At 40.6% G+C, this 72,089-nt stretch overlaps 2 protein-coding genes across 2 annotated transcripts; one reads left to right on the top strand and one right to left on the bottom strand.

The window, feature by feature from the left end:
• Positions 1–4,039: 4,039 nt before the first annotated feature.
• TMEM215 (transmembrane protein 215) lies at positions 4,040–4,768 on the top strand. The gene has a single exon (XM_010115858.2). The coding sequence runs from the start codon at positions 4,040–4,042 to the stop codon at positions 4,757–4,759; it is 720 nt and encodes a 239-aa protein (XP_010114160.2). The 3' UTR covers positions 4,760–4,768.
• Positions 4,769–15,651: 10,883 nt separating this feature from the next.
• LOC104473196 (atrial natriuretic peptide receptor 1) lies at positions 15,652–55,448 on the bottom strand. The gene is made up of 22 exons (XM_086770989.1): positions 55,433–55,448; positions 52,632–52,764; positions 50,696–50,819; positions 48,114–48,218; positions 47,395–47,497; positions 45,157–45,299; positions 42,661–42,733; positions 38,953–39,100; positions 37,341–37,427; positions 36,933–37,076; positions 35,949–36,070; positions 34,336–34,477; positions 30,302–30,350; positions 29,267–29,371; positions 27,458–27,577; positions 26,530–26,623; positions 25,668–25,755; positions 24,795–24,934; positions 23,495–23,647; positions 21,838–21,936; positions 16,367–16,458; positions 15,652–15,816 (listed from the first exon to the last, which is right to left on the bottom strand). The coding sequence occupies exons 1-22, from the start codon at positions 55,446–55,448 to the stop codon at positions 15,652–15,654; spliced, it is 2,445 nt and encodes an 814-aa protein (XP_086627115.1).
• Between the last annotated feature and the right edge of the window lie 16,641 nt (positions 55,449–72,089).

Raw genomic sequence — 72,089 nt, 5'->3', positions numbered from 1 at the left:
ACTGAGCTAAAACATTATCACAAGTTGAAACAGTAACAACTCAGATTGGCTGATTCTTGGTATTTTAGCATCAATACAACTGGTCAGTAAATGCAGGCTGAAGGACGTTTGCATTGTTGAGGTGGAAAAAAAAAAGGAGATGCAGTCATCCCTCTCTGAGGGATCCGACCCTTTTGGAAGGACAAGTCACTCCTATATAGACGCACTGGGCTCAGACCACTGCATGAGACCAGGACTGCTGAAGACTCTCACATATTTGAGATGTTAAAGTTCCCACTTTCCTAGCTAATGCTCAGCAGTGTTTTACTCATTTGGGGCCATTCAAATTTATGTATTTCACATTTGATGGATCAAGATGATAAAGTAGGTTTCACACTTTTGGGTACCCGCAATATTTAACACAACAAACACTGCAATAGTAACCGATCTTTGAATTAGTTCTTTATTTTAAATCTTTATTCTCAATTTGAAGTCAGCTCTAATTTGCAGTTTTCCAGCTTCCACACCACAGCCATAAGGAGCTGGGGTAGGTTACACCTCTGTAGCGGCTTTCAACCTGAGTAATGCTTATGTATTTTACCAATGGTGGCCACTACTTTCAGTTATGAATTTTAAACAATGAGAGGATGGCATACACTACCTGATTATCAGTTACACTAAACTGTTATGTGGGACACCACTTCCTTAGGCAGCCTCTCCCAGCGCCTGACCACTCTTTCCGTAAAGAAGTGTTTCCTAATATCCAACCTAAACCTCCCCTTGCCACAACCTGAGACCATTTCCTCTTGTCGCATCACAAGTTATTTGGGAGAAGAGACCAACACCCACCTTGCTACAACCTCCTTTCAGGTAGTTGTAGAGAGTGATGAGGTCTCCCCTCAGCCTCCTCTTCTCCAGATTAAACAATCCCAGTTCCCTCAGCCACTCCTCATAAGGCTTGTTCTCCAGACTCTAAGACACCACAATGGAAACATACTTCACTGTAAAGGAGTAATTTTTTTTTTTCTACTAATGAGCAGGATAGAAAATTCAACCATTTGCATTGCTGCTCAATTGTGTAAGTGAATACTTGCTGATCTCTTGCTTTCTAGCTTGAAAAGACAATTCTAACAATTGTAGAATGCTACCCTGGAACGGGGTGGTTGGTTTCCCTTTTCTATCCCCCCAGGAAGCATACAATCTTCATACTGTTAGCCTTGGAAACCACTGACAAAGGGACAAATTGGAGGCATTTAGTTCCACTTTTGTCCTGACATTTTCTGTAAGTATTTTTCTGCCTACTAACAGCTTTCCATTCTGAAGTAGATGCTCTCTCTTCCATCTCCGTAACCCTGTCACTTAAATTTGAAGGGCCATTTTTATTCCCGTTAGATCTTCTGACATGTACTGCAGTCCTTACAGTATTTTTCCCCTCCACTGCTGCCACTAATGATATTTACATTTCTGTGCCATCTACTGATGCAGTTTTCCTTTCTCTGAAGGACTGTTGATGAATACAGTTACAGCTAATTGCTATTCCCAAGCAACACAGTTTGTTTTTCAGCAAAAGACCAATTTCCAGCCCAACAGGAAATCTTAAGACTATTGAAATGTAGGAGGGGAGGTGAAAGGAGGTCAGGGAGCAGGAACGGTGAGTTTCATGGCATTATTGACCAACATAACCCTGCTTATAACAAAACCTTTACAAGATTTTAGCTATGTGGGACAGACTGGCAGAAGGTTAATCATTTCCCTTCATCTAGAATTTAGCAAAGGGGCAAAAAGGTATTATTCATTCAAATGTGAGGACATAAAAGCTGTGTATCTGAATAACAGCAGATGGAAACAAGCAGCAGATTCTAACTCTTTAAAATACCAGTTAAGAAGCTACAGTTGTTACTCACCCTGCTAAATCCTGCAGTGTGACAAAAGCAGAAGTTACCCTGTGCTGAAATCTAACTGGAAGGTTTTGATTTTTAAGTTTTTCAGTCAAGACAGAGGGTATTCTCACTCAGCAACAGGTGAGAGGCTCAACGGAGATTTTACAGGACAACTTTCTGAAGGACAAGTTCAAATGGTGATCATGGTCCATGACGATCTTCTAATCTCAAAATCAGGCCATTGCCACGAACTTCAACCCTTCTACGCAGTATGTGTACTTCTGCTCCCACACTTACTCTTCCTTCAAATCAAGACTCGAAGGCTATCACTTGACACCTTGTTCACAAAGAAAGTGTCCTGTAAGGCAGGAGTTGTGCCCAGTAATGAGAGGCTATCATTGGGCTTCTCTCTGCAAGGCTACTTGGAAATCGACAACATAGAGGTGCTTTGTTCATGTCATACTGCAGGGAGGACGAGTAAAACCTGGGAGGATTAATGGAACTCAGGCCTTCTCCTGGCTGAGAGATGGAGGGGTGTTTGGGTGTTTTCTAAAATGGCTTAGAATCATAGAATCATAGAATGGAAGGGTTGCAAGGGACCTTCAAAGGTCATCTAGTCCAACCCCCCTGCAAGGAGCAGGGACATCTCCAACTAGATCAGCGCCTCATTCAGCTTCATCCATCAGCTTCTCTGATCTTTCCAAATTTCTAGTATGAGGAAAAGGAATCACGTTAATGGGAAGACTTACAGAAACCACAGTTTCACGACTTAGTTCAGAATGTGCTTTTTTAATTATCTTGATTCTCTTGGGCACTTTTTGGCATCACGCCTTTTCATCTTCCAGTGTCTCTGCCGCAGGTGAAAGCACTTACTCCATTGTGTCACTGGCACATTGAATGTTGAAACAACTTGCCCAAAAATGCTGCTGCTCATACGGTTCTTTTTGCCTCTCCACATTCCCCCACATTTCAGATCCTTTCCTATATCCATTCAGATGGTGGGGCTTACTTGGCATTACCATCATCCAAGTGCATTAAAGCACAGAGACTGAACATCCCCATCACAGCCAAATTACGGCAGGCCTGAGACACCGAGGGAAACCCTGCAAGGCTCATCCCAACAGTTAAGATTCATTCTTGGGGTCTTGGGAAGGGGAAAACACCAGGACGGGGTCGGGGGGAGGTTGGATGAGATGACCTTTAAAGGTCCCTTCCAACCCAAACCATCGTGTGATCCCTAAGGGCTTCCCCCCTCCCCGTTCCCCCCCACCCCGAGATGGAATTTAGCAGCAGCACAGCATCTCGTTTTCTGCTTGCACCGAGCTCGGGAGAGGAGAGTTTGGGGCAGGACTGCTCTCCCTGCGGAGGAGGGTTTATTCCCCAAACCCCAGCCCCGCAAACGCGGGAGCTTTGAGCGCGGGGGGCTCGGTGCCGCGGGAGCGCTGTCCCGGCTTCCCGAAGCGGGGGCCGGTGGCCCCGCGGTGAACGATGCCTGGGGTGGGAGGTGTCCGGCGGGGGCTGCCCGGGCGCGCTCCCTCCGTTTAGGGGAGAGGGGAAGGCAGCCTGCCCGGTGGGGGGAACATCCCCGACGCTGCTTGGCCCACTAAAGTCCCCCCTCCCACCCACTCCGCGGCCCCCCGTGCCGCAGCCCCCGTGGGCGGTGCGCGTACTCACGGCGGCTCCGGCGGAGATGGGCGGCGAGGAGGAGGAGGAGGAAGGGCAGGTGTCCCTAGCGGCCGCTTGCTCCCCGCCCGCCAGCTGCTAGAAACCGCCTGGCTCTCTCTCCCCGCCTCCCGCCCCCCGCCGCTTTGGCAGGGTTTGAGCCCCCAGCCCCCTCCTGCCCACGGCTGCGTGGCCGGCGTCACGCGTGGGAGGGCGCGGCGGGGCTGCCGGTGGCGGGGCCGCTCCCGCCTTAGCGACGCGGCCGGCGGAGCGCAGCGCGGAGCAGAGCGGCGCACGGGAGGGAGGAGGCAGCACGGCTCCCGCCCGCCGGACCGGCCCCAGCTCCAGCCCCGGCGCGGCCCCGGCTGCGGCTCCGACGAGAGGAGGCCGAGCGGTACCGGCCGTCGGGGGCCTCCGCGCTTCCCTGTCCCGGGAACTTCAGCCACTTGCCGGGGAGCATCCCCCCCATCCCCTGCCCCGAGGGGTGCTGCGGTAGAGGTCCCTTGCACGGCGGCAGGATGGGGCGGACCATGAGACCCGATGACATCAACCCCCGGACGGGGCTGGTGGTGGCCCTGGTCAGCGTGTTCCTGGTGTTCGGCTTCATGTTCACCGTGTCCGGCATCAAGGGAGAGACCCTGGGGGACATCCCGCTGCTGGCCATCGGGCCGGCCATCTGCCTGCCGGGCATTGCCGCCATCGCCCTCACCAGAAAGACCGACGGCTGCACTAAATGGCCCAAGAACAAGTGTCCGTGCTGCAAGCAAGTCAAGGACCGCGATGTCATGGAGCTGCTGAGGACACCCTCGGACCTGGAGTCTGGCAAGGGAAGTTGCGATGAGCTGGCCAAGAAAGCATACCAGAAGGACAGGAGGGTGCTGCGGGGTGAGGACTCCATATCCATCTGCACCACCACCACCACCACCACCATGGGAGAGTGCAAGAGCCTCATTAGAAAGGTGGAGCAGGAGGAGATGCTGAGATACCTGGAGACCTGTTATCCAGAGATGCCGGGGAATGTGTTCGTGGGAGATGGCTCCACGTACAGTGCCTTGGAGAAGAAAAGCTCTTCTCCCACCAGGGACAGCACTGCTTCCCCAGATGTCGAAGACAACATTTTTGTGGCTCCTAAAGACAGTATCATTGTCTGCTCTTACAAGGAGAACAGCCCTTATGACAAATACTGTTGTTACATAAACCCTACTGGAGTCAACTCAGACCAGGAGACCATAGTGTGAAAGATGCATACTTTATATATGTGTATGTATACAAACACTACTTCAACTTCTCGATAGGGGATAACATAGCTGTCTGCACTGCATGGGACAATTCTGATACTATTACAATTTAACCTGGTATGTGACTGATACTCAAACCTTTTGTGCCTGAAATACTCTTTCTGTAAGTAAACAAGCATGTTTAAAGGTTAAAGAATTCTTCGTTTTGGAAAAAAAAAAGAAATTACATTTTTGTTTTCTTTTCTTCCTTTCTCTGTGTTTTGCTTTCCTGCTGCCTATTGTACCCAAGCCCATAGACACACAGGCAGGAGGTCAGCAGTGGCTGTCAGCTGAGATCAAGAGCTGAATCAAAACTCTGGAGCTGTCTGTAGGAAAGGACGCCGTGCTCTGTGGCTAAGCGGGTCTAGGCAATAGGGTCTAGGCAATAGTGTCACTTCATTTTGGGAGGGATTGGGAGATGTCAGCATGCACTCCAGTAGCTGGCTGATGTTAGGGACTGGAGAAGTGATCTGTCTCTCTTCTTTTTCCTGGCAGGATTTTATTTTCCTCTGCTTCGAGGCACTGTTGTGCTGACCCTGTGGTTTCTTCTGAAAGTCTCCTAGGAGCCAGATAGGCTCAGGGAAGTTTTCAAAGGCTAATCCATCATCAGTAGCGTGCAAGGCACAGGTTTTAGCTTCATTACCCACTGGTACTGAGTTCACTGGAATGTTTCTAACACTTTTGGATTTTATAAGCATACTTGACAAGGGGATTACAACATGATCATGACACAGTTCTTGCAGAGACTAGGAGCAGATGTCAGTGGACTCAGAGTCTTAAAAATATATTCCAGTACCTCTAAAGTCACTTAGGGAATAGACTTTCATGAGTTCCATGAGTTCAGAGCTTGATCTGACTCTTCCAAAAATGTCATTTTCGTGTGCCTTTTCTAAAATGCCGGAGGTTTCTCAATGGGTGGTGAATGGCTACAATCCGCTCAGGGGTCTCAAAGCCGTGCTTTGCTGGGGGAAGGGAACAGAGGACCTGTCTGACAGATGTTTTTGTTCACAGCTTATGGATAAATAGCAAGAGAAATATGAAGTGAGTAATGAGGATTAAACATTCAAAATTTAAGGCTGCAGATTACATTACACACAGAAATGCAAATCCTGGCTATTCTGCCCAACAGTAAATTGCATCTTCCATGCTGTGTATAAAAGTCTTGTCTGGTATCTACTGTGTAGGTAACAGAGATGTGGTATAATATGATGTACATGCTAAGCAGCTACTCTAAGGGTTAAGCTTTTAGGGTAATGGTTGCTAAAACATACAGTAATTTTCTAAAATCTTACAAAGTCCTGGTTCCTATAACTAAACTCTTTAAACTCCAAAAAGTTCCCCTCTGATACAAATCTCAATAGCTGTTCTTACTTAGCTGGTTTTTTGTCAATGATAAGTTGTATCAGACAGATGTGTTGAATTACCAGGGTAGGAAAGAAGAAAAAGTCTTTCTTTTGTAGCAACCTGACATCTTGTGTAGAAAGTGGCAAGGAATTTTCCATTGAAATGAGACATTCTTTGCTGCCCATGGAATAGTTTGGAAAGTGAATGGAAACTTTATACATCCAGTTTTTTGTTTGGAAACATATGTCAAGTTCTTACAGACATAAGGAGGAAATACAATTTTTTACGTAAGATAGGTTTGTTTGTTTCTGACCAAACAGGACGTTCATGCTTTGGCCCGGCTTTGGTGAGTCAGCAGGATGCTATTAGCATAGATTAAAAAAATACTAGTTAGTCTGAGTCAGGTGAAGGCTCTCAATAGGTGGTTACAGGCAGGTTTGCTGCTCTGGCACGCAGCAACAGTACTGTGGGTATAAATAAACACTTATACTCTGTACAGCCCAAGTTTTATCAACTGAGCAAAGGAATTCCACAGAAACAGACTCTCTCCCTTACATGTTCAAGTCCCACTTCCACATAAAAGCACTCTGTTGTCAGGCAGATTGTCTCCTGCAGCCTTAGTCACTGCGGGACCTTATGCTGCAATGTACAGAGCAGCTCTTTGACGGCACTGGGAAGTCCTTTTTCATGACCTTTGAAGCCAACAGCTAAAATACTGTTGAAGTACGTGATGAGGAATGGGGTCTTTCATTGCTTTCTGTTCCCAAGAGAAGCAGGTGAGGGTCTCAGCGTGTGCCCATGGGTGCTCAGCATCCCCAAAGATCAGACCCATCATGAGAAAACAGGCTACCAGGTAGCTGCGTACCCTGCCTTTGCCAGGGTCGTGAGCAATCGCTTGCCTTGCATAAGAGAGAGAAGCGTCAGCCCGCTGGGAACCTAGATTTGTACAGTTCTGCAAATATATATAGGAAGAGGTCAAGTTTTTCCATTTTGTCGAGGATTAGATGTTCTCTGTCAAAAGTTATATGGGGTTTTAGAAGGCAAGACAGCAAACTCTAGTGACAAATGGAATGGTAAATATATAACTTGAGATACAGCTGCACAGATCTGAGTCACGTGCTTTATTCCATTCTTAATGTCAAAACAATAGAATATTTGTATTAAAGCAGCATTTAATGGGAGTGAAAATTTCCCACAATATAGAAAGAGATATTAAAAAAATGTTTTAAATATGATATTTACAGGCAATGACCTTTCTCTCTTCATTTTGCTGAAGTAAGATTTTATAACAAAATACAAGTTTAAGCAATATTTCTAGGCTAATCCACCATAATCCATTAAAGTTTTTTATTGAACATGTGGAAATTTGAAGTTAAAGAAATATGTTAGTACTGCCTCTGAAATATCTTTCTCTATGATTTTTCCTTTCTTTTCTGCTAGCTAAGCAGAGAATGAAATGGAAATGGATTAATTTGAATATTTTAAAAATAAAAAAAAGTCTATTTCAAAATGAAAGTAGGATTTTTCTTTTTTAATGAAGAGAGTTCTTTTCATACACTATAGTTTTGCCAGTAGAAATCAACTGCTTATTTGATCAAAGGCATCACGACAGCAGCTTCCAGCTTTTCATGCAGATACCATGCCCAGCCAGAGGATTACTGGGGCTTTATTTTCATTCAGCTCATGTGGTCTCTTTTGATGGCCACTAGAACTTGTAGGACCACTGCTGATCTTGGAGCAAGTGGGAATAATCACTTCACAGTCTCTATTCCTGGCTTTCAGTTCTGAATTTGGCTTCAGGATACCGCAGCTTGGGGTGTGATTCCAAACCATGACCTGGAGATGAGAGCTTCTTTTTGTGCTTGCTACCTTTAAAACACCTCGAGGTCAAAATCCCACTTCTCTCCTCAACGCCATGCTCCAGACAATGCATGCAGTAGTGAAGCTCTGTTTGTGGGATTAACGCCTGGTGTCATTTAAGTCAATGGCCACATATTGCATGGTCCTACAGTATGGGTGGGTGTGCATGTGTTAACATCTGAAGAAAACCAGTGATGTAGATATTCAGATAAGTTTTCTTCTCTTTACTATCTTTAGAATAGTATTTGTCATAGTGCTACGGTGGAATTTACCTTATTTTAAGAAAAAATGTGATATACAGATCAGCTGTACACAGGGCAATTTTGTGTTGCTTTGTTTGTATTTCTATTGCCATAAATAGTATTTTTACTGTCATACAATTGCAAAGCCCTTAACAGAAAATTGGGAGTTTTAATCAGTGTGTAGTTTGTCCCCCAGGGCAGTAAAGAATAGCTGATCCTTTCTGCCTGGAACCGAATGAGTGGGAGGTGAGTGTGCTCAGGGTGTGTGTCCCTCAGGACTAGTGTTGTATTAGTGATCTGCATTCTGCAGAAACATGGTCCTCTTCCACAGGCGGTTCCTCCCCATCTGATCCAACCTCTCTGCAGTCCTGGCTTCAGCAGCTATTTATTATATTGTAATTGTAAGAGCCACTATAACCGCCTGTCAGCATTTCTCCTGGTACACATCAGACTGTTTGCAGAGTGACCTCCTGCTCTTGAGTGGCATGGTAGAATCCAACCCTACATCTTCCATCCTATGTAAGCTGTTATGTCGAGACATCCAACTAAATTGTCCATTCTTGCAGCACAAGCCTGTGATTTTTCATCTCTATGTAATACCTTTCACACTAAAGATGCTGTAGAGATGGGTGACTGTTAGGCCCCACAGGCACTTCCAGCCTGATTTTCATGAGCATTTAGGGACTGATCTATTTATATGCAGAGCACAATCTGCACTCAGAAACTTGAATATCAACACATTGCCAGTAAAGCCATATTGCTAGAGAATGCAGTCCTGACATGCGAGATTTTCTGAGTCTTCAAAGATTTCTGTGTAAGTTTCTAGCATCAATTGTATTAAAACTTGTAGAGGTGTTTCCCAATATGTAGACTAGAGGAATTTTCTTGACACATTCTGAAGACGCAGCATGGGGCATCAGCTGCAAAGCAGCTCACGCTAAGCCCATTTCTACTCTGCAGCCTCTATGAACATGCAGTCCCTGCTGGGACGACTGTTGGCAGGTGTGTTACTTGTCTGGTATGGGCTCTTTTATGTCTGGTCTTTAGAAACAACACAGAGAGTGGATTTAGAATCCACTTTTAATACTCTCTGGAAAACTTTCATCAGTAAGCATTATCTTTATCAGTCCTCTCAGTGGAGGAATTCCAGACCCTGTACATCTTTACCAGGCAAAGAGATCCAGCCATCATTGGTTTTTAAACCAGGGTTTACTTTCTGTTCGGAACAGTTGCCCTGACTATCCTGTTGCTAGATGTATGCACAAGTGTTTATGCTTAATGCTTTTACTTACAAACACTGCACCATACATAGGTGTATATACTTTACACATTTGTTTGCAAGAGCAGATCACAGAATGCACAAGCACAGCAGTGTAATAATTTGAGATCTGCTCAGAGGACCCCTCTGTCCTTCCGACACCACCCAAATTTACTGCCTCAAGCCTATTGTTGCAATTTAAAATTCCTTCTGTCCTTTAGGAGGAGAGTTTTACTGAGAACTCTGTTGTGGCTCATTAAGGACACACAGTTTTTCCAACAGGTTACACAGAGTTTAAATGTCCCAGGACTGTGTTTCATTATAGCCTTTGTGAAATCCTGGCTCTGTTACCAATTGCAAACTGAAATTTTCCAGTGCTTTGCATTTAGCATTTCCCCAAACTATTGGTAAAAGCCTTGAACCCTTGGTCAATTCTGACAGATTTAGTACTAGCATTTTTTCAACCTACAGTTTCATTACTTGGGGAGTGGGAAAAGGGTTAAATACTTGGAAAATCTGGCTCTGTGCTTCATTCTAGTGAGGCAAGAACAGAAAAAGAGGTATTATTAATGAAAGCAGAAGAGACCAAAAAGGCCACACAAACAGTATTTCCTTATTTGTTAGGTTGTCTGTTATATTCTGGTTACACAGGCAATATGTTTAGTGCATTCTTCCATATGTGCATCTTCTCTTTGGTAGCTTACCCTGAACAGGCTTCTCAATTAGGGACAGAGGGTGTTTTTCTGCCTGGAGGCAGGATGCAAAAGCTACAGAAAAAAAAATTGGTATGTAGTAAGGATCTGATGCCAGGAAAGCTGATTCGTTTTCAGATCTCATCAAAACATTTATGTGCACACCATTGTATTTTAGGAAATGCAGTGATAATCATTAGCAATTATAAGCACTCACAAACATCAGGATGCTACTACAGCAGCTTTGTATTTGGCATTTTCTGGCTAGGAAGAACCTATTCTATTGCCATTGAAATCCAAGTAAAATTCACAAAGGTGTAACAGTAAAAATGTCATGTGGAGCTTCAAGGTCAAACTTAGTAATGTGTGAAAACTGTTAAATCCAGCACCAGAATTTAGTTTCAAAAAAGGATACATACGCACTTAAGTGCAGCAGAAACGTGAGGTACTAATACAGAAGATGGGGTAGCTCGGTTCCCTGTCTGAACAAGAGGACCATATTTAGTATACTGTAGGACACTAAATAACATCATGTAGACCATGCATTCTCGTTAGAAGGTTTCAGTCATTAGAATTCCCACACAAATTCTACAAAACCTACTCTCTCACATTTAAACTTGTGAACAACTTGGTTGTTCTATATCTCTGCATCAGAAAGTGCATTTTAGCAAATTTTAAATTAGGAGGAGAGGGAATTTACTTTCAGCAGATAAATCCCCTATTTACTTTGGAGAGAACACTGGATTGCAAATGATTTTATATTTGAATTCCAATCTATAATGTAACAATGTACAATCCAATGTTTTACACTGACTGGTGTGAAGTAGGGGAAAATTCAGACAGGAGTTAGGAGGGCAAAGTACTCACTAGCTGAAAAACAGATGGTAGCCAGCTGGAGAATAATCAGAACAATCTTGCATAGCCTTATCTTTTTACTGGTCTGAAAGGACAGCTCCAGAAAGCCACTCTCAAAAACCCAAAGACTCTTACTATGGAGGTCAATTCAGATGGAAGGGCTATTAAGAACTTTTGGGGGTCTGAGTAGGGTAGAAGAGAGAGGTGTTCTACATGCTGGAGAAGCTCTTACCAATTTCTTCTTCAGACACAGATCTTCAAGAGACCCTGCAGCCTCTGACTGCACAGTCAGGCTCAACACTTACACTATGCCCTTGCACAGTTTGCAAAGAACACCTGAGTTGGTTCAACTTTTCTTTAAATAAATTCTTTTTTTCTGGTTCAACTAATCAGCTGTAGGAAGAAGCAGATAGATAACTTTTCTTTTCACAGAAAGAACTATGGAACTGGAGACCCTCTGCACATACCAACAACAAGCTAAATAAAAGATGTGCGCTACCTAATCTAGGGGATAAAGACTAACTTTACGGTGGCAAAACACAGTCTTTTTCCAATGCCAATGGTCTCAATAAAATGTAGGAAGTTTTACACCTGAAAATATATTAAGCATTTTTTTTACTTGTTGGAATTTTTAAAAATATTGTGGTTATTCAATCTATTCCTCAGCATTCAAACTGAAACAATATAGTGAAGGTTTCTCGATCTAATTAAAGACTTTAATAAGTCAGGTTTTGTGTTGTGTGATTTATTTAATGTACATGCCTGCATCCTCATCCATGTGTAGATGGCGCTGCAATAAACAATAATGAAAATGCACAATATTTCCATAAAATCACCACACTATTAATACAGTATTGGTATCCTCTGCATTATTTTGCCTGACCATAGACAATGAATGGCCACTGAGCGGAGAACTGAAGTGATCTATAAAGTACATACCACTTTTAATTCTTCAGCTCTATTATTACATCTGCTTTCCCATTTTCTGATAGGGATATAATCTCCTAGGAAAGGAGGAACACATCACGTATTTATCTGTATAAAGTGCCATTGTAGAAAAGAATACTTGCTAGATTAGTTGACTAAGTCCACATCTGGAATGTGAATCTCTGTGGATTTAAAGCATCTCGCAGCTAGGCACCATGCTGGTAATTGTACTTCAGCTTTACCAGCTGCTAAATGCTCTTCTGCATTGCTAAGGTCATCAGGACTTGAGTCAGCAGCTACAGCATTAGCCACAAGCAGCTTCCTTGCTACGTTTCGTGGGCAGTGAGAGATACCAGGAGGTGTAACAGGACTCTCTGAAGATCTGAATTTGCAGTAACATCAGTCACAAGTGCTACCCCACACAAAGATGTAGATTTAGAGGGGTAAAAGGGGACAGTGTTTTGACTTGAAGGAGCTATAAAGACTACCTGCCCTTGTATATGAAGTTCTCTGCAAAGCACCACTCTGTGTTCCCTTGGTGGGTTCAAAAACAGAGCTGCTTGCAGAGTTCAAACCTGAGGCAACAATTATCAACAATTTAGGGTCCTTATACAGGGCATTGATTTGCACTAACCTCTCCCTATACAGTTATATTTATAGCCAGACATGTTTTACATCTATAAGAATATATAATTCTCTCCCTATTTTATATATATATGTATTTTTTATATTTATACACTTATACATGCGCATGCCTGTGTGGCCACAATACAGAAAAAAAAATAAATCTCTGCAGCTGTGCCATCCCAAGGAGGTAAAAGTAAGGCACATCTCACAACCTTTATGCTGCAATCATCTTTGCTTAATTTGCTGTATGGTACAGTCTCTAGTGATTGCTGCTGCATTGTATCTAACTTCCAGTAAAAATCTATGTAACCAAATGGAGCTCATGTTCCTGAAACTTGCCTGTTGCTTCAGTAGTTGACAATGCAATACGGCCATTGTAGCCATTTACTACGTCTGTCAGAATGCCTGAGATAAATTTTAAATACTTGGCAGTTGGCTGAGGACATTTCAATTTGCATCTATAATATTCATTACCCTGTATTTCTATCATCTGGAGGAAGAACAGTCACATCATCACAGTTATCAGACAAACTGACATTAATAAGGACTACTGCCTGAAGTTTCAGGAAAGATACCACAGATTCAATGCTCCTTAGAAAATAATCTAGCCCTCATTCTGAAAATGCTCTGTTCGAGGAGAGGATCAAGAGAGGATAACAAAACAGAGAGGTAGGCTGACACTGGTGTTCTTCAAGCTGTACCTCTTTTGTAGATAACCACCAGACTCTAGACCTATTGAAGTCGGCAAGAGTCTCTCTACTATGTGCAGCAGAATTTGAATACTACCCAAGGACATGTCAATGGTGAAGGCTGTCAATCCGACAAGTTTGCTAATGGTCACTCACTCATCACTCATTTCTATTTAGAAGACTTTAAACTCAGACAACACTAATTTTAAAGCTTTTAATTCTAAAAACAACACTAAAATAAAGCAGAAGAGTTAAAACTGAGGTACCGCTACAGATGAACATATAGCAAAGCACATGCTTCACATTCACATTTGATAAAAGACCCTATGATATGCACTTTTCTAATTAAAATGTTAAAAATTCTAACTCATTAAAAGAGTAATGTAAACTATGTTATACATTTTGCAGCACTACAGTAAAGCAGAGAGTTTCACAATATCTAGGTAGCATTTGGATAAAGGAAATGGTTGTATTAAAGGACATCTCTGGGCTCTGGATATCTGAAAGGTTTATTTTGCTAAGATTACAAATAAGGTAACTATACTGTACCATGTATTAATATGAAATTAAAAATTAGAGAAAATAATCTTTTACATTTGAAGAAAATATGAAACCAATTCAAAATTTTAATTTTTAAAAATTTCCCTGGACTGTATGTTAGAATCTCATGTGATGAGATCAATTATGTGTATGTCTCTTGGTGAGAATCTGGTCCCATTCAAGCAGCAGGACTCCCACAGACTTCTGAGACAGAATTTAACTCAGAATGTTTTATATTTTTTCTGTGGATTTCAAATAAGTCTTCCATAATCCAGAATGATTTAGCTTTCTACCTCTATTAGGCATTTCTGAAAAATCTAACATTACCATTGCATTTACTTCCCACAGAAGCTGAAGAATGACTGTAGTGTGACTCTCCTGTTACTATCACACAGCACACATTCAGTATTAAAAATATGCTAGCTACATGGGAACATGGACAGCTAGTCAGCTGCTTGTTTAAGCTACACAAATTTATACCAGAAAAAATTGCATCTACATGTGTGTTTTCGTACTTGTTCCTAGGATTGGGGACAGACTGGAGGGTAAGGAAGCAGAATAAGGAGGAGTAAATGGTGCTATGTCACTCTCAGTCCTTCCTTACAGTTAGCTTTGGCCATTCCAGTTCACATTATGGTGGAACTGCTGTGACTCTTGGTATCCTTCCTTCCTCTATTTCACATATCTCATTCTGTTAGACTGTTTGTTAATCAGTTCAGCTGGAACTGGCTGAACTCTTCAAAACAGAGTAGCCCTGAAAGGTAGTTTATTGCCATAAATAAAACCCTAAAAAGTATAAACAAGGTCTATCATACATATGCTTTGTCTTTAAAGAAAATCAACACCAACAATGCTTACAGAATCATGCTCATCAACAGATTACTCCACTTGTAGTGACGCGTCTCTCTTTACAGGAAATGCTTGCTCAAGAATGACCTTTTCTAAACTGTGTCCTAAATTACACAGTGACTCAGAGGGCTGCCTGATTTCACAGTCAGACAGCTAGCCAGCAATAGGTTCACCATCACTTCAGTCAAAGCAACTCCATAATATAAGCTAATGTTAAAAGTAGTTTTTCAGAGAAATCCCAGCAGCCAAAGACTAGTCAGCTGTAATGGACTATCTTCTGTTCAACAACAGCATGCAATCTTTCATTTCTCTCCCAAGATTTTCCGATCTACCTAACCTATCAAGATGGTAGGTATCACTAAGTGTTGACTCTATGGAAATATCCTAAACTTTCTTCTTAATTCTTCTTTCTATGCTACAGGCAATGAAGATGAAACAGAAGCAGGAGCACAAATTCTCATTTCAATTCATATCCACTATGATTGCACTGCTTCATCCTCCTCTTTCAATGGGCCTTGGTTTCTAACACAATATACATCTAATTTTTCCCTTTCACAGCACAAAAACAAATTACACCCACCAGGTTTATCATAGCACTAAATAGCAACACTACACAGTCTCTGCCTTTCCTATGGGAGCAGCTTACAGGCTGAAATGTCCAGCCAGCTGGTTTTGAAGTGAGAGAGGCTGCTGGCAGGGGAGTACCCAGCAAAACCAAACCAACAAGTAACACTGGGAGCTACCTTCTCTCCTGGTAGCTGGTGGGCCAGTCTTATGTATCATTCCTCAAGATGAGCTTTTGCTTTTTTGTATTTTTCCTTGCACTGGTGGCAGAGATACACCTGTGAATAAAGTTTGAGCTAATACATCCATGAGGCCAAATGGCCATACTATCTCTTTTCTCACTTTCTAATTCAGCAGGATGACCTAACAGACTGAAAGCAGGATGGATGCTGGAATTAGTGAGTGGCTAGTAAGCAGGAGTTGAGAGAGGATCACTGGGAAGGACACCTGGTATCAAACTAAACGAAGCTCTGTTGGGGTCTTGAAGAGTCACAGAAGTGCTGGTGACTGCCTTCTGGGTGGCAGAGGCTTTCTTACCTTCAAGCCAGTATGTTACCATGTCTCCTTTCCCCTAAGGAAGAAAATGAGTCATGCGGTTATAATACTACCCATCATTTGTGTAATAATGTTCTTATTACAACTCAAAGCAAGTCTTAAAAGTAGACTTATGTGCCTGGCAGGCATTTTACATACAGAAAAACTGAAGCATAAACCTTTTCCTTAAAAGACAGTGGCAGCACTATCGATGAACACAATTCTTTGAAGTCTCACACAAAACTAGGTCCAGAAGTATGTTAGTCCTCTCATGGAACTCTTATGATGATTTGTGATGTCTCTGAATGATTGTTTTTGATTTCAAGTAGTTGTGACATAGTGATATGTCATGCAGTACTTCCAAGATTGGCTAAGTCCTTAATCTCTGAATTATCAGGTTTGTCCCATAAACAAGCCCATGGAATTTGTCCTGGTTTAAAACTTGAGCCTGCTTTCTTCAGGGACAGGAAATAGTCTAACCCAAGGATTCTGAGACATAGAGGACTGCATGGATTAAAATTCAGGGACTCTAGAGTACTTTCACACTCTCCTTTCTGAAAAGCCAAGTATAAATGTTGCATACACACCTTGACTTGTAAATTCCCACGGCATACTAACACATAGTCTCCAATCTGCTCCAACAGCTGGTATGCACTTGAACTGCACTGTATTTTAAGAGCTGGAAAGAGAGACAACTCTCAAATTATCATAACAATTTAAACATCTAAAACAGACCTATCCCCCTCTGTGTGCCAAAGACTTCAAGATTCATTAACGAACTCCTCCGTGCTTTTTTCATGTCTTTGCTGTCATTCCTCTGTCATTTGAAATGTTCACACACAAGCTCCAGTATCCTGGCTTCTTTGTAAGGGCATCTCAGGACAAATACATGGCTGTCAACAAACACTACTCTTCACATCCTGCATCTAATATTATTTATCTGCTCTTCATAGCTGCCTGGCTGGAGTTACTGACAAGCACCCTTTTCATCTTGCAAAGAAAACCACACATAGTTCTACTTCCTAGTCGATAAAGAGCCAGTGCTTCATTTGCACATACAGTTTTTAGCAAAACCTAAACATTAAAGAAATGGCCATCCTTGCTCTGCCTCCAAACCTGTAAATAAAAACAGGGGGAAGAGAAAATATTACGATAATTCTACTGTCTTTTTTTTTAACAATGTGATTTTTCCTTAGCTGAGAATTTATGTTCATCTGAACCCTGGCTGTCTCACCTTTTGCAAATGATGGAGGAAGGACCAAGGAGAAGGACAGATAGAACAAAATCTAAATGCTCCTGCTTTTGCTAGAAAGTAAAAATTTGCCAACATTTGGAAAACTGCTAAAAAAAAAACCCTGAATTTTTTTTGCCTTTAATATTTCTGTGACATGGAGTAAACCATTATGCTTCTTTGTTTGAAAAAGATCCGAGATTATAGTAGGACTGTCTAAGGTTGTGTCATGGTTTTGTTTAGTGAGGGGGGGCCTAAGGTGGTAGCTTCTGTAGGAAACTGCTAGAAGTTGCTCCCCTTTGTTCAGTGGACTCGGCCGGGCCTAGGGCGGACCTGCTGCTGGCCAAGGCCGAGCTGATTGGTAGCAGAATGTTCCGTGATAACGCCTCTGCGATAACGTATTTAAGAAGGGGAAAACAGAAAAAAAAAGAAAGAGAGGAGAGAAGATGTGAAGAAGCTGAGCGGGGGCAGAGGTACAGAGGGGGAGGCGCAGGCCTCATGGGCCTTGCAGGCCTCACCCTCTGGCCTCTCGCCAGGCGGCTGACTGGGCCCGACTCGGTCCGGCCCGGCTGCAAGAAGTGGAAAGGAGATGAGAAGTGAATAAGATGTAAAAAATCCTGAGAGACATCTACCAGCCTGTTGTGAGGAACAGCTGCAGACGCCAAGGTCAGTTCAGAAGGAGGGGGAGGAGTAATGCGGCTCCTGGCCAAGATTCCCCAAGATTCTCCACGACCATGGTGGAGCAGGTTGTCCCCCTGCAGCCCATGGAGGTCCACGGAGGAGCAGAGATTCACTTGGAGCCCATGAAGGACCCCATACTGGGGGAGGTGGATGCCTGAAGGCAGCTGTGGCCCATGGAGGGCCCGCTGGGACAGCCGTTCTGGGGAGACTGTACTCCGTGGAAGAGATGACCCACGCCGGAGCAGTTCCACAAAGGACTGTGGCGTAGGGGTGGGACCCCACAACGGAGCAGGGGAGGAATGCGAGGAGTTCTTCCCCCAACCATGAAGCAGCGGTGTGAAACAACGTATGATGAACTGACCATAACCCCCATTCCCTCTTCCCCCCTGTGCCACTCGGGGGGGAAGGTGGTAGAGATAATGTTAAGCTCGGGAAGAGGGAGGGGTGGATGGAGGTTATCTTGTTCTCTGTCTCATTATCCTGCTGTTTGTAGTAATAAATGAATAGTTTTCCCCAAGTCAAGTCTGTTTTGCCCGTAATGGTAACTTTAAGGATTTCTCCTCGTCCTTATCTCAAACCTCGAGCCGTTTTCCTTATATTATCTCTCCCTGTTCTCTTGGAGGGTGGGGGGAGTGAGAGAGAGACTGCGTAGTCTGGTCCTGATCAGGGCTGAACTACAACAGGTTGTCTTATTGATGTTTATTGTATCAGAAAATGATGGTTTTGTAATATCAACTTTTTATTTTGTTTAAAAGTTTTTTTTTTTATTGAAAGTCTTAAAACATTCCCTGTAGATGAGGGAATGTATGTTTCAGCAGATCCAGATACATATCTTTGAAATACTCTTTCCAGTAGAAAATTGATATTTTAACTGATCATCCTGCTTGGGAACAAGACTAGCACTCAGATTCAAGCTGATAGCAATTTAAATTAAAAATGCTAGTAATTAATTAATCTGTTTTAAAGTTATCATCTTAGGGTTAAAATATGTTAATGTAATTTGAGATCCTCAGGTGTGCATGGCCAGAGAAAGAGGGAGATAAAAGAAAGGCTTAAAATGTAAGAAGCTCTGTCTTCATACCTAAGTTTATAGTATTGATGCATCATATGAGAAATAGACTGACGTACGGAAAAAAAAGATGACATATGAAAAATGATGGGAGCAGATTTTGAAGCCATTAGTTTTAAAGCAGCTCAGGTAAGATGCTACAAGAAGCCTGAAAGGAGGAGGAGGAGAAGGAAAGGAGTTTTCTGGGAAACTGAAGAAGGAAAAGGAACTTGTATGTGTTCCATTCAGGCTAGAATTTGCTTAGGAAAAACATATAAAATGGTGAGAAGGAATGGATCCTGGTTGATTCTCAAATCCTGAGGCTGAACCTTCACGGCCATCATTTAGGACTACTCCTCTGTCTTTTTGCCTTTTTTTTTTCCAGTGGATCATGATCAAAGTGATGTTGAAAGCATCACTTTTTATAACAAAATTAATCTTGCAAATACTTTGGATTTTGCCTAATTCAAATCCCTTTACAAAGTATTGCAATGTAAACCATAAAACTATTCAGCTTCATTTCATTTCATGAAAGAAACCAAAACAAGCCATGAAGGTTGGTTGACCTTGAATCCCTCCCTCATTAATATTTTTTTGTTTGTTTGTTTTTTTCCCAGTTCTTACAGATCAGGATAAAATATTCCAGAAGTTGAGGTTCAAACGCTCAATCTGGCCACAGATATAAAAAGCAACAAGAAAAGCTTCTATAGGTATGTAGGGGACAAAAGAAAGTCCAAGGAGAATGTAGGCCCCCTCCGGGAGGAAACCGGTGTCTGGTTACCTGGAACATAGAGAAGGCTGAGGTACTCAATGACTTTTTTGCCTCAGTCTTCACCGGTAAGGGCTCTTGTCTCACCACCCAAGCTGCGGAAGATACAAGCAAGGACTGTGAGGGTGAAGAATCGCCCACTGTACTCGAAGAGCAGGTTCGGGAACATCTGAGGAACTTGAAGGTGCACAAGTCCATGGGAACTGATGAGATCCATCCGCAGGTCCTGAGGGAACTGGCGGATGAAGTTGCCAAGACACTGGCCATCATATTTGAGAAATCGTGGCAGTCTGGTGAGGTTCCCGATGACTGGAAGAGGGTGAACATAACCCCCATTTTTAAAAAGGGGAACAAGATGGACCTGGGCAACTACAGGCCAGTCAGCCTCACCTCTGTGCCTGGCAAGGTCATGGAGCAGATTCTCCTGGAAACCATGCTAAGGCACATGGAGAGCAAGGAGGTGGTTGGTGACAGCCAACATGGCTTCACCACGGGCAGATCGTGCCTGACCAATTTGGTGGCCTTCTACGACGGGGTGACAGTATCGGTAGACAAGGGATGAGCAACTGATATCATCTACCTGGACTTGTGCAAAGCTTTTGACACTGTCCCGCATGACATCCTTCTCTCTAAACTAGAGAGGCATGGGTTTGATGGACAGACCACTCGGTGGATAAGGAATTGGCTAGATGGCCACACTCAGAGAGTGGTGGTCAACGGCTCAATGTCCAAGTGGAGACTGGTCACTAGTGGCATCCCTCAGGGGTTCGTGTTGGGCCCGGCCCTGTTCAACATCTTTGTCGGCGACATGGGCAGTGTGATAGAGTGCACCCTTAGCTCAGCAAGTTTGCCAATGACACCAAGCTGTGTGGTGCCGTCGACACACTGGAAGGGAGGGATGCCATCCAGAGGGACCTTGACAGGCTGGAGAGGTGGGCCCGTGCCAGCATCATGAAGTTCAACCAGGCTAAGTGCAAGGTCCTGCACCTGGGTCAAGGCAATCCCAGACACAAATACAGGCTGGACAGAGAATGGATTGAGAGCAGCCCTGAGGAGAAGGACCTGGGAGTGCTGGAGGACAAGAAACTCAACATGAGCCAGCAATGTGCTCTTGCGGCCCAGAAGGCCAAGTGCATCCTGGGCTGCATCAAGAGGAGCGTGGCCAGCAGGTCGAGGGAGGAGAATCTGCCCCTCTACTCTGCCCTGGTGAGACCCCACCTGGAGTACTGTGTCCAGTTCTGGAGCCTCCAACATAAGAAGGACACGGACCAGTTGGAGAAGGTCCAGAGGAGGGCCACAAAGATGATCAGAGGGCTGGAGCACCTCTCTTATGAGGACAGGCTGAGAGAGTTGGGGCTGTTCAGCCTGGAGAAGAGGAGGCTCCGGGGAGACCTGATAGCGGTCTTCCAGTACCTCAAGGGGGCCTATAAGAAAGATGGAGAGAGGCTGTTCAGAAGGGCCTGTTGCGATAGGACAAGGGGTAATGGTTTTAAAATAGAAGGAGGTAGATTTAGATTGGATATTCGGAAAATTTTTTTTACAATGAGAGTTGTAGAATCCTGGAATAGGTTGCCCAGAGAGGTGGTGGAGGCCCCATCCCTGGAAACATTCAAGGCCAGGCTGGATGAGGCTCTGAGCAACCTGATCTAGTCAGGGATGTCCCTGCTCCTTGCAGGGGGGTTGGATTAGGTGACCTTTGAAGGTCCCTTCCAACCGTAACTGTTCTATGATTATATGATATGGCTAAAGAAGAAGCTTGCTAACTAAACATGGAGCTCTGTTATCTCCTGTGAAGAAGCGAAAGTGAGGATTTCTCCATGATTTAATCTCTAGAGATTTCTATCTAATCTCTTTGCTGGAGGACACATATACAATCTCCTGAACTGGTTAAAGACAGACAGAGCTCCCATGGTGTCCTACCATCTCTTGTGTTCTCCATTAAAGGAAGATATCAGCAAAAAAAAAGAGGAATCATGAAAATATTTTTACTATAAATTCAGCTGGGTGCCAGGAAGGAATAGAAATAGTCATCATATCCACTTACTTCTCATTTTATCTGATTCTTACCCTTTTTTATAGTAGAGAACTTCAAAGCCATCAAAATCCCTTTCTGAGACTTGGGGAATGAGACAACACAACCTTGTTACAAAGGTTGTAGAGAATACTACCTGTATAATTTGCCCAAAGGCACAATGGATTCCGGAAACAACACCCTCCTTATGGGATTTCCAGTCATTTAAACAGGACAGGACACAAAACTCTGCATAACGTTTTTTCAGAACTCATTAAGGGATGGTCAAAACCATATCTGCAGTTTGTTCGTTGTTACCTTCACTGGTAGATTCCATCCTGGAAGCTGTGTTCACAGTATCTCCAAATAAACAATACCGTGGCATTTTGGTCCCAACAACTCCAGCTACAACTGCCCCTGTAAAAAAAGAAAAAAACCAAAATAGAAGAAAACAAGATGTTTTTGTGTTTTTAAGTCTCATAATCAGTCATACAGCCTCATGGCTGCTTCCTACATTCCCATGCTTCTCATTCATTAACAAGATCAAGACTGAGTGTCAGTATTGTCTTATATGGGTTATACATCTGCCTTACAGATGGCCTCTAGAGCCATGGAGTGAATTGCGAAAGGGGCTCAACGAAGAATGGAAGGGGAAGTGATGATGGGATGGAGGTAGTGTGCATGAATTAAGACACCTTCTGAGAGTAGGAGTTAAAGAAATTTTAGTAGATATGGCATTGATTAATTATTGCTGTGCATACTAAGGAATCAAGTTGATAAATAGCGCTTAATGTTTTGCTAACCACTTGCTTAATGATGTTAACCATTGTGCAAACTATCTGAAGCAGAAAGTCTTGCGATTCTTCACGAAAAAAAGTTCCTGGTAAGGACTACGGGGTCGCTTCAAGAACCAGCTAAAACTGACCCTGCAGCTTGAATAAAAGCCAAGGGATAACTGAATTTGCGCAAGAACAGAAGGTTACTAGCAGTGACCAAGGGAAGTCACCTACCTTCATCCCCACGACCCCTGACGACCACCACCACGAGGCACTGCGCAAGCACAGATGGGAGGAGTTTATGAAAATGACCCCTTGGGACTAATTTTAATGCGAAGCGGGAACAGGTCATGCATATGTATAGGAGTATTGTGAAACTTTATGTATATGTAACACTTGGTTGTATAAATTTAAAGTGAGTTGCCACATCAGGCGTGCACTGTTTTGGTGGGACTACCCCCCCACCCCATGCTGCCCAGCACTGAATAATCATACCTACTTTACAATCTGTAAGATTGTAGAGTCCATTTTCCCCACGTCACTGCAGAATTCTGCTTCAACATGACAACAGAATATTTTGAGGGGCAGTGAGATAGGAATGCTGCCAATAGAAGTTAGACACTCAATGCTCACTACTTACATGGAAAAGCAGGAACAGGAAGTAACCTGCTCCTGCTGAAGGTAGAAAATGAGCATTTGGATTCCTCCATGTCCACTCTAGGGGACTTAAAACACAGAAGATATGACCTGTTGCTGAGACAATGTAAGCCACTTAATTTGTATCTGCTGGGCTGCACAGCACATGCCCAACTGTGGCTGTCTATTAGGAAGGAGTTGCAATGCCATATCAGCTTAGATCAGGGAGCTAGGAGTCTGAGAGTGAGGGCTAGATCACAAAGACAAGAAGAAACTCACTGTTTTGAGAAAAGAACAGCTGAAAAGGACAAGTAACAGACACAGAATGGCAGTCCTCACTCACATCAGCAAAGGCACTGGGGCCATTTGGTGTTTGCAATGTTATATTCTGCACTGTAGTCCAAATATTCCAGGTATTCAATAATTTGTTGTGTCAGGATGACCTCTATGAGGTGTTCCATCCCATGTCAAGAAATTAACTTCATTTTTCATGCAGAGGAAATGCCACTAGAGAAACATTAGTTAAACCAGAGGAGGACTCTTTTGCAGCCCTCTTAACATACCTGAATGGATTCCTGCTCTTATCTTTAGGAGGGTGTTGGGCTTGTGTGGGATCTTAAAAGTCTTGCAGATGTCCAGAAGATCTAAAGCCATGCTTGCAATCTCACCAGCATGAAGGATCCCATTCTCTTTGGGTACTCCTGACACCACCATATCTTAACACAACAGGGCACATGTGTTAACCTTTGGCATTACACACAGGTTTACCAAAGGATGCTGCCTAAGTTAAAAAAAGTAAAGCCCTTCTCCTTCATATTCTGCAGCACAATTGTGCCTGTGGAGCAGAGAAAGCCAGAAACAAATGAACGACAGAGCAAGAGCTCATGTGTGTAATTACTCTAGTTCTGAAAAATGTTGAATTTCCTCCTTACTTTTCCATAAGATTTATTCTCTCCTACCCTTTCTTCCTCCCCCCATCCACTGAGTATGCTTGAAGCGGGACAGGTAGGGGGAAAGTGGCCGTTCAATACCTTTTGTCTTTGGGCAGATATTATGAAGAGAAGCAATGATTCCCACTAGGCATTGTCCTATGCTTACTGCACAGACTCTTACTGTGTAGGAGAAGAGACAGGTCTGTACAGGATCCCTCAGGTGCATTTGTTCAGGAATTTTGTGCTCCAGTATATGCTCAATCATGCCACAGGGAAAAAAAAAAAAAAAAAAAAGTGGTGTTTTTTTTTCCTCATCTCATATAGGATTTTCCTGTCACTGTCACAAAAAAAAAATCCTGCTAGGTTTTTGATGGAACTCAGTTTTAATGGTAGTCAATCCCCAGCAGATTCCTGTGGTAGCAAATAGAAAGCCATTTTCCTAAAAATCCAAAAACAAGAGGCAGCCAAGCCCCTACAGATTATTAGAAGAGAAATGGTTGTCATGGTCTTTGAGAAAAAAAAGACAGAGATAATAAAGCTTATTAAATGGCATCTATGCACCCATGTAGAAGGTAAATTTTTCAGTTGGGTTCCTGTGAAACAGAAGTTGCCAACTGTGGTTAATCCAAGGTTTGCCAAAGTTTAAAGTCAGACCTTACAGGTCATAGGAACCAAATAAACAGCAGTGGTAGTTTCCTCAACTAATTTGTCCCATCCAAAACATTAATCAACTGTAGAAATGATGAAAGGTATGCAGGAAAATGTTCCTAAAGTTTACTAGGGATCTGCTAGAACTTAATTGTTTTGTGTGGTCTTTCCAGTGGTAATAATGTTCCAAATGTCCTTTACCTCTTCTTCCTTTTCATCAAATCAGTCTCTATCCTGATGAAATACCCATGCTTTATCATTGTTCACAGCTCAAGGAACTTACAGGCATCTCCTATTGTCTCCACCTTATAGACATCATAGTTATCTATGATTTCATCAAAACTGGTATAAAGCTTGTTCAAGAGATCTACCACTTGGTAAGGTGTGCTGCTGCTGGACAGCTGAGTGAAGCCAACAATGTCACTGTTAAAACACAAGGAAAAGAACATACTCATTCACTGGTTTAACCATTGCAGATTGGTAATCCTAAACACACAGTAGTATTTTCTCAGTGGAAATACCTCAACGTTCTTTGTTTCGATGTTTCTTTTCCTAAGGATCTTACAGAATAGTTTTGAATTCAAATGTATACTTAAACTGAAAACAGACTCCTTCCATTTAAAAGGACTGACTGACCTAAGTCTTTCTGCTTAACGATGCAGTAAATAATTTTTTACACACACTTTAATCTGCAACAAACTAAGTAGTCTTCAATTTTGGGTTATGTACAAAGGAGAAAAGGGAACTTAATATCTGTCCATTTCTGACAAGTGAAAACACTCAATTTATATGTTGCTTCATGCACACTTAACAAGTCAAAGACCGTATATCCACACGGACCCTAAAGATAGACATGTTTCCTTTACATAGCTAAATGCTGGAACATTTACTTAGGCCTGTCTTATGAAACATATATGCATGTGTGTGTTAACACACATAAAGTGATGTGCTGCTGTCTGTTTGAGCTCCACCTTAATCTCATTTCTTATTTAATTTTGAAAGACACTAATTTGCAGAATCAAATGTTGCCACCTGGTACTATAAATGGCACTTTAGATAGAAAGTCTGTACTCAGTTAGGAGCTTCACCTCCACTAGGAGCCTAGACGTTTCTTCAGTAGGAGCCAGTTCTAGTCCTATCTTTTGTTTTTGTTTACCTGAAAAAGACGGTGGCACTTAAGTAACTTTGAGCTTGTGCATGTTTTCCCTGCCTGAGATCATCTGCTACTTGCTTCGGCAACATACCTGTTGTAGAAAGTAGAGCCTTGTTACTCTCTTTGTCATGGATAAAAGCACACAATAAACAGAACATGTTTGTTTAAAGGTATAAAAGCAATGTTCATAAATGTGAAGGTGAAAGCACGCATTAGCATCCAAATCTGCTCTGCTGTAATGTGAGAATTCACAGTAACTCTCACTGGTAAGAAGTCCAGATTTTTCAAATGGCCCATAACTTTTAGTTCAAACAAAGCCATATCTATACATTCTAAGTCAGAGTAAGGCTACTTTCTAATAGTGTGACTTGGGATGTGACTAACTCCTTCTTTGTTAGCTCTTTGCTAGTGTTCTCTTCCTGTATTAGGTTTGTTTACTATATCTTACCTGATTTTAAAAATCTTCTTTATTTCTCTTATTTTTCACTTTCACAGCCTTTTCCTTTTTCTCTCTTACGTGTTCCTTTATCCCCTTGTCCTTGTGAAATTCCAGAAGACAAACTGCCACCAAAAGTAACCTCAGTCTAAAGGCAATTCCCCAGTATTTATAACTACACCGAAGGACTCCCAAGCAAGATCAAAGTGAGAGCACTATGGATTTTGGCATCATAGGTCTCAGATGAGTGCAGTGATGTTTAGAAGGAAAATATAAAAAGTAGCTAAATATCTCTCCAGCTTTGCAAGGAACAAGTAAATGTTATCTATTAAATAATCACCTATAAAAGGGTTTGTGTTTGTAATTAGACAGTTAAAATAAAATTATTAGTGAGAAGAAGAGCCAGTATTTTTGTTATATATAACTTACTATACAATAGACGATCAGTCTTCTGTTTTTCATGCATTAAATCCTGGGTTCTCTCAGAAACCAGTATCTCCAGATGTTTGCTATATTTCTCCATCTAAACAATATAGAGAATTGCACAAAATAATCCTTTTACTGAAATATATTACCAGCTGGATAGGATTTAAGCATTTGAATAATTCTGCTTTGAAAACATTCAGATAGGCAAAGGCTCAGGTCTGAGTGTGCTAATTTTTTCTTACAAAATCCAAAGATCAGATTTCTCCCTAGGTAAATTTTATTATTCTAGACTTGAGATTGTTGCTTACACTTAAGATGGCAGAAGCCAATTCCAGACTTTTCAAAGTCTGTGGAAACATTGGGGGTCAAATCCAATGCAGAGACCAGGCTGCAGACATAGATTAAAATATGTTACCAAAACCAAAATTATCTAAGTCTCAGTCTTTTATCAAAAGTTTACAATGCTGTTTTATAAACTATCCTGCTATGCTATGCCTTTTGCATCCTTGCTCTGTATGAGCAACAGGCTCACAGGAGTCTCTTTTCTCTGCTGATGTGCTTAAGATAATGCATCTGTAAACATGTTATTTGTGGCATGAAGGGATTACATACCAGTACTGTAATACTACCACGAAACCACTGGAAAAGGTGAATGTAGTTTCCTGTGAGAGCTTTAAAAAAACAAACATTTGACTGAAGAAACAAAAGTTTTCAGCCCCAAGGAAGTTGAGAAAGTTAAGAAAAATTGACAGAAATTGAATAAGAAGGAAAGTACCACAGCTACAGTCAGCCCACCAGAGGTGAATGAATGATTGTGAATTTTTCTCATCAAACAGGGAATATGAGATCAAAAAACAAAACTGAAGGATAGAGATGAAAGTTATTGCAAGTTAAAAGATTGACTTGGATTGGATTAGAAAAACAGATTTACCAGAGTCATCATCATGTCAACAGGGCTCACTTTATTAGGATTGATCTTGTATAACATTTTCTTGACTTGTTCAAATGTAGGCCTTTGGGTTGGATTATTTTTTCTGCACCTTCTGATTAACTGCAGCAGGAAAAGAGAGTGTGAAAAGCAAATAGCCTTTTGTCAGTCTAAGCACAGGTAGTGTTTCTAATTAATATTACTATTTTCCCAGTGCAAACTGTGCATGTGAAGCCCTATCTGCAGCTGGTGAAAAGTGGCAGAGCTGTACCAAGGTTTCCAGAGTTCTACAGACTTAGGCTGAATGAAGTACATTAGTTCATTAAAATGGTGCTGTGGGAAATAATGAATTAGATGCTCATCTTCCTTCTGTCAAATACTGCTTAAGCTCTTGTCTTGTGCTTTAAGCCAGTGTTATGCTGTTGGAGTCACATACTGTTTTCAGAGGACTTGTCTGTATACAAAATCCTCAGAAGACTGAAGACTCAATTACTTCGTAAGAATGTTAACTCCCAACTAAAATCCGGTGCTGCTTATGAGATGGTTGTTACATTTAGGTTGCTACAAACCACCCAGGGTGAATTACATAGCTCTGAAGTCGAAACAAGGATGCCACGATGTTGTTCTGATTTAATTGACCTGGAAGGTAGTGCACTTTGATTTATTGGGCAGTTTGAGGCTACTGAACATACAGACCTTCTGCATGAGAATCACACCAATCTCATACTTTGCCTGAGACACATAGTTCACTATTTGAAAGTCCTTTGCCAGTAAGCTAAGCAGATAATATAAAATATGTATGGAACTCAACACTTTATAGTAAAATGAAAATGCACAAAAATCTATTATTGATTATTAAAAACATCATTTAGTACACCAACAGTTTGAGGGGTGTGAGAGACTGTGTCGAATGTTTGTCTCAACATTGTCGAAGCGCCAAACCATCACCTAAACGGTGGTACATCAGTCAAACCATAGGACTGGAGTCTTCCTGTTTTCCTGCAAGATGATTCCCTTATCTTGCAAGCCAGTCAAGCCACAGGACTGGAAGCTTCCTGTTTTTTCCTCCTATTTTCCCACGAACCTGAATGCAGAGCTGATTCTGCAAAATTTAGCCTTACCCCTATGTACACGCCCAGGCCAGAAAAACAGAGGGGCCCAGAGTCGGTATTGGGCATGCATATCACTGCCAGGTGAGGGGTGCGGCCAAGCAAACCTGCTCTTGGAATATGTGACGTGAATAAGACGAACGATAAAAGGACAGAAACGACCAACATCGGACGGAACGTTTGCCCCACCGAGTAAACTGGACTGTCGGGACGCCGCGGCTCCGTGGTGGTAGCTATTCCAACTAAAACTCTTTTCCTTCTTTCCTTTCTTTCTCTCCTTTCTCTTGCATTTGCGAACTTCTTGTTGGGTTAATAAAGTTACCTGGCGCTTGACTCTGTTTTGAGTCTTAATTTTGTTCCCAAGAATATGAGCAAAACCACCCTCCGCTGTGTGAGAGGTTGGTCCAGCTGCCCCTAGCCTCCCAGACTCGTCTGAGGTTGGCTAGAATGCAAGGGGGCCTTCCTCTCATCTGAAATCGGAGCGTGACAAGGGGACAACTGAAATTTTCAATTTGTCAGAGTGACTGGGTTTTTTTTTTTATTAAGGATATTAAAGCATTTAATTGTACCTTGTTTGAGATGTACTTCAAGACTTTGGAGTTGTTTACATTCATCAATGGTAATATTGCCATAAAACTTCTGTGACATATCTTAAATTCACTTTAGTAAAGAATTTTTGTACACAATATTGTATCTTACTCACCTCTATGTAGTCTGCGGGACACGGGCAAGAATTCTCACCCTTTCCTGAAATTAATTCTGCCAAAGATGGGCACCAAGAATATTCAGCTGAATGTACCTCATCCTTCTAGAGAAAAAGGGATTATGCAATATTGAAACAAGTGGTATGTTTTTAATAAAACTGAAAATATATTACTATGATCTTCATTACCTTTATGATATCTTCCCTATCAGAAGATGACAGGGACTTCCAGATCAGCTTGTTTACATGAGAGTAAAAGGAAAAAAATATATAATATAACCCAGTCTAAACTAGGTGGCCTTGTCTAAAAGCTTTTTCTTGGCTGAAAGACTTTAGGCTCAGTGTTTGTATGAGGTAAACAGCTTTTGAGACAAGTTAATATAGGACAAGATATTGGGAAACTTTTGAGAAACCATAAGGCCTACATTAGTCTATTATAACAAACTGTCAGAAATGGAAGAATGGCAATTTCAGGGCTTTGTTGTTGGAATTCTTGTTAAGAAAATTATGTCAGACAGAACATGGTTACATATTTAGAACATCTAGTTTCAATTTCAAGGTACATTTTTATGTCTGCCATTTAGCGCTGATCATAACACACGTGCCAAGTAGACATTTTCCTTATGGAGAGCAGCTCACTTGCTCTTCTAGCGTATTCTTACCACTACAACACTCCTCTGAAAGGGCCTGTGCATGGCAGAAAAGGGAACGAACAACGGGAGAAAAAGGAATATGTTAAGGCATACCTTCCCCCTCCACCCCAATGCCATTAAGCCTCACAGAGCTAACTAAAAGGCAATTTTGGAGCTACATTATTTTTGTCACACACTCTTCTTCAAAATCCTTAAGGGAAGACCGGTAGATGCATGAGGAAGCCCTGATTGCATGTTCCATTGGAATTGAACTTGCACCCACAAAATCAAGAGGAAAATGCATGCTCAAAAAATAAATCAAAGGTGCAGTTACTTAGAGTTTGGTTTCTGTCTTCAGCAGCAACAAAATCAAGTTGTCATGCAAACTTCAAAGTTTACTTACTGGCATAGGGTCACTTCTTGTGGCAATTTCTAGTAAAATGATGGCATAACTGCGGAATAAAAGCAAACCAAAATCTTAATGAAACAACAGTTAATGGAGTTTGTAATTTCTTCCCCATTTTATGATGGGGGAAGCCATACTTTGAAAGCTCAATATCCCAAAAGGGAGGACAGCAACAGTGCTGCTATCTGTTACTATTCTGTATTTCAGACATCTGTCACTGATCATTTCATAGCAGTCTCCTCTCAGTTATCACAGATGAAGTATTTGAGTTTCCAGCGTAGGTCACTGTTCTGGAAAATCTCCATAAAGTCAATGATGAGACAGTGTGTCCAAAGTAGATCTTTTATAGTAAGCATTTTTGCTTGTTCTTTCTGAATTATATTTTTGTCATCATCATCTTCCTTGGATGAACCAAGGTCAAACACAGTCATCAAGGGTCAAGAATGGAAAAAATGGGTAATAACTGGGTGTTCAGTCTCCTTATTGAACTCACTAGAGATCTTTTAGAACTGTGGTCTCTAAGAAGCCAGCACCTCCTCCAGCCAGGAATCCTGATAAACATGCTCTTGTCTCTTTATGTATTGAAACTGTGTAATAATTAACTACTCACATGCATATCTACTTGATAACTTTTTTTTTTTTAATGAGGAATATTGGTTTGCAATCTGTTGTATTGATAATGGTTGCTCTGTTCTGTAAGGCATTCTAGTTGTGTAATGGAGTATGTCTGTTTATCTTTCAGTCTATTTGTGAACCATCACTAGCAAAGCAAATAATGCATATAAACCATGCTGAATAATGTAGAATTTAATCTGATAATATTTTTATGTCAATTTGGGGGTGATTTTGTAGTAGAAAGGAATACCAGTCCTGGTGAGAGAGCAAAGCTGAAACAGATTTTCAAGGAGAGTAATTAGATGATGGTCACTCCAATAAAGCAGTATTGATATCATTCAGCTTCAGCAGCACTGCTCAAAAAAGTCCTAACATAGTGGATAGTGAAATTCACATAAAGACTACCAATCAAGAGGAGCAAATCTAGGAGAAACTGTGACTGGAAACAGCCTTTTCAGCTCAAAAAGGAGCTGCTTTCATGCTCCTGTTCTCATTTCCATTTTAGCTTTCCCATCTGACCAACACATTCCCTGGAGAAATTTAAAAGCAAGTGATTCATCTGTAAAGACACACAAAATTACAAGTCTCACTCTTGCAGTTTCTACTTTATTTGGGCTATACCTTCAAGAATATTAATGGAATTTTTGGACAGATAAAAACTGAGAATTTCAAAACTGGGACACTGCTTCCTAGCCAGTGAGCCTACATACATGTATCAGGAAGGCTTAGCACTTGCTTGTATCATCAAACGCAAACTGTGTTAAAATGCAGGTTCTGAAGAATAGCTCAGATAAAGAGACAACTCTTTTAATGTTACAGGGTACATCTCTGTCTTTCTTCCCTGACTATACATTGCTCTTCGCCCTTTTCTGGTTTTTTTTTTTTTCCTTTTTTACCAAGAAAGGATTAACTACAGTACAACAAAAGAAGATCTGGATTTTGCAGTCATGACAGCAAGATAGATTCACCAAGAACTCACTGAATCTGTTGAAAGTTCATTGTAGTCATCTATGATATGAGCAAATGAGGTCTTAGCCCCATGTTAAGGGGAGTCCTTGGCAAGAAATGGCTTTAGGAGGCCAGGTTGCCTGCAACGGTAAGTAATGATATCTGCCCTGAACAGGGGCAAATTGTGAACCAGATAAGCACCAAGGAAAGATTTTCTGGAATGCATTTTGGCTGTGGGGGAATGATAAACTGCAATGCATAAAACAATCCTAAAATTACTGCTTAGTAAGTACTGCACAGTACTTTCTAGGACTAATCCATATTGAAGAAGTAAAGACTGATACAGGACAAATGACAATAGCCAGAAATATCAACACAGTGACAAACTGCCTTCAGTCAAGCTAGTTTGAAGACAATTCTAAGGGCGTGATTAAGCCTATAGATACAAATATTATTGAGAGCTGAAATTCTTGCTAACATAATCTGATAGAATGGATTACAATAAGAAATGTTCTAGCACATTGCATATGCATACATTTCTTTACAAGGGAATAATGTTCATTAATCCAGTAAATCTTATACATAAAATCATATATCTTCAGTACATAGAACCCTTAATGAATCCTAATTGAAAAAAAAAGGGGAAGACTTAGAACAACATTATCTGTTTCTGCAACTAATTTTTCAACAAAAGCCCCTGGGTTGGTTTTGTTTAGTGAGGGAGGGCTACGGTGGCAGCTTCTGTAAGAAGCTGCTAGAAGTTGTTTCCCCTTTGGACTCAGGGCCAAACCAATTGGTAGCAGAATGTTCCCTGATAACACCTCTGCGATAATGTATTTAAGAAGGGGAAAACAGAAAAAAAAGGAGAAGAAGATGTGAAGATGCTGAGCGGGGGCAGAGAGGGCGAGGTGTGACCCTCGCGGGCCTTGCAGGCCTCACCCTCTGGCCTCCCACCAGGCGGCCAACTGGGCTGCAAAAAGTGGAGAGGAGATGAGATGCGTGATGTGAAGAGATCTTGAAAGGCGTCTGCCTGCCTGTTGGGAAGAATTTTTCTTTTCTACTGGAAATAAGGAGACAGAGGAAGTATAATTGTTATGAAATAGAATAGTGATTTTCCTACTTAATACAGAAAATTCAAGTGAGAACTAGGAAATCTTTCAAAACATGTAGTTCAATAATTTTCATTGGATTATTCATTGGATTATTACTCTCTGAAAATTCAATTGTAATCTTGTTTACCTGAAAAGTGGTTGGATAGAAGCTAGCCAAATAAGCCTTCACAAAGGGATCTCCTATACAGGCTTTTGAAAGGTCCCATGGGAATAGAGAATGGGGGCGGTGGTTAGTTCATCACACGTTTCTGCTGCTTCTTCCTCCTTAGGGGAAGAACTCCTCACATTCCTCCCCTGCTCCATCCTGGGCTCCCTCCTCCGTCCCACGGGCTGCAGGTGGATCTCTGCCCCTCCGTGGGCCTCCATGGGCTGCAGGGGCACAGCCGGCCTCACCATGGGCTGCACCACGGGCTGCAGGGGAATCTCTGCCGGGAGCAGCATCCCTGCTCCCCCTCCTTCTTCCCTGACCTTGGCGTCTGCAGCCATTTCTCTCACAAGAAATTCTTCACAACCGGCTCAGGCAGATGCCTCTCAGATTCTCTCACACCTCTTCTCTTCTCTAAACTGGGCTGAGTCAGGCCCAGTCGGCCACCAGATGGGAGGCCAGAGGGTGAGGGCCTGCAAGGCCCACAAGGTTCGCACATCCCCTCTCTGCCCCCGCTTCTGCTTCTTCACTTTTTTATTTTCCCCTTCTTCAATACATTATAACAGAGGCACTATCACTGTCACCAATTCGCTTGGCCCTGGCCAGTAGCTGATCTGCCCTAGACCCAGCCGGCTCCACCAGACAACGGGGAAACTTCTAGCAGCTTCTCACAAAACCTGCCACTTGTAGCCCCCATCACTACACAAACCCAGCACATTTCCTTTTTCTACCTCTACTTTTTCTCTGCAAACCAAATATTGTCACTGTGTGTATGCAGGAAAATAATGTATTGACAGTAATTATAGAATGATGGGATGCATATGTGCCTTATGACATCCTGGAAAATTGATGCTATTAACTTTTAAAGTATTCCTATTATCGAAAATTATCTACATTTTAATAAGAAATATCAACAAAAAAAGGGATTACCAGATAATAGTAGATCTTTACACCTTTTTTTTTATCTACCACTCCAGAGTAACTCCCTATATTTCTGCATATATATAATGTCAGTGAATACAGTGTTTGGTTATCTACCCTGAAAGAGAAGATCTTGTGGTATCTCTGCTGTTCTGTATTCCAGGATCAATACTTTTTAAAACAATCAAACATTTACCTGGGAGCACCACAGAATTACACTGAGCCTAACTGTGATTAAAGAATACTCAATTTGAGATCATTAAGTGTGTGAAACAGGAAAAGTTAACTACCTGTAGACATCAGTCGTGGAATTGGGTTCAAAGTCTGAAAGGGAATGGATTTCAGGAGCTGTGTAAATCTGCATCAAATGCTGCTGGTATGAGCTTGACCCCTCAGGAGAATCTTCTTTTCTGTATGACTGCAAACCATAATCTAACATGGAAGAAAACAGGAAGCAAAATATTCAGTGGGTACTTCTCTGAAACAAATGCATTAGTAGACAGCAACACAAGTAGTCCAAAGGAATTAATTTTCCCAATTTGAAATACACATCTTAGTCTAAAAATAATGTGTGTCTGATGGTCTTCTCCTTCTAAACGAACTGCAAATATATGATTTGGAAACAAAATATTTGGGTGAGATTGCATGACAGCAGGAAAGTTGAACTACCTGGCACCTTCCAAACAGAATTATTATATCATTTTATAAAATTATATTCAGATAATAGGCTCACTTCAGCACAAGAGTTAGCAAGCAAAAGTATGTTTCTGTTCTACTCATCCCCTAATTCTTATGTCAGTATCAGAGAAGAGAAAAAAAAAACAACTGATTTCAGTTTTCTTTCTAATATACACAGTAGTCTCCTGAGTGTATGGCAAGGCAGGATGCAGTTCTCTGGTTTCATCTGGAGTGCCCTGTAATTAAGATGGTCCTGGAGCTTCAGTCTTTATATTGGAGGTCATTGGAGTTTTTCAGATAGCTCCCATATTGGATAGTTGTGAGGTTTGTTTAACATTATGGCATCCAGATAAACCATGAATATTTGAAGTCTCTGCACCAGTTAATGTCTGAACAAGTTCACAGAGATCCCATTTAATTCAGAGGAGCTGTGCTAAGGTGATGCAGTTGATGTAATCCAGCTGTCTCAATTTTTATGCTTTTCTCCAGAACAGGTTGTAAGAATGGTACATAGTTCTGAAGGCAGCAGGATACTAAGCAAGTTGGAGAAGCAAGCATGGCCCTGTGTAGGAGCCTTAGTCACCAGACGAACATTAAAAGACAAATCTGTTGCTGCTGTTTTTAAGATGGTTGCAGGTTATACAGTGTCATAACTACTTTGGGGAGAAAATCGAAGAGATGATCATAGCTTTCATTCCCTTTGGCAGCTACAAACAAAACTAGACTCTGCAGTGCTTTTCCTGTCCTCACAGGCTGTCTTCCTGTACCAGGAGCAGACCAGACCTGTAGCTCCATCTCTGGGAGACTACAATTCAGTTTTGTGTACAGGACTGAAAAGCTCTGAGTTGAGTCTGCTTTTCTTCATGAAACTACCTTGTGTTTATCAATCAGTCAGCATTATGTCATGTCTTTACAGCACTGTCCATGGCTCAGGTCTTCTCTCTGTCTCAGAACTGAGAATGAGACAGAGTTTCTGCTCAGGCTGATGTTGACAGGCTTCACCATCGGTGGGATCTGATGTGTGCATCAGTGACATATGTTAAATGGCTTGACATGATAACATGAAACCTGCTTCAGCATGGGGCACTTCTAGTGAAGGCTGGTACAGTCAGCATTTCCATATGAAATGTCAACATAAAGGTGCTTGGGAGGAGTGTTGAGTGTGACATCTGTATGCATTGGTGGGTTAGCTGGACAGTTTTCAAATTTTATTTCTTCTCTTTACCTGCAATTTTACAAACCCATCGGTCATCTATCACACAGTTACTAGACTTCAACCGTCCATGATACATTTTATGGTGGTGAAGATATGCCATTCCTTGTGCAATATCAGTAGCAAAAGAAAACCTGAAAGACAAAAATAAATGAGCTAATATTTCCACTAAACCTTCACTCAAGAGTGGCTCCAAAGCCTACTGAAGCCGACAGAAAGCCTCCCTGTGATTGCAGTAGTTTTAAATTTGTGGCCCTATGCTCATTTTTCCAGAACACTTTAATTGGTTGCTGAAAGCCCTTAACTCCCACTTAGTTGTCTGAATTCACAGGTCTTTAGCCTCTTTTAGAACAGTTAAGTTTCTTCTAGAAATTCACAGTACCTTTGTATCCTTGAGAGCGCTTTCAAATGTTTACAAGAGAAACAATTCTTTATTAACTTTCTTACTTTATTTGGAGGGTTTTCTCCCTTACAATCTTTTTCTTTGCTGAAGGCAAACATAAGGCAGAAGTAGAAAGGCTGTGCCAAGAAGATTGTTCTCAAAAAACAATGTCATTGCCTTTGTGGAGGTTTCATTGACAAGGTAAGCTCATTTTCTGTACTGATAAACATAATAAAGCATTTGTAGGTATGCTAATCATTTCACCAATATGTCTTCACAAACAGAGATGCAATGATTTTTAATTAAATGGGGATGCCCAAGATATTTGGGAACAAAATGAAATTACATGGGAAAAATGGTTTAAAACAGTTTTGCAATATAAATAGAGGTGGGTTGAAAAGTTATTGGCTTAGCCTAACCAGTGCTAAACATATGATTGCTGAAAAAATCCAGAAGACAAGTTGGGCTGGATATTTGAATTTGCTTGCTTTCTTTGTTCTCTCCATATCACAGTGCAGGCCTGTCTATCCAACGACTTTATCTAAAATTAACATCCTGTCTTAAACAGCACATAGCACATGTGTCATTCAGCTTTTCAAAAGTTTTTTTTCTACCTGAAGCCCCAGTTCAGAGGAATGTCTTCATTGAGCAGAACATCACTCAGGCTGCCTTTGGGGCAGTACTCTGTCACAATGGCAACATTTGGCACTTCTGTACAACCTCCAATGAATTTGCAGAGATTGGGATGGTCAAGTTCCCTGTGAAAATCAACAGAAATCACATCACACTAGCAATTTTCATGGATATCCCTCCTGCTTTTTGTATGGTAAATAGAAAACCAAGCGCCTTGTCTTACAATGTAGAGAGAAAAGTAAAACAGGTATAAGGAGATTTTGATCTAGTGTCAAAGCAAAGTTTGAAAAAAAGAGGAATATGAATTTAGTCACATTTGGGCAGATTGTACCCCTAAAGAACCAGTGAAAGAATGGAACAACATACACTTGTCAGGTTTCACTTCTTACCTCACTTGCTTTACTTCTCTACGTATGCATTTGGACAGCGTGAATGCCTTCTTCCTTATTTTCTTTATGGCCACCGTTCTACCATCACTGAAACAGAACGAAATGCTGGTCATAGAGTTTTAGGCCAAATTAATAAGCCAGACACATTTAAAAAATGAACTTGAAATCTTTTCTACAGTGAAAAGCTGATCACAGAGTTTTAAGCCAAATTCTTAAGACAGACTAAAAAAATGGACTTGAAAGCTTTTCTACAGCTTCATATCTCTAGAGATGAGCCACAGAATTTAAGCATGTCCATATGTGGGTGTAAATCTGAATCTGAGTACGTGACAGAGCCCTGTTTCTTATTAAGGAGGCATTAGTGATTATATTCAAGTATTCTTGATCTGTGGATGACATTTGGAATGTGAGAGTGTTACAGTCGGTTGAGACAATTGGATGATAGCAGCAAAGGAAATGTTAGAGCTGGTGAAACACATAGAGCAACATCCCTGCCAGCTGTTGCTTCTGTCTACTCTTTTGGGGATCCACCACGGATATTTAACATCCTCTTGTTCTCATGGTATGAAGAATTCTCAGCAATGAAGCAGCTGATTTTGATAGACAGCAAAGTAGATTTTCTTGGAAGAATAAAGGAATTCAGTGGAGATATATGCAGGAATTTAAGTGATAGCCACTATATAAATACAGAGTACGGGGTCTGTGGTGTAGCAGATGTAGGTGCTTCGACAGTGAGACTGAATGCCCCATTCTTACATCTTTCACACTTGATGAATGTGTTTGACCTTGATTCCTCAGAGGAAGATGATGAAAATGTAATCATTCAGAAAGAAGCAGTAAAAATGCTCATTGTAAAGGTCTATGCTGGATACAGTGTCTCATTAATGAAGTGGCTGTGATTTTCCAGACCAGTGATCTATGCTGAAAAGGCAGCTGCTCCCCCAGCCAATGATCCTAAGTAAGCTCCTCTATCCTGCAGAACATAGATCCTGCCCTGGGCATTCAAATGGTAGATATTACTTCCATTTTTGCACATGTTCAGCCCCTACTCCCTAATTATAATTTTTATGAGAGAAATTGCTTTCTGGATAGCAGGATATGGCTATAATGTTTGCCCGTACAGTTATATGATGCGCACCTTTATAATCTGATCCAGAGGTGAAATGCTCTGTATCTTCAGTCACATCAGCTGGTTTAAGGACAAGATTTCTAACGTGCTACTGTATAGGATGCCACTCTTTAGGGCAAAGAATCTAGCTGTGCTCTACCTGCATTTTAAAAAAAGGGCTGCATAAAAGTCTTGATTCCAAATATATTTGAACAGTAAGGACCATTCATTAACAGATGCAAGACACATTATGCAGTCAGAACCTTTAACAAGTCCCCAGGAGAAGAGAAGAAATGCCAACCAAAACAGAAGCCTGGCATATAAAATATTCTACAGCCAGTGCGTGGTACAGAAGTCAGATGATATTAACTTACTGGCTTTGGCTTAACAAGAGAAATGCAAGCTTTGGCACTACCTGTCAACAGTAAAGTGGCAAGAACTAGAAAGTAAGGCAAAACTATGCTATTGTAGGTACTGCAGAAAATAAGTAATACATTGACTTACTATCTCCCAGTCTGGGTGAAGTACTGTTTCCTGGAGATGTTAGCAGCTGCTGTGCAGGAGCTCAGAGCAGTGATACAGCTGGCACTGGAGTCACTGGGTGCTGGGGGAGCGCTCATCATGCTTCCTGTTGCTGTCCGTACTACACAATCTGCATGGGATGTGGGATGAGAAAAGGCATCTGAAGACACATATTATTGCCAAGGTAGAGACTCCAGAGGCAGACAAATATAGGCAAATCTCCAAATCTTTGCATCTCGGCTGGTCTTGTTAACACTTAAGACAGAAAGTCATTGCTTGGAATGTGACTGCTGCATAAAAAGTGAAAAAGTTCCAGAGGTGATTAATTGCCAGAGATCTTTCCCACTAACCCTCAGGATTTGATGCAAATTTTGTTTCTCTGCTCTTGTGATAATTAGTCCTTGCTGCTACTTAGATGCCAAGGACAGAACTCAGGGAAGCAGAGCAAGCAATCCCTGTGCCATACTTTAACAAGTCTACTTGGAGCTCCTAGAAGACTGTAAAGTACAGGGATGTGGGATGTGATTCTGACACCAGAGGGAAGTCAGAGGAGAGCAACAATACAGTCAGATCAAAAAAATTAGCAATTTCAACTTATGTTTTTTAATCTCTATTGACCAGCTCAAGGTAACAAAATAGATTCCAAAAAAAAAACTTTAATTAATTACATACCATTTCACCATCTTTAATTAAAACTCAAATTTAGCCAACTGATCTCAGCATTAGTGAAACCCCTCAGCAATCCCTCGTATCAGTATCCAACAAAGTGCTGCTGAGGAAGGTCAGCATCTCACCTTGCATCAGGACTGCCATGTTCCCACACCATAGTATTATCCACATGCAGTTCAAAATTACATTGGTGTTTGGAGTCTTCCTACAGCATTTCACCCAAAAATATATTAGTGATCTCTGAAACAGTTTTGAGAATAAGAGTGTGTGTGCACGCACACGTGAGTGTGTGTCTGTATGGTGCAATGCACTAGAAAGAATTATCTTGAAAAAATGAAGCTATTTTTTCACAGTACAGGCTGCATACCCTGGGTATAGCACTGCTGATGTGCTTCCATTTACACAACTGTACATTTCAGGCTACTATGGGCATCTCTGGACAGTTCTGTCCAGAGGAGGCATACAGGCTGTTTCCCAATCTCATCATATTATCAGCTCTTAAGTTCTCACTCCTAGGTCTTAAACAGTATTGTTGCTTTGCAGGCTCCTCTCCAAGAAAACTATGATGTCTTTTATCTTGGATTTTTCAAATTAATTCCCTCAGTCTTTTTCCACTGTTTCTCCTCCTGTGTGATATTTACGACCTCTTCTAATTCACTATCACACCTGACAATCTGCTTGTGTTCCTTTCTCCTATGTTGAAAGATGAGTGTTCCATTTCTGTTTTCACAAATCTAGATTGAAATTTTATTTGGCTTATGTAATCTTTCTAAATACATAATTTCTAAGTCAATATCTGCTCCTTGCAGCAACGAGGATATATCAAAGCTACACAGCAATTAATGTTCAAGTCCAAGGCTGAAAGTATCTCTGCTATATATTAACACAAGAATGTCTTCACATTTCTACTAGCAACACAGATAAAGCATACATCTTTCTAGCAATTCCTCATGGAGACAGGAAGTGAGAGAGAGTACATCAGCACAGACATATCAACTTCAGCAGATTTCTACAGATTTGCCCTTTCTGAGAGTCTAAGCATTGCTTTCCTTCCAAATGCTAAAACAATGAACAGGAAAGTAAATAATACATACTTACTTTAAGTGCAGCATTGTAAAGCATATAATGACATCTGATTTTATTCTTAACATGTTTAATTAGAACCAATTAAATCATATTTTATATCCAGAAGGTAAAATGAAAAAAAAACTCTGTACACAAAGAATTACTTTTTGCAGCAAGTCTGTTACAGATAGCATACACTGAGAGAAATTAGGATCTCATTATATCCCTCATTATAATTGTGCAAATCCAGGGCAAGTTAGTGAGACTTATTATACAGAAGGATACATCCACTGAAGCAACTGTAATTTATTTTGTTCAAATTCAGAGGTTATCTGTTTATTTTGGAATACGCCTGACTTTTTAAATTGACAAATCATCATGAAAAAGAAGGAAACTATTTAAAATAACTTTGACATCTAAAGTTTCAATAAACAAAAATATCAGTGACCAGATCACAGAGGTTACAGAGATGAAACTTTGGATATATCTTTCTCAAATTGGTTCACCTTTTGTAAAAACCTTAAAACACAAAGAAGACCTGGAGAAATACAGGCTAGTCAGTCTCACCTCTCTGCTTGGCAAGGTCATGGAGTAGATCGTCCTGGAAACTACACTAAGGCACATGGAAAATGAGATGATTGGTGACAGCCAATATGGCTTCACTAAGGGCAAATGGCACCTGGCAAGTTTGATGGCCTTTTACGACGGCTTTACAGCACTGGTGGATGAGGGGAGAGCAACTGATGTCATCTACCTGGACTTGTGCAAAGCAGTTGACGCTGTCTGGCACAACATCCCTGTCTCTAAACTAGAGAGACATGGATTTGATGAGTGGACCACTTGGTGGATAAGGAATTGGCTGCATGGCCACACTAAAATGTTGCAGTCAATGGCTTAATGTCCAAGTGGAGACCATTGACAAGTGGCTTTCCTCAGGGGTCAGAATTGGGAACAGTGCTGTTTAACATCTTGTCAGCAACATGGACAGTGGGATTTAGTGTCTCTGCACTCAAGTTTGCCAACGACACCAACCTGTGTGGTGTGGTTGACACATCTGAGGGACAGGATGCCATCTAGAGGTACCTTGACAGGCTTGAGCGGTGGGCCAATGTAAACCTCATAAAGTTCAACAAGGCCAACTGCAAGGTCCTGTACATGGGTTGGGCCAATCCCAAGTACAAATACAGGCTGGGCAGAGAATGGATTGAGAATAGTCCTGAGGAGAGGGACTTGGGAGTGTTGGTTGATGAGAACCTCAACATGAGCCAGCAATGCATGCTCGCAGACCAGAAAGCCAATTACATCCTGGGCTGCACCAAAAGAAGTGTGGCCAGCAGGTCAAGGGACTCCTACTCTGCTCTTGAGAGTACCTGCAGTACTGCATCCTGTTCTGGAGCCCCCAACATATGAAGGACATGGACCTGTTGAAGCAAATCCAGAGGAGGCCACGAAGATGACCAGAGGGCTGGAGCAGCTCTCCTGTGAGGACAGGCTGAGAGAGTTGGGGCTGTTCAGCCTGGAGAAGAGAAGGCTCTGGGGAGACCTTCCAGTACCTAAAGGGGGCTTATAAGAAAGATGAGGAGAAACTTTTTACCAGGGCCTGTTGCAACAGGGCAAGGGATAATGGTTTTAAACTGTAAGAGGTTAGATTTAGATTAGACATGAGGAAAAAATTTTTTACAATGAGGGTGGTGGAACACTGGAACAGGCTGCCCAGAGAGACAGTAGATGCCCCATCCCTGGAAACTTTCAAGGCCAGGTTGGATGGGGCTCTGAGCAACCTGATCTGGTTGAAGATGTCCCTGGTTGGGACAGGGGGGTTGGACTAGAAGACCTTTAAAGGTCTCTTCCAACTCAAATTATTCTATGAGCCTACGAAGATGTACTTATGATTGAGATTATTTCTCAAAATTATTAAGGAAACTGATCATAGTATCAAAATGACAAGTTACTAACCTTGTTTGATGCAGGTGAAGTCTATAATCCAGCTTTCATCCCAAAACATTTTTTTTTTCTGATACTGAAACCACTACAAAAATAAATCAAATTCATTCCTGTTGTAGCCATACTGACTTTGAAGGAATTAAACCAGAGATCTTTTTTTTTTTCAAATATGAAGGTTTATAAGTATCTAAACATAATCTGATGTTTAAGCTTCCAACATATAACTTAGGAGTAACATTAGAACCAGAAGTATTAATAACAGGCTTAGAAGAAAACAGTATCTAATAAATATCTTTAAAACCATACATTCTATGGTCTACAATCTAATTACATGTAATATTTTGCATTGGCTACAAACTCACCATTATTGTCAATAATTCTTATGCACTACATTTACATCTCAGTCTGGACATCAGAGGAGTGGTTTGCATCACCTCACGTCATGGAAACATCCTATGCCATGTAAGTGCATGACAAGAACATACTACATCCCAACCCCAAGAAAAGGAGCAGTACATCTTATACCCTGTAATAGAACTAGCTCCCGATCCACACATGAGGTTGCATTATGTCAAATACTCTAGCATAAAGAATATGAGGTAGGGATTCTTGGCTACTTTATAAGGAATGCATTGATTTAATAGTTGATGTTCTGTAGAGCTGACATGCAAAATTAAGGCAGAAAGTATAAACACATGCTTTCAAACAGGAGCAGCAGATTAAATTATACAGCTGTTATAGCTGCAGTCAATGCCAAAATGTCAAACCAAAGCAGAATTTTACCATCATTATACCATTTTCTACAGTATAGAATTTAATATTAGGAATTATGCATTCATTGAAATATGGTGTGGAGACCATGTCAGTATTTTGGTAGAAATTTTTTACAAATACAGACCCCACTGAATCAAAAGTAATTCCATTTAGTTCAAAATGTTTCTGAGAAAAAGTACCTACATTTCATCCTGGAAAGGTATGATCAAACAAAGACACATTAGCTAGAATGAGCACTAGGCTTGCTACAGACATTGATATCTCCTTCACTTGAATGATTAAAGAAGGTAATGGTTTCCCAGATGGTTCTTTTTCCATGATATTAATTACTGAATTGGATAAAAGGGTCTTTCCTATCTTGTTTATTTATCCCCTAAATGAAACATTAAAAAAAAAAAGAAGACGCTACTGCAGAAGTTTGAAGGAATAAATCTACAGAAATGCAAGAAGAAAAAAAAATAAGCCTCAAAATGTACAGAAAAAATAGGTAAATTTGCTACAAGACCTTTAGATAAACCTATGCAGGGCCAAGAAACTCCATTGCTCTTTCTAAAATTCCAATTGTTTAAAACTGTCTGAGCTTCTTATCTGTCCAATTACATATTTCTATGAGATCATATGATTTTACAGGACAGTTACTATAAACATATTGTCAAAACTGCCCTGTGGATTATAAATGCTCAAATAGTTTTCAACAGCACTTCCATTCCTAACTCACAAAGCCAAGCACAGAGGCACAGAATAGAGAGAAAAAAAATAATAGTGATTCAGTAGTATCGTCCTTGGTGGGACATCAGCCTTCTCCTACTAATTCCCTCTCAGCACACTTGCCTACCTCAGATGCTCACTGCAACTGCAGTACAAGATGGAAACAGAAGGAATCCCCGAGGAAAGAGGAGCCTATTGATTTACAGGATTTGTAGGCCAAACCACAAATAAATGATCTGTTACATACATAACCAATATAATGACTCTACAACTGCTACCTTCACCTGCTAAATCCTTGTTAGAAAATTCAGAAGTGTATTTTTTTTTCAAGATGCAGACATATAAGGAATGTAGATCCTCTTTCCCAGAAGCACTGTGAAGGAATAAGCTAAAGTGGCATGCTGTCTCCTCTTCATACACACATATTCATTCAAAGGTATTCAAAAGTACTTCTCCCATATTCACACACTCCTCTCTCCGCATTCCCTTTTTGTTTTTCCTTCATGAGTCTACTATAATGATTGAATTGAATAATTTGACTCTGAAATTTAATGGCCTCTGGTGGAGCTAATTGGTTTTGAATTAATTTATACTTCTGGCCTCCATAGGGTTTTGAAGCAGTTAATCTCATAACTGAGTTTTATTCTGAGTTAAACTTACACTTACTTTACTGGCACCCCCCAGTTCCCATGTTGTGAAAAACCTCTCTTCTTTTATCATTTTATATCCATCCCTCTGACTGAAGAGGAATGAAGAACATTCCTTTTCAGTCTTCTCTCTCACAAGATGAAAATTGCTAGCCCAATGAGCCTCCTCTCATAAGGAAACCAAAAGGTTGTTTCGCTTCCTTCTGCTTTCTTCCATAGCACACGGGTTCTGGATGCAGACGAAAAGCTCTCCCTTTACCACGAGACAGCTCCATTCTAACTAATCAAGTCACGGAAGCAAGAGAAAAAAAGTAAGGAAAAAAAAAATTAAAAAAAAAAAACAAGTAAGAAAAGAGAAGAGGAGAGAAAGGATACTTACCATAACTGTCAAAATGAAGCCAGTGCAGACTAAACATATTGGTAAGGCAATTGCTATCCTAGCATCAGCAGACAGTGGGCATTCCCCACAATCTGCTGGACAGATAGAGCAGCCTTCTTCCTCACAAAAGCCATCTCCACAGACTGATTAGAAAAGGAAAGACATATCAGAATATTTTAAGGCAGTTTCATCCATCCATGAGGTTGTATTCAGATTTAAACACATGGCTTATGAGCTGGGAAACCTCCAAGTACCAGAAAGAATAAATTTTGAAGAATACACAGATAGCACCTCAGCAGTTGAAAGAACAATCTGAATTTTTAAAGTGATACAGGATCTCTTTGGTCAGATTAAATTGTTAATGACACCAGAGCCTTTGATACCGCATCCAGCTCTGGAGCCCCAACATAAGAAGGACATGGACCAGTTGGAGAAGGTCCAGAGGAGGGCCACAAAGATGATCGGAGGGCTGGAGCACCTCTCCTGTGAGGACAGGCTGAGAGAGTTGGGGCTGTTCAGCCTGGAGAAGAGAAGGCTCCAGGGAGACCTTATAGCAGCCTTCCAGTACCTGAAGGGGGCCTACAGGAAAAATGGGGAGAAATTTTTCAGTAGGGCTTGTTGCAATAGGACAAGAGGTAATCGTTTTAAAATAGAAGGAGGTAGATTCAGATGAGACATTAGGAAAAAAAATTTACAATGAGGGTGGTGGAACACTGGCAGAGGTTGCCCAGAGAGGTGGTTGATGCCCCATCCCTGGAAACATTCAAGGCCAGGTTGGATGGGGCTCCGAGCAACCTGATCTGGTTGGAGATGTCCCTGCTCCTTGCAGGTGGGTTGGACTAGCTGACCTTTAAAGGTCCCTTCCAACCCAAACTATTCTATGATTTTATTATAAGTTTTGTGCATAAATCACTTAATCACTATTCTGCTTCTCATTGTCCATCTGTTTTTTTCTGATACTTAAGTTCTTCAAGGCAAGCATTCTTTTGTATCCTTTGTACTTAATCCAGTCCCTGACATGCCCAGAAGCTGGTGGCCCTTCCTTAGCAGCAGAAGACACTGGGTACTGCAGAATGAAACCTTGCAACCCATATTTCAAGGATTTCTTTTTACCCAGTCTTATGAAAATCATCAGCAGTATCAGATGTGATTTAAAATGAAAGCCCTAAAGGACAAAACTTCTTCTGCCTCATCCTGAAAGGTGTTTCAGTTTTACCTCTATGACTAAACTAATATCATGCTATACTTCAGCCTTCTGAGACAAGCTGAAGGTATTATTCTGTCTCTATGCAATATATATTTTTTGAAAAGCCTCAACAAAAAAAAACTCCACTGCTCAGTAATAGTTCTGCCTCAGTCCATTTGATTCCAGTATAATACCAAGATAATCACAGAAGTCCCTTTCTGCCTCAGGAGTACAGTTGCAATTTTAAATTTCTTTTCTGATAAACTGTAAGTTTCCTGGAAAACTCAGCTGCAGCTATCTTGAAATGAACAGCAAATTCTACAGCTAATACATCCATCTACACTGGAGCTGCTTTGGGGTTTTTTTTGGTTTTTTTTTTTTCATAACATTGGGAAATACATTCTTAAACTTCCAGAAGATTAGCTAACAAGAGTACTATGATGACATTCCTATTTTACTCAATATTTTTTCTTCAGGTTGTGTGTTTAATTTACTAAAAAATTTAATTTATTAAATTAGGGTTTTTAAATTTTACATTGCTAAGATAATTGTTATGGTTATTTCTGCTTCCCTGCATACAGCTATACTGAAGTGAATGAAAGACTGATCCCTTTGGGAGCATTTCAGTTTTAATGTGAACAAGGGAACCAAGATGGGTTTCTGCCTTTCCAATATGCTTAAGGCTAGTCTGCTCCCCTTCAGATGAATAGTGTCCTGATCCTCACAACATAGTAGCTGAAAGAATATTTTCACATCTTCATCAACTGCAGACAACCCTTCTAGTACCTGAAGCCATTAGCCAGGTATTTGACTTTACCTATTTGACAAGAACGGCTTCCTGCTATGCTAGACTCATGTACAGGTTAGAAGGTCAAAACTTTTTCAGATATTCAGTGTTACGTGAAGAAGAATTTTAGGAAGACTTTTGTGTATTTTCAATAGTAATGTGGGGCAGGAGTCCCTTTTGTTTTTAGTAACCATGCATGAACTATAAAAGCATTGAGATTTGCAATCAATAAGTAATTCCCTCACATCTTCATTTTATATCATACCTACTGCAGGAACTACTGTGGTTTTTGCTTCCAGAGCAACTTGCATTCTCCCAACTCTGATGTGTGCAATGAGAGAAGTCACACCCACATGAATTAAAACAACCTGCCAAAGAAGTGAACAAAGCAGCAAGCATTAAAACTTCACTTGCAAGCAGTAGGCCATTATAAAAACAATTGTCCAATTGTGGTGTCTTGCAAAATAATGGGTGCATTTTTCCAGAATCAGGAAGGACAAGTATCCTTGACTGGGGAGACAAACAGAAGCAGGAGAGACAACTCTTGTGGGAAAGGCAGGTCTGATTCCTCTCCTGGTGTGTATTATTTTCACCAGGCAGGGCTATCAGCCTATGCATTCTGCCACATTTACTTCCCTGTTACCTCTTCTGGGTAGAAGCCCTCTAATGACCATATTAACCTGCAACACAGTCGTGCAACATATTGTTAGTGTAGGCCTTAAATGGTCAGATTATGCTATCCTCTTCCCTCCCGTCCCTATTACTTCTACTGCCTACCTAAGGGGTAGTAGTGTGAAAAGCTGTTACTTATAAGTTAAGCCAGTTGGGAATTGTTATTACTCAGCCATATGCATCACTTACACATGTAACACTGACAAATAAATAAGATGGGGAACATGTACATGAAGTGCACTAAACTACTAGCAAGTAAGCTCTGAAAAGAGCAAACTGAGTAAAATTTGGTGTGCAATAAATATACCTTACCTTGGCAGTCCAGTTTCTTTGGCTCATTTTGCCAGCTGTAGACAAAGTGTGGGTAAATATCTGTCCATCATCGGGGATCCATGGACCACATATTCCTCCTCTACCCTTTATCAGACATATCAATTATGTCAGTAAACCATGATACAATGAAAATGCTAGCTCCTCTTTTGCTTTCTTAAAATGACTTGTGTTCTCTAACAGCACATAAAGTGATATTCTATAGCCAAATCCATTAAAATGCCAAAGCACAAGCAATACTGTGAGAGAAGCTATTGTGCCTACACTGAGTTAAAAACTCACAAATACTGTTATTCTTTAAAATACATGAGCCAAAATGTGGTCCCAAATTTAACTGCATTAATTCTACGATGCTAATACACTTTTTCAGGATTTGCTGTATTAGAACCAGAAACAGAATCATATCCTACTTTTTATATTTTTCTACGGGAGTTTTATTGCAGTTTAAATTTTGATACAACAGCTTTTTTTTTTTCTTTAAAGAGGAAGGAAGGCATCTCTTTGTGCCTGTTTGCTGAGCATTTATCAGTAAAGCTGTTAAGATGTAAACCTCTCAGCGACTGCAACCATAGAGGATTATTTTGTCTGTCTGAAGACCATACATTTTTTTTGTTTGTTTGAAAGGATTAAGTCTGTTTCCTAACTCCAGATATTTCTTTAGACACTTCTTACAATGCACTGTAAGATACAGACCAAACTAAAAGAAATGGAGTTCATATTATCTGAGATAAAATTTTTTAGAAGTCATGACACTGCAAAAAAAAACGTGTCGTAGTTCAGCCCAGATCGGGACCAGACTACACAGTCTCTCTCACACTCCCCCCACCCTCCAAGGGAACAGGGAGAGATAATATAAGAAAAAAGGCTCAGGGTTTGAGATAAGGACAGGGAGAGATCCTTAAAGTTACCGTTACGGGCAAAACAGGCTCTACTTGGGGAAAACTATTCATTTATTATTAAAATCAAAACAGGACAATAAGAAAGAGAACAAGACAACTTCCTCACACCTCCCCCTCTTCCCAAGCTTAATATTATCTCTACCACCTTCCCTACCCCGAGAGGCACAGGGGGGAAGAGGGAATGGGGGTTATGGTCAGTTCATCACTTGTTGCTTTACACCACTGCATCCTCCTTGGGGGAAGAACTCCTCACATTCCTCCCCTGCTCCAGCGTGGGGTCCCTCCCACAGGCTACAGTCCTTTGTGAACTGCTCCGGCGTAGGTATTCCTTCCACAAGGTGCAGTCACTCCAGAATGGCTGCCCCAGCAGGCCCTCCACGGGCCACAGCCTCCTTCAGGCATCTGCCTGCCCTGACATGGGGTCCTCTCCAGGCTGCAGGTGGATCTCTGCCCCTCCGTGGACCTCCATGGGCTGCAGGGGCACAGCCGGCCTCACCATGGGCTGCACCACGGGCTGCAGGGGAATCTCTTCCGGGAGCAGCATCCCTGCTCCCCCTCATTCTTCACTGACCTTGGCGTCTGCAGCCGTTCCTCTCACAAGAAAGTCTTCACAACCGGCTCAGGCAGACTCCTCTCAGGATCTCTTCACATCTCCTCTCCTCTCCACTTCTTGCAGCTGGGCTGGGCCGAGTCGGGCCCAGATGGCGCCCGGCAGGAGGCCAGAGGGTGAGGGCTGCAAGGCCCACGAGTCTCACGCCTCCCCCTCTCTGCCCCTGCTTCTGCTTCTTCACATCTTCTCTATTTTTTTTTTTTTCTGTTTTCCCCTTCTTAAATATGTTATCGCAGAGGCGTTATCAGGGAACATTCTGCTACCAATTGGCTTAGCCTTAGCCAGCAGTGGGTCTGCCCTAGGCCCGGCCGAGTCCGCTGGACAAAGGGGAAACAACTTCCAGCAGCTTCTTACAGAAGCTACCACCGTACCCACACCACCACCGCCCAACCCCCCCGCGCACCACCCGATGTCCCAAACTGTATTGTCAGAGTCAGAACTTTAAAAGAGGGACAGGCTTTTATAATGAGCCAAGTAGACAAGTTAAGAATGGTTCCTGCTTACACTGCATGAACAGATTTTGTTATCCTCTATCTGGATTCCTTTTTTTTTTGCTCTGATCTAATATAGAAAAACCATACCATCTCAGGACATGTATATCCAGGCTTCAGTTATACAAGTCAAAGCCAGTGATACTCACCCTGCTCAACTTCAGTAACTCAATAAAGTCATTCAGGGTCCTTCTATAAGCTGCAGAGGCAGTAACATCTCCAACTGACAATTCATCCTGCTTGCTTTAGAATGAAATGATCTGGCTTTCTTTCTCTCTTGACTGTACAGATATCTGAGTCACGTCATCTCAGAGAGATGAAACTGGTGCCACTAAACACAATGAGAGATTTTGAACACTGCCTTGTCCAAAAATCCAGCCATTTCCTTTGCAGCCTCAGCATCCAGTGCAAAAAATTCTAGAACTGACAGATATCCCCACAGTGGTTTTAGTGAACCTTAGATTTGGTCTAATTGTACTCACAGAAAGAATTAATAAATTTGAACCTAGTTATTACAATCCAGTAGCAAGAACACAGTAGGTGATGCTGAACCATTATACTAACCATGAAAGCCAAAGGACAGGAATGAATGTTTGCATGGTGGACACAGCAGTTCTCCCCATTAGCATCTTTCCATCTGGCAGGGCATTCATGCTCCTCACAGAATTCCTTTGCAGCAGTGGCATTGCTAGTCAAGCAGCAGAGAGAGAAAGAGAAACTCCTATATTAATTCTTTGTTTCCCAAAATTGCAATGGGCACATAACAGCCTGTTTATCCTGCACACAAAAATTAGCAGCAAAAACACACAGTGAAATAAACTGTTACACCATTTCTTTCTCTTTTCTTTTGCTTCTGGTTGAAGCATTCCCTGAGCAATGAAGATTGCTGTCAACAGAACCACTGTCTACTGCCATGCATTTGTTACTGCTGGCAGATGCTATGCCGCAAGAAGGTGCGTCCATTTCTCTCCCTAGACTGACTTCATAACCAGATGGAATTAGTTGGCACCACAGAAGAAGATGCCATTACTCTATGTCCACTATCAGAAATATGTGTCCCTGACTACTTTCATTCTCAGTGTTTTCAATGTGTAACTTCATCTATGCATGTGATTCATACATATCATTCAGCTCCAGTCTTTGCTCCACAACCCAAACAGCCAAGGAAAATAACTATATTGGACAACAATATCAGATACAATTCCCCAAACCAAAAATTTAGACCAAAAGATAGACTTTATGAATAGACTGCTCTGCAAAACAAGGTGGGCCTTTTGAAAGTTCATCCCTGAAAGATGAATGTAATTACCTGGAAATGATGCAACAGTTTTCCCCACTGTTTCCTCAGTTACACTTTCAGTTGATTATCACCTTAATAAAATTTGGCTTTAAAATGAAATAATTTTTCCACAAACATGATTTATTTGGTAGATACACGCAGACTTGGTGGTAGGGTTTAGTTTAAATATTATGCACTTATGATGGATCTCTATATAGCAATGCCAGAACACCAGCATTTATTTTTCAGTTTGTTTTTAATGAAAGAAGAATTACCTAGTAATGAGTACATTTAAGACAGAAGATTATTATAAGAAATAAACACAAACATGGGGGATCAGGTTCATATAGATTGTGTTAATGGCCAGATTTACAATGTGAGATAAGCAAATTTGTCCATCTCCAAGACATCTAAGTAGACAAAATATTAAAATCTATTGGCCTTTGAGTCCATGCTGGGAGTTAAAAAACAAAATACCTAAGCAAGTCTCAGCAAGTTGGTGCCTAATGCCATCACATATTTGTCTTTATGGCTGCTTTTTAAAATTTATCCTGTATTTTGTATTTTTTATTCAACATCTTCATCATGGCCTCACTCAATTATACTGATGCCCATACGTTGACTTGCTAGCCTCAGCCATATTTCAGTCAGCGAGTGTTAGCTTAAGAGTCAAGTAGACAGTCTTCTAGTTAAAATGAGATGTAAATTTGATCCCTTTGTAAATTTGATCCCTTTGAAAAACTGCAGCATAGATTTTTCTCTTTTTAAATATTTGCTATCTGTCTTTATGTGCAATATATATATAATTACACAAAGAGCAGAATTTTCCAAATTCCTTACTGATTTAAGGGAGTGGATCTCCCTGGAAAGACTAGAAAAACAGATTAATCTCCAAGCAGTTAAAAAACCTACTTTACGGTTCAGACCTTGGAAATATTACTAGCTGTAAACTTCAGAAAATGTGATAAACAAATCTTGCAAAACTATGTAACCATAGTACACCATAGATGTTCAAAATACAACCTCAAATTTTTGCCATTTGTTCTGGTTTTGTTAGTGAGGGGGGGCCTAAGGTGGTAGCTTCTGTAGGAAACTGCTAGAAGTCGCTCCCCTTTGTTCAGTGGACTCGGCCGGGCCTAGGGCGGACCTGTTACTGAGAACATACACACAGAATCCTTATATACTCATGACCACGACAGAATTTTTATAGGGGGGTAATACCTGTGTGAGAGGATTCCATTTTGCACTGCATATTGATAAAAGCTGTCTGAAGCAAAGACTGCATAGGTCACATTGAAGAATTCCCCACTCACAGCCTTTTCTGGAGGCCTTTGCACCCATGCCATCTCGAGGCCTAGAAACAACACAATCATGGGCCAACATATTAGCTATACTTTTCTACTTTACAGATGCATAAAAATGTAAAAATTCCTCTGCAGTTATTTTTATCTGTTGTTCTTATTGCTTTTTATGAGCCTAAAACTGTCATCCATTTTAGTGGCTGTATAGGTAAACACAAATGCACATTAATTGAACAATTCTGACAGTCACTTAGAAAAAAATCAAACAATTGGAGAAATATGACAGAAAAATCTGTTCATCTTATCTAAAGTAACTTTGCTTCTAGTATGACGCAGTATAATGCAGTGCTGCTTGGCCTGATATGTTTGCCTTCCTCTTTGATCAGGCAATAAACATTGCTCTTCATTCTTGGCTGCTTTCACTGATAGACACCTTATTATGGAAGAATGGACAACTCTAGCACACAAAAATTCAGTTAAAATCCTTAACCTCATGAGATGTAAATTATATATACTAATAATTATATATTTAGTAAATCATTCTCATTTTATAAAGACATATCATATCTGAAGCAGAGGACAGTGGAGGGAGTGCTACTCAGACATCTGCCATTTTCCATTTCCACACTCTTTGGGGAAAGATGATTTATCCCAGTTACCTCTCTTGTTCCCAGCACACCTCATTACCTGTTCTGTGCCTGGGAATGAAGTGTGATAAGAGATGGGAGAAGTTTTTAATCCACATTCTTAAACAACACTACAAATCTTCCCAATCCATTTACCTACTTCTTTCGATATTGTTGGATGAAGGTTTTCATTCACACCACATCAAATTACTTACATCATGCAGGTATGTAGCTCTTAGTTTGTCAGGAAGTTTTTAATCCCTTCTGCAGAGGATGGGAAAACCTGCCTTTCAAGAGATCCTTTCTTTGTTGTGGTTGTTGTTCAATTATAAACTCTTTTATTACTCTGGAGTTGTTTTTACAAGTGTATTCTTCACTTGCACTGTTCGTGAAGCTGTTATTTTTTTCACCTAAACACAATTGCCTTTCAGATATAAAGAAGCAAATTGTAAAATAACCTCTTGATTTCACATCCCCTTTGAAAATTAAAAACTCATTATAAATGCTAACACTATGAGAGAAACTACAACACAAAGATTTACAAAAAAATGCTAGTGTGATTTGCCCTAAAAGGTAAGAGACAGCTGAGCTTCAGAGCATGTGTGACAACGAACGCAAAAGGTCAGCATAAATTTCAGTTAAATTACTTTCTACTTCCCTTTAAAGGTCTCGCAAAGATAAACAAAACTCTTATTTCAACAACAGATACTCCCACATGTAAATGCTTTGAAGAGCTTGTGTTAAATCCACAGCACTCTTCTTCTTACTTCACTTTTAGCAATGCCCAGATTACAAGGAAGAATCACAGAGAAAGGCAAGATGGGGCTTGGAATTAATTCTTAAGCTTATTGTAAAGGGTATATGTTAATTAAGAAACCTACTCACATTAGTTTCCCTTGTACTCATTTCACGCTTTGATTATTAGTAATAGCTTTAAACAAGTCATCTGTTCCGATAAATAGTTGTTTCAATGTTAAAGCAATAGTAAATTCATAAAGGGATAAAAGTCTTAGTTCACAATCATCTAAATAGTCTTTGAATTTCACTGTTCCAATGGAACTTTTTGGAAAAAGTTTAATCGTAATATTGAGCTCAGAGCGTGACCCAGCAGTATATTTCATAGAATGTTTTATCAGTATTAGTTTCTCAGGTGTTCTTGTATTTCTGAAAACCATATTGAAGCACATTGTCTCTGGTTGTATCTTTTACACCATAAACAAAACTGTTGCTTTAAATCAGTTATTTATCAGTTACAGAGTCACAAAAACACAGAATAGCTGAAATTGGAAGGCATCTCTGGAAATTATTTGGTCCAGCCCTGCGTTCCTCAAGGCAAGGTCACCTAAAGCAGGTTGCTCTAGATTTTCTCTAGTTGGATTTTGAAAATCCCCAAGGCTGGAGAAAACACAACTTTTCTGGGCAATCTGTTCTACTGTTTGACTATCCTTACAGTATAAAAGATTTTTCTTATATTTAAATTGAATTTCCCATACTTCAGTTGTTCTTCAGTTATTTTAAAATACCAAACAATCGATTTCCAACATAAAAAATATTCTATTTTTCATTGTCTCATCACATAAATTCTTTTTTTTGAAACTGGCTGGAATAAGTGGTTAAAGATCTCAGATTTTTTTAAGTACTCATGGACACAGTTTTGAGCAAGGTGGAAAAGCATGATGTGTAGAATTAGTAATTTTGCTTACTGGCTGGATGGTTTAAACACAGTCCACTTTTGAACTGACACTACAAAATTTCAGCAATGACTTAAAAGAATTTGCTGCAATGCAGAGCTGCCTGCTTGCTTTGTTTGGCTTAAGTTGCATTTGGTTTTTGAATGAGAAATAAAATATTTTCAGTTTCTTTCTGAGGGAAGGGATTAATCTGTTGCTATTACTTTTTCTTTTGGAACCAACGAATATTAGACAAAGAATTGCTCTGAAGTATCTTTTGGTTCTTTTCTTTCACTTCTAGAAAGCAAGGTTGTCACTGATTCAGATGCTTTCCACCATGCAGAATATTTGTCATCAGTCTGGGGTTTTCAACCATTCCCCAAGCAAGAGAAGACATTTCTTGAGCAGGTTTAGTACTTACTCACCTCCACAGTCCAGCATGTTATACTCATCTGGTTTTTCCAGGGGCCAACAGTCATAGTCTTTGTTATCTAAATCATGCCACCCCTTCACTAATATCCCCTGCCAGGAAAAAAAGTGTATGAATAAACTCAAAAAAAGATAGTAAGGGAACAGGGTAAGGATGAGTACCATCTCCAAAGTTTGTATTTCTTCTAAAGAAATCAAACCAAATACAGAAACATAGCCTGGCATATTTTGCTCTGTTCAACTTCTGGAGAAAAAAAAATAACAGTTTCCTAAGGGCATGCAAAGCCGATTAGTATATTATTTTGATCTATCCAGAAATTAGCTGTGAAACAATGAGGGGACTTAACTAATCCTTCTCTTGCAGAAGGTTTTCTCTACAAAGAGCGGGTGGTTCTAGGGCCACATGCAGAGAGACATTTGATTTTAAGATTTTTTTTTTGTTTGCTTGTAAAATGGTACCCCCACCACTCCGAACTGCTCGGTTTCTTTTGATCTTCTACATCTAAACTCTTTGAATGAGTAATTTTTTTTTTTATATCTTTGATAATACCGTACAACTGTTAATTATATAAATGTTAAAATATATAATTATAAATAGTATTAAGATTGCATAAACCTATTACAGATAGAATACAACATTATAACAACATATAGATTCAATTGCAACAGTAGCAGAATATATATTATATCTGTATATATTATACTTTATAATAGATATATTAATCATATGTTAAAATATACACTCTAGATTATATATGGACAGAACATAATATGTTATGATAATGCACCCCGGTCTTATTCCACTTCTAGCAAAAAGTAATGGTTTCTATTCATATAACCTGCTATTATTTTTCTGTATATTATTGGAGGATAATAAACCACCGGATTATACAATTACCTGTCACAATACTCATGGAATAAGACAGAGTTATATAACTGATTATTCCAGTATATTCTTCTATTACTCTTGTTTTGTACATTACTAAAGTAATATTCAACAATTGTCTCATATAAAGATCTATCTCACTGCAATAAGCCATATAGAGTTCTTCCCGTACGCACAGACTACAGGAATAAGTTCTGGTAAGTGGATTCATGTAGTTTACCTACCAATAAACTGAGGAGGCTTTGGAGCCCTAAGGCTGGTGTTTTGACAGCTCTCATGCTTCCTAATGTGCACCCAGCTCACGAAGTGCCAGGGCTGCTTCTGATGTTGCTGTTGCTACTGAATTAGATGCCCTTGCCTAAGAAGGGGAGTTGCTAGGCAAGCTGATCCTGGCAACTCCAGCTGCTGAAGCTGTTCTGCCTCCTCTTTCCCTCTTCTCCCCTATCCCACTTTTCAGTGTAGGGTGGAAACATCCCTCTGCACTGCTGCTGAACCTCTCTGAAAAAAACACTACTTGTCTTAGGAGCAGCCCCCTCTCAGACCATCGAAGTTTGTGCTCCTGTCAGCTCAAAGCCACAAAAATAATGGCAGGATTTTCTTTCACTGCCTTGTCAAACTTGGGCAGCATCTGACCCTTAGGCAGATGAATTGATACTGTGGAAATCAAGAGACATAGTTGGGCCTAGGGGAGGTAAGGCAAGAAAAGGTCACCTAGGTAAGACAAACTGTAAGACTAGAGGTTGGATTAGCTGATTAGCTGAGCTCCTGAGGTTCCTTCTCACTTGAATTGTATTAGACCTTAGGACTTAGGTTTCTGAGTTCCTGGAGACTAACACCGCTAACACAGAACTTCAGTTGTGATTCAGCTCTGCTGAATATTTCCCTGTGTCTTCTCTGGAATTCTAGCTCTCAGCCCAAACTGACATTAAGAATCTTAGTCAAAATTCATGGACTTCACTATTTATTGCATTAAAATTGCATGAAAAAATGTGGTGTGTGTCCAGTTCATCTGGAAAGGGATTGTAGATCAATTAAAAAATCTGTCTGGATTCACTCATACTCATTGTATAAATTAATACAAATATTTTAGGATGGAATTTTATGTTTGCAGTAAAACCCTAAGACTTATTTATGTTATGTCTTCCTGTGCTTCACTATGATCATTTCACTTAAATCATAGGTTTCAATATATGGAAGCCTTTAATGTTTTTCAGTTTGGCTACATGGTAGAAAAGAAAAAAAGTGTTTGTTTTTTTTTTTTTTGTCTAGAATTATCTGCTAAAGAGAACTCCACATTACTATACACTAATATCTTGGAGAGGTTTTACTGGTTATTTGTTTTAGGATATCTTGTACTTAATGAGGAATTTGCTGGCAGGGAAGCTAAGGATTACAACTTGTTAGACCCTACAGCAGCCAAAAGATTACCAGACTGATCTTATTTTCTTTAACAAGACTGACAAATATTCACATGACATTAATATCATGATTCAAGGACTGTAAAGATCATACATTAGCTTTATAGCTACTTGTCTGTCATCAAGTTCAGAATTCATGGAAGGTGGCTGTGTACAACAAGCTGGTGTGAGAATCCTGAATTAAAGATGGATGGATTGGAACTGCTGGTGATTAACTGATTTAACAATCTATTATCCCAGCTGTTTGAGATGCATGTTACAACCTCTGCATTTAAGCACTGGAAATTTTAAAAAGAAAACCAGTGAGGACTATTTTTCAATATAAATATATGAACTTCGGTAAAAAGAAAAGATTGACAGTTTAGTGAGTAATACATTCTTTCAGGTAATCTACAACTCTCTGTATATAAAGGAAATCAGAAACAGATTTGAATAAAGTGAGATGGTCATCTCAAACCTAATAATCTTTGCTTTATATTTACTCCTTTTTCCGTTTGTAAGTTATACACAGTCACATAACTTGCATTAACATACTAACATTGCATCACTCTAGAAATTAGTTTATTAACACAGTCAGACTTGGTCTAGCATAGATTAACTGAGTTCTGCCTACTGCCACTTGACTAGCTTCTGGCAGTAACAGAGTACTTTGGCTTCTGCTCTTCAAAGGATCTCTTAATCTGAAAAAACAAAAGGTAATTTCTACTGATTGAAATGAAGTTTACCAAATAACTTTATGTTTACAGATTTATTTCTGCTGTGTTGGCTGTACTCAGATGGTCCTTTAAGCTACATCATTTCAATTTCATTTGTTAACTCAACAATAACTTCTACTACCAAAGAAAGGCAATATAAAGATATTTCAGAGTTTTATGAGCAATACTACTGGTAGAACCTGGTAAAAGCATGCATTTTAATTAATATTTTGATAATAATCTTATAAATGAAATATAATATGCAATATTTGTAGACAATAATAACAATGTTTAAAATATTGCTGAATAAAACTTGCTAATTATGTGCTTTCAAGTATTTTAGAAAAGCTATTTCCAGCAATATACCAAAACAAAACCTACTGTGATGAAAGCTTCAAATATCCTTGAAAATATTTATTTATTCTGGCATTTAAACTTTCTAGATGGCTTGTCTTGATAACAAGCTGAATTTCAGATAGAGATGTTTAAACTGCTTCATTTTAAATTAGATTAAATTTTCTAGCAAGTCACTTATTTTCAACAACAACAAAAAAAAACTAAAAAAATCACTACTGGGGCCCATGTGAAATTTCAAAATGATGGAATGCCAAATATACCATTTATCAGAACTGTGTTCTCATTTGTTAAATCGGTAGTTAAAACTTAAGTTCTTCAAATATAACACTCCACTATGCAGACTATGTCCATCCTGGACATGGGTCGGCATCATGCTCAACGCTACACCGCTCCAGGCTCCTAGCATCTAAAATGATGTAAGATTATCTATCCTATTGTCATTTTATAGTGTTAGCTCTAATAAAAAGCCTTTTAAATAGCACAAAGCCTCAGTGCCTTTCTTACTGCGATCCTAACAGAGCAGCAAAGTTTCTGACACCCACCCAGTTTGCAGAGAGGCCGAGCAGGCACGGGCAGAGCACTCTGACACTCCCCTCTAGTGGTTTCCTCGCAAAACAACGGCGGACAGCTGCCCCCCCGAGCAGTTTGGTTTAAGGATCCCCTCCTCTCGATGCACAAGCTGCCACAAAGGGAGTACTTAAGAAGCAGTGTAGCAGAGAACCTGTCTGATCTTAGGTTCTCACCTGCGAGTTTGGTGGCAGCAGCTGGTGGCCTTCTACCCCTCTCCTTCCCAACAGCAGAGTGATGCGCTGGAGAGACACAAGAAATTCCCAGGTGTATTGCCACGTTACCACAATGCAGTGAGTAAGCACATCTCCACTGGGTCACCATAAACATTTGTTTATGCATCCTTAGCCTGCAGAAAGTTTAATGCAGCCTCACAGACAAAGGGTGTTGATCTTGTCTTGTAATTCCACACTGACAAAAACAAGTATATGTGATAAAAGAGGCCTTCCAGCATGGGCTTCTTACTTCTCCCTGTGGTGCTGGTCCTCCAGGATTTCTGGTGCTTCTGAGATGAACTGGAGTATTGGATCAAAAGCTTGATCTGGTTACAACTGCTCTTTTATTAGTATTATTATTCTGCTGCATCAGTTTCAACTGGGTCAGTGTTTTTTCCTCGTACCCGCTGTCTTTTCTCATCTGTCCTGGCTCCAGACTCTTATTCAAGTAACACATGTGTGCTCATGTGGTTTAGTGAGATTCAGACCTCAGCTGAGCCTGGATTAGCAAGATTAAAAAGCAACATCTGATTTTCTCCAGAATTCTTGGTAATTTAATTAAAAGACTAAACATTGTCATAAATTTTGTAGTAGATCAGTAGTTTCAGCAGTACTGAGTGCCCATAATCTGCTAGGACTGCAGAACAGGCAACAGGTGTGTGTATGGTGAAATGCTGAAGAGCAGCAAGCAAGCTCCTGAGCCTTGTACACACACCATCCCTTAACTCTGTAGTATCTCTCCAGATCAGAGAAAGAGTTTTGTAAAAAGGTAATTAGGGACACTGAAAACTACAGCTAAGAAACTGCTTCTTCTGGCCACCACCTATGATGTTATACATACCTCACAAACTCACGGAAACATCAAAAATGCAAATGGTATTAATTGGAAAGGTGGCAGGTAGTCTTCACTGGACTCTCAAGTTACTGGGAATGCTGAACAAATGTATGCTTTTATAGATGCATTCCTCAGATCCATTCTAGTTCATGAGGCATCACAGGAAGGCTTGTTCTGTTGCTGCACTTGGGGTTAATCTGCAGCACTAAATAAGCTTAAATAATAAATTCATTTCAAAAATAGAAAATACATCAAAACTTGAAACAAAAAGTATCATGTATATTCCCTGCAGGTTGTATGAAGACTATCATCTGGGATATGTCACAGACCTGAAGAAGAAATATTTCTGTTCAAGAATATGCACTATTCATAGTGCATAGTTCAGAGGATTGACCAGTACATGAGTTGTTATGGAAGGAAAGGAACATTCCAGGATTTTCATAATGTAAAGCAATCTGTAATCTGTCTTCTTCTAAAGAAAAGGTGGAAAGGATGATGACATATGGAATTTTGCAAGGAGAATACTCACAGCTAGAAAACTAACAGGTAATAGTGATTATCTCTCTAGCTGAAAATGCTGTTAGTCTTAATAATTTGATAAAATATATGACTGACAACCTCTAAAGAGACTAGGTAAGAAAACCTGAACTCACAGTTCTCAAAGAAGCCAAAAGGAACTCCACTTTCAAAGTGATCCAGGTTAACCTTTAGAAAATCCTAGCCTAAGTACATAATGTAAAAGAGATTTCTGCATCAAGGGATTTGTTGAATAAATCATTTGGTTTCTGTTACTATAATACAGCATGTCAATGCTGTAGTTGTACAAAAGGCATTCAGCAAGTCTGAGAATGTGAGAATGAATTTCAGTTTAATAGTATGACTGCCTGATAGACTTAAGAAGAGTTGGTCCCAGTTCAGCACAGAATAATTTGAGATTTCTGTTTGGGAAGAAACTGAGCAGAACATCACTGATGTTCTCAAATGCCTCTCATCTTTCAGTCCTCCCACACAGGCAGAAATGTTATAGATGTCTGAAGAGCTTAAGAACAGAAAACTTGGCTGTTCTTAAGATCTACTGTGGAGTTTCTGGGTGTCAATGACAGATGGCAGCTGACATTTTTGTTCTTACCTGCATCATGCTCCTAAGGTCCACTGGTCACTCCACTGGTTGTAAAGGCATTCAGCTGAAAGCTGCATTTTGCCTTAATGGGTTTTTCCTCTCCTCCTCAGTTCTCACTGCATGACTCTTTTCTGTTTTCAGAATTCTTGAATAATTTTCTGCCCATGCTTTTATGCATATTAGCACTGCACGTTTATTGACATTGCACACACCCTTTCTACTCCCTAAAAACACAACCTCATAAGCCACCATTGTTTCCATATTTCTAGAGTCTCATGCGATCAGAATTCCTAAGAGATATGGAGAGGTCACTGACACAGGACATCTCTTGGCCTTTGGTATCTGAAGGATCATTTAGCCTTTTGGATCATCTTTTTGGACCAGCCCCAAAATAAAACAGGGGTCCAAACTATTTCCTTTCCTCAACTCATGATCATTTCTGCATGTGTCAGGCTAGAGAGATGTTCGCCTAAGCTGTTTTTAATGACCTTTAGTAGTGGAGCCTCTATTCCTTCCTCTGTGGGGTAGTTCAATGCTTCACTACTCTTCCTTGTTAGAAAGTTTTCTCTATAGTCCCACCTGCTTCTATCTTGCTCTAATTTCCGCTCAGTACTTATCGCAGCTACACAGAGAACAGTTAGCATGTTCTGTATACTTTTTACATACTTAGAGTCTTTACCATTCTGGCTTCTGCCCGTTACTATATATCAAGATGCCACACACAAATGTGTTCTCACATTTCTTCACAGGGAAAAAGGATTATCTTAGTTTCGGCAACATAACACAGGAATAATTACAGAAAATGCCTAAGTCTAAGCAGAACAGATATTTCAACAGTAGGAATGAACACTTTCTCCTTGGATCTTTGGATGCAAACAAGTGACCCCAAATGCAGTCCAGGATCTTAATCACAAGACTCATACTGTAATTAAAATAAATGTCATATTTCCAGAAAGAAGTAAAAAACCCAGACTTTCTTTAAGATCCCAGGCTTTCTGCTGATGGAGGCTTTGTCTCAATGAGCTTTTTAAACCTGTGCCTCAAGTGGAGTGAACTTGATAAATATCCCATTTAACATAATGCCATTTTATAGACTGTTTTGTGACTGACTAGTTGTCAGAACTAGTCTAGTGGGAGAAACTGAGGATTTTCAGATGCTACTGAACCTGAAAAAAATTCTCTGCCATTCAGGATTCTCTGGTTCTTTCAGTACATTACCTTCTCTGCTGAGGTCAGACATGCCTTCCTTCTGTCAGAAAACACTGGGGACCCAGCAATTTCCTTTTCTGTCATGAAAGACATGCCCATTCTGCCCAGAAAGGAACATGTAAATGCCTTGCTCAAACCCTCGTAGAGATACCTCTTCTACAGCACCTTTTGCTAAACTGTTTCTAATTGCAAGTATGGATTATTGTCAAGAACTTACTTTTTACAAACAAAGAAGAAATGGTTTTCATAGTAAATAGGTAATTATTAGGACAGAATTCTATGCATAGTTAACTTCAAACACAGATGTTATCAATATCTTGGGATTTTCTGGGGTTTTTATAGTATTTTTAATTGAACAGTATTACCACTGATTTAGTTTTACTTCCAGGCACATTCCTACTTCAAAATACCTGCTTCAGACTGGCTATGGTTTAGGAGATTTTTATAACATTTATACAGGCACTTTAGTTTCTTAACAATGATAGCATTTTGTTAATGCTTGACCACTACCAATTGTTGCATTGATTCATAATATCATTCTTTCCCTAGTCATAAAAAAGACTAGGCATGACCTCTCCTCGTGCCCCAGGTGCTTATCCCATTAACAGGGGATTAATTTTAACTTGTATATATTTTGTTCTCTGTACTTCAGTAGGAAGAAAAAACCCCACCTTATTAGTGCCTTCTTTATGGCCCATGGAAGCTGGATAAGCAGCTCCATACTTGCTGTGTAAGTTTAGAGATGTAAGTAACTAATTTGGAAGAATGATGATACACAAAATTCTTAGCCCTTCAATCATGATGTAGGACAAATCTCCTACTATTGTCAGACAACAAGCGATTAAAGAGCCAAGTTACCTGCAGAAAGGGTAGGGAAACTAGATACACGGTATAGGTAAAACCAGGAAAGAAATTGCTCTTCTCCCAACTCCTGGAGAAAGCCAGGGATCGTGAGGCTTATCACTTTTTTTTTCTTCTTGCAAATACACATCTGGGCTGTGAGGACTGATTTCTGTGGACCCTAAAATGAGATTGATGCTAGCATATTCTGCATTTAAGGAGAGAAGAGGTGCATGAGAACCTGAATGCCCAGGGAACTGGTGTGCTTCTGTGCTGGTGAGAAAGGGATGCCATATTACATGATGGCTTATGACGAACTCATTAGCACATCGGAGTGACTCATGAGGACTATTGTAGAATATCTTAGGGATTTTTTTTTTTCCCCTTTACATTTCAGCAGAATGATGCTTTTCATCTCTGACTCGGCTATTTCTGATACTAGCTAGGGCATGTTTCAAGGCATTCTCCGTGCTTCATGCAGGGCTTATGAAAAGACTATTTTTACCACATGACTATTAGCAAGTCTCTCCAATCCTCCTGCCTCCCTCAGGGTCAAATTCTCCCCTGAAAATGTGCTCTGATTATGTAAGAGATATAAACTGAAATTCCACTGGGGACCTGTGGCTAGCATAAAGCTGAAGAGAAGATTACTTGTGTGGCTTTGTTTAAACACAAGTAGATCATTCTCTTAAATAACTCAGTGGTTATTTTTGTTCCCTCTGATGTACCAGTGGTTTGATAAATACCCAGTGTATAAGTTTGGTTCTTAAACCAACTTACACCTTGTTCTGCTTCAAAAAACCCTCCAAAATCTAACCGAGTTAGTGAGCTTTTGTGAAACAGCTTCATCTCTGTGTATTATGACTAGGATATATTTAAAAACTGATCTTTCTAGTCCCCCAAAGAGGGTTTTCTTCTGTCTTAAAAGCAGTCTGAGACCACATCCACTTCCAACCATGGAACATGACCTATCATTAGCAGCAGACCTATCATTGCACTGTATTACTCTGTGTTCACAGTGCATAGCCAGTGGGCCAGACTCTGACTTTCTCAAGAAGCAACAGTTCTCACTCCATTCTTATGTGCTTGAGAGGCACTTTTGTTTAAAAAAGAAGTCATATGTAAGAGAATCATATCATATACTCACACAATATGTGGAACATTGCAGTGTATGTACTGTAACTGTGCACAGAAACCTGGGTTAAACAGCTTTGGTAAGTCTGCCCACATGAAAGTTTTGGGGTATAAATGTTAAAGCTTAGGAAGAAGAAAGAGGGAAATAAAATTCATTTCAGAGTTGCCTGGACCTGTATGACCAATAGGACTGTATAGAGTCCTACAGGCTGTATACATTCTAAATTTAAATAGCCAAAATATTTGTAGTTAAAGGACCAAGGAGCAGAGCAAGGAGTATCCAAGACAGTAAGCAAAGAGTAGCAGGCAGGATCAAATACCAGAGCTATGAGGACAAAGGTTTATATATGCTTGGCATCACACACTGAGAAAGTGCTTCTACCTCTGTGTTGAACAAATGTGTTTCACTGGATTTCTGGGTTGAAAGTGACCTTGATGGGATGCAGACATAACTCCAACTGCTCTGTTATGCTGTCCCCCTTTTGCTGATAGGAAATTCTGATTGCTAGATTAAACCAGCTGAGAGGCAACAGATTTGCTGAATGCTGGCCACTGGCACAGCAGAGACTGCAAAACGTCCCTGTGATTTCATAAGTACTGGGAGATGGCAATGAGAATTTGTGCAGAATGACACTTGATAGGCAAGCAAGGAAGTAGGTAGAGGTGCAGGGTTTACTGTCCCGCCCTGACAAAGGCTGTCAATACTAGTTTGGTCTGATTCAGTTGAGAGGGACAAAAGGACTTTAAAGGAAGAATAAGTCTCAGTTGCTAGGGAGGAATGGGAAAGAGCTATATAGAATTGTTAGGTATGTATTTACTCTTCATTAGATGTATGAAATGAACAATGACAAGAGCCAAGCATGTCTGGACTTACCCTGTGATGCCATTGAGGGCATCTTCTCTGTCTCACATGAGAACTGCCATCAACAGGAGTGAGTCCAGAGGAGGGTCATAAAGATGATCAGAGGGCTGGAGCACCTCTCCTGTAAGGACAGGCTGAGAGAGCTGGGACTGTTCAGCCTGGAGAAGAGGAGGCTCCAGGGAGACCTTATAGCAGCCTTCCAGTACCTAAAGGGGGCCTATAAGAAAGATGGGGAGAAACTCTTTAGCAGGGCCTGTCGTGATAGGATGAGGGGTAATGTTTTTAAAATAGAGAGAGGTAGATTCAGACTGGACATAAGAAAAAAAATTTTACAACGAGGGTGGTAGAACACTGGAACAGGTTGCCCAGAGAGGTGGTAGATTCCCCATCCCCAGAAACATTCAAGGCCAGATTGGATGGAGCTCTGAGCAACCTGATCTGATTGGGGATGTCCCTGCTCCTTGCAGAGAGGTTGGACCACATGGCCTTTAAAGGTCCCTTCCAACCCAAACTATTCTATGATTATAATATTTGTTACTGCTGCCTTCTGTAGTGAATATAGAGTCTCTATTTTTCTTCAGGGTGCACTAAAGGAATTGGCTTGTCTTAGATCTACAAGAAACAGTTAAAAAGACACTTGTTGATATAACAGAAATCTCAGCTCTCAGGGTGAACTGCCAGAATCCAAGAAAGCAGTTTGTATTATTTAAATATGCTTTAAGCAATGCCATGTAAATTATGTTTTCTTACGGGTAAAAGAAATTCTAGTCACATACTTAATGTAGCTTTTTCATCTGTGTTTACAAATGCCTGGCTTTGCCTGTGCCTCGTATTCTTACTACGGGATTTGGTTTTAGAATGGAAGAGAAATGTCCAGATCCACACCAAAGACATTTAGACACAGCAGCCAAAGAGCAATGCGAGTTTCTACCTGACCTATAAAGAAAAATCAAAATGGTAAATAAAGATTATAAAGATCATGCATGATTAATGTGTCACAGTGGGGAACTCCAGTAACGCAACAGTTTTACAGATATACCTTCATAAATTTTCTGTAATAACTTTTTTGAAAGCCCACTGATGTGGATTTAGCCAGGGTAAATGTTACAATTCTTAACATATTCTTTTTTTGGGTGGTGTCTTCATTAGCGAAGATGTTGGTCTTCTATTAATATTTCCCTTTAGTTAGCTCAAGAATACACTCATTTAACTCCTTTAGTCCTAGGACAGCAGAAATCACAAATCTGTATATGTGGCATTCATTTACTGTTACTGGCAAGTCTCAGTTCTGCCTTAGTGGTGAATTCTGTCTCACTTGTTAGTGGTAACAATACTGACGGTTACGGGCATACAAAGAAACAACATCAAGAAGGTGAATTTTGAAATAAGTTTTTTTTTTTATTCTGGCTTTCTCACACTGCTGAATGAAAGGCAATAGATATAAGCAGCCAATTTATATTACAGCAGTAGATATTTAAGATGCAGATAAATCAGAATGGAGAAAATTCTGACTGGTTTTTCTCATGTTTCTATTGTTTTCATGCTCCTTGAATTAGTGTTAGCTGCAGAACTGTAACCTGAATTTCTCTCTAGACTGCATTAGGCATTCAGCACACTCAAAAATATTTTAAGCAATTTTCTTCGGAACTGTTTCCCACTCCATGAGTTAATAAGTTATCAAAGCTGTCCCAGAATGCATCATTGTGCCACTATAATTATTTCAGGACTTTCTAACTTTTTTTTTTTTATTAGCAATTTGACTTTTCTAGTCTGCTAAATTATGGGGAAAATATAGCCTATATCACTTGCCATGATTAACTCAATTTTCTTCCCGGTGGTTTTTTCACCTTTGTCTAAATTTTGGTAAAAAAAAATACTTGTAAAATTCATTTGCCAAGATTTTTATATCTCTAGCTTAAATGCCTTTTCTTTAGAGGATATAATATATTTTTAAAAGACCTAGTTTTCAGCTTTGGTCTTATGAATTTCACTTGCATCTCATTTTTCAACTGTTTCATTTAAAGCTAAGAGATAGAGAGATATAGATAGATAAATTTTTAACCTGCTTTAAAGATTGTCAGCAGCACTTACTCTAAGAGCTATTTTCTGCAGAAAAGAGGAAAATGAATTCTAGGAGATGGGGACTAGTGGAAGGGACATATTTGACTTTCTCTTTAATGGAAAGTGAATTTACAGAGGACCTAGGAGGGCACTGTCAGTCACTTGAAGAGGTAGGAAGGTGGTGACCTTGTATTATCTGCTCCTAGGGCATCAGAATGAAAATAAGCAGAGGAAAAAAAAACAAAGCCAGACTCATCATATTTAATTACAGAAAACAACAGTACTTGGAGGGGTTAATTATTTGGCTGCTATTGAAACTGTTACAGCATGTTCCACCTCTGTATAAGCACAGTTCGGTGATAATAGCAGTTTCACTGAATCCCTCCGGAGACAATGCTAAGGAGGCAGTTTACAGCACTCTTGCAGATGTTTAACACAAATTTATTTATGATGGTTGCTTAAAATGGGACTCTTAAATGCCTCATAATTAATGGATCCTGATTTACCACAATTACGAGACCTACTCAATGCTCTAGCAAAGCAAGCTATTTTAAAATTCATGTATACACACTTGATTTTTTCTTTCTAACCATTCTCTTTCAATTTCTAGCCCTTTTCTTTCCATTTCTAACAATTTTCTTTCAATGCCATTCTAAACACAATTTTTAACTTCTAGTATCCCAATCTTGTTTTGAATTCAGGTGTTCCTGCTTCCAACTAGGCTATGATTAACATAGATACCAAGTGTTTGTTCTCATCTATTTTCACTCCTTCTTAGAAGACAATTTTTAGTGCCTGGGAAATGCCCTCTTTTTCCCCACAAGGAGTTCACCTGCAGCCCTCGACATTTTCCAAGACTCTCGTTTGAAAATCTGCTTTCCCCAGGATGTTGCATTATCTTAGTATTTTCCTATTAGTTCTCATTCTTTCTTTCTAAGAAGAAATTATACACTGTGAGCAGTGCTGAAACTGCCCCCTCCCCCTGCCCCCCGCATGCTTGCATTTTATAGGGCTTCACCTGTAACAGTTTTTGGCCTTCTAGTAATGGGTCTAGTGTCACTGTCTCTTTTAAAGATACAAAATAGCAAGGCCCTAGTTATCTATTTTGGAAGAAAGCAGAAATTCCTTCACAAACAATTGACAATATCAGTTAAGGGCAACTGATCCTGCCTTTCAGATTCTTGGTTGTTGTGACTGCTTTGATAATTCCTTCTATTTTAAATCAAGTGGCTCCAGATGACAACTCTACAGAGTATGCAGTTGACTTACCAGTGCACAAGATAAGAGTTTGTCCTTCAAACAGGATATGTTCTGCTTTAAAAGGCAGTATCACTACTTTAAGCCGTATCTGTTAACCACTGCTCAAGCCACTTGCTTCTGCTGGAACAGACTGGAATTCTGCATAGCTTGAGCACCTGAAAACCAGAAGTCTTGGAAGGCTTGAAAACCAGAAGACTTGGAAGTTTAATCTTTTGGTGTAGTCAACAGAAGTCCACTGACTTTCTTGGCATTCCCTGGTTTCTTATCTATTAAAACTTCACTTTCCATCTTGCAATTTTATTTTTAAATGGGAAACCACATACAGGATCAACAGCATACTTTCAGGTCTTACTGATATGTTTAAAATTTGAATACCTTATTCTAGTCCGTTGATGCTTTGATTTACTTCTTGGGAAGAATGGAAGGAACTAAAATTCATACATGACCAACTATCAACTAAGTCAGATAAAAATTATTTGATCAAAAAATGTAAACATGGACTAATGAAGTAAATTCTACGCAGCTTTGTTTGGCCTGTGTAAAAGTGGACACAGAAGCAGGTGCATTGGAGTTTTTTGCATATAAACAGAACATGCCACTAAGAAAGAAAACCATCTCCTGTAGGAACCATGAAATACTGAAGAAGCGAGAGTATTTTGATCATACCAAACATCTCAGAATTCCACCCACTCATTAAAACAGGAGAAACAATACCATCCTATCACAAATACAAATGCAGTTCTTTCTATTAAAAGCAGCTCTTGTGAACTGTCATGAGAAAAATCTAATAAATTACACACACCAGCTTTGTAGCACATCAAAAATGCAATTTGTATAATTCACTGCTGCTTTAATCAATGTGATGACTCTGAGATTCGCAGTAGGAAGACCTTACAGTACTTGTGATAAAAATGTTATCCCATTCATACAATGTCCATAGATTCTTGAGAACACTGAGCTTCTTAGAGATGTGGTAGCATGCCGAATTAAATGACTGGGAAGGAAATGCATGTTGCATAGCTCTTTTGTCTTTCAGTTACAATGCTGGCTTGAAGGAAGTATAACGTGCCAACAAAATTAGAACACATATCAACATCAAAAATTAAAGAATGAAAAAGGTAAATGATTTGTCTAAACAAAACAAAGCCAAACAAATCAGACTGATTTCCAAAATATTGCAGAAAGTTCCTTGCAAACTAGTTCAAAGCTTCTTATTTCCTTACTTCTTAGAGGACAAATAACAGCAAAGGAAAACATTCAAAACCATGTAAGACATTGAACTAGTTACTTGGCACCAGCCAGACTTTCTAGGGAATGACTAAGGAAGTAAGTGGTAGTTTTAACAATCTGTAACAGCCATCTGCTGGTTACAAATCCACAGTTTGTCATAAAACATTTAATTTAAAGTCATCTGTAATCATAGCTGATGTTTCTTTGTTCAGCTATTGGATTTTGTTCAGTATAAATTAATATGCAATTACTTGAAATAACAATGATGCTGTATTTATTACTAATTAACTCAGTTTTGCTTTTAATGGAGAAATGTCAGTATCACCAACAACCAGCATACTTGGAGCTAAAGGTCTGCAGAGGGGGGCTCCAGCAGAAAGGCTCAGATGTGGTCAGTACAGTTCCTTTCCTTCTCAGAACTGCAGTGTTTCCTCAGGTTAAAAATTACAATGGCTGAGGAGCTAGGATCTCAACTTTGCAATCTCCTCCTGCGAAGAAGAGTACCAGTCAGCCAGCATTTTTCAAACAGTTTGTTTCGCAGGACTTGAAAAATATTTCACCTTCAGATTTAACAAGCTGCCCTGTGATTACGGGACAGGATCTTGCCTAGATTCGCAGGGCTTGCTCTCAGCCTTCATGTTTCTCATGCTGACAGCATAGTGGCAGCCAGAGGAGAAGACAAAGCTCCAGCACTTGGGGGGGGTGTCCTTGGGGCAGAGGTCTCCATGCAGCACCAGGGCAGTGAGACACAGATATCTCTGCAGCTCCCAGAGATTTTACGATTCCCACTGGCCATGCCCAGGTCCTTGGGCCTGGCCGTCCAGGGCCTCTGCTGGGCCTGCCCCGCGCCGCAAAACCTGCTGCTGCACGGTTTTACCAGCGACAGCCCCTGGCAAAGCCGCTGAGCAGAGGAGGGGGAAACCATGGGGTGCAGTGCTGCCAAAGGGAACCCAGCAGCTATGTTGCTAAAAATGCCAAATCCCATGGATTTGTTAGAAGCAGGTGCGTGTAGGAGAAATCGTGGCGTTCTACGTGCAAAAAGTTAAAACAAAAAAAAAAAAGAAAAGAAAAGAAAAAAGAAAAACAAACAAACAAACAAAAAAGCCCGTATTCCCTGCTCTGTCGGAATTTGCCCAAGCATTATAAGGCATCCCTTGCCCCGCGCTCGCCAGCAGGTGGCAGATTTGCATAAGGTATCGGCTGCCCCGGCTCCCTGAGGCGCGAAGGAAGATGGCGGCCTCTGCTGCCTGGGGAAGATGGCGGCGGGCGGCCTGAAAGGAGGATCAGAGTGGGAGGGTGTGCGGGGCGGGCTGCCTTCGGCCCGCAGGAGGGCTGGCAATGGCGGGCAGCCCGGGTCGGGGGGCAGATGCCTGCAGCAGCACGGGGGAAGAAGATGCGTGGGACCTGGGACTGGGCACCGGATGGCCCCTTGGGGGTTTGATCCGCCGGGTGGTTTGGGGCAGCCGCGGCGCGGGCCCGCCTGTTGTCGCAACGTGGCCGCTGCAGGCTCTCCAGAATGGGCTGTCCCCCTTCGCCTTCCTGATGGCCTCCGCCCGGGCAGCACTTGCATTTCTAGGCAGTTTCAGCTGTCAGGCAGCCTTCCCTGCAGCTGTCCTCTGGCCAGCCCTCCCCTTTCACCCCTGTCTGCAGGGTCCTGACAGCTGCTCCTGCCTCTTCCCTACCTACCATGTACAGCAGAGAAATGTTAATTGCCTCAGTTTGTAAAGGGATAGATAAGCTCTGCAGAGAAGAGAAAAGAATAACAAAGCAAACACAGGCATTTTGGATGGTTAGCACGCACCAGCTTCTGCTTCTCTTGAAGACTGGTGCTCAATGACATGCCTGGGGCTGCCAGTGCTGTGCTTGCTCTGAAGACCACGGGACCATCCCTACTGACCAAAACTGTTCAAGGTCTGAGTAGGGGATCAAAGCTAGCTGCTAGACTTTATTTTCTCAGGGTTGGT

This window comes from Chlamydotis macqueenii, chromosome Z (assembly GCF_036417535.1).
Source record: "Chlamydotis macqueenii isolate bChlMac1 chromosome Z, bChlMac1.mat, whole genome shotgun sequence".
NCBI classification, from domain to species: domain Eukaryota; kingdom Metazoa; phylum Chordata; class Aves; order Otidiformes; family Otididae; genus Chlamydotis; species Chlamydotis macqueenii.
The sequence above is the reverse complement of the archived record's forward strand: the minus strand, read 5'-3'. Positions and strand labels throughout refer to the sequence as shown.

Bases quoted from the DNA above. Each gene is read 5' to 3' on its own strand.
- LOC104473196 (XM_086770989.1), bottom strand. The intron at 45,300-47,394 runs GTATGATATAAA...TTTTCTAATCAG, and splicing joins CACAGTAGTTCCTGCAGTAG to TCTGTGGAGATGGCTTTTGT. The intron at 26,624-27,457 runs GTAAATCTGTTT...TATATTGTTTAG, and splicing joins TTGACATGATGATGACTCTG to ATGGAGAAATATAGCAAACA.
- TMEM215 (XM_010115858.2), top strand. From the start codon at position 4,040: ATGGGGCGGACCATGAGACCCGATGACATCAACCCCCGGACGGGGCTG.